Raw genomic sequence first — 72,089 nt, forward strand, 5'->3', positions numbered from 1 at the left:
GACCCTAGCCAAATGCAAAACTAGTGAAAACCTGTCAGAAAAGATGAGTATGGAAAAAAGTCAGTGGCCTCCACCTGTTAAATCATTCCTGTTTTGAAAGTCGTCTCATTTGTGCCCATCTAGTGCACCTGTTAATTTCATTAACACCAAAGCAGTTGAAACTGATTAACAACCCCCTCTGCTACTTAACAGAGCAGATAAAAAATTCCTGGAGTTTAAGTAACTTGATGCTACACTCTGATTACAAAGTGTTCCTTTAATTTTTTCGAGCAGGATCTAAATACAGTGCATTGCGAAAGTATTCGGCCCCCTTGAACTTTTCGACCTTTTGCCACATTTCAGGCTTCAAACATAAAGATATAAAACTGTAATTTTTTTGTGAAGAATCAACAACAAGTGGGACACAATCATGAAGTGGAACGAAATTTATTGGATATTTCAATCTTTGTTAACAAATAAAAAACTGAAAAATTGGGCGTGCAAAATTATTCAGCCCCCTTAAGTTAATACTTTGTAGCGCCACCTTTTGGTGCGATTACAGCTGTAAGTCGCTTGGGGTATGTCTCTATCAGTTTTGCACATCGAGAGACTGAAATTTTTGCCCATTCCTCCTTGAAAAACAGCTCGAGCTCAGTGAGGTTGGATGGAGAGCGTTTGTGAACAGCAGTTTTCAGTTCTTTCCACAGATTCTCGATTGGATTCAGGTCTGGACTTTGACTTGGCCATTCTAACACCTGGATATGTTTATTTGTGATTCCATTGTAGATTTTGCTTTATGTTTTGGATCATTGTCTTGTTGGAAGACAAATCTCCGTACCAGTCTCAGGTCTTTTGCAGACTCCATCAGGTTTTCTTCCAGAATGGTCCTGTATTTGGCTCCATCCATCTTCCCATCAATTTTAACCATCTTCCCTGTCCCTGCTGAAGAAAAGCAGGCCTAAACCATGATGCTGCCACCACCATGTTTGACAGTGGGGATGGTGTGTTCAGGGTGATGAGCTGTGTTGCTTTTACACCAAACATAATGTTTTGCATTGTTGCCAAAAAGTTTGATTTTGGTTTCATCTGACCAGAGCACCTTCTTCCACATGTTTGGTGTCTCCCAGGTGGCTTGTGGCAAACATTAAACAACACTTTTTATGGATATCTTTAAGAAATGTCTTTCTTCTTGCCACTCTTCCATAAAGGGCAGATTTGTGCAGTATACAACTGATTGTTGTCCTATGGACAGAGTCTCCCACCTCAGCTGTAGATCTCTGCAGTTCATCCAGAGTGATCATGGGCCTCTTGGCTGCATCTCTGATCAGTCTTCTCCTTGTATGAGCTGAAAGTTTAGAGGGACGGCCAGGTCTTCGTAGATTTGCAGTGGTCTGATACTCCTTCCATTTCAATATTATCGCTTGCACAGTGCTCCTTGGGATGTTTAAAGCTTGGGAAATTTTTTTGTATCCAAATCCGGCTTTAAACTTCTCCGCAACAGTATCTCGGATCTGCCTGGTCTGTTCCTTGTTCTTCATGATGCTCTCTGTGCTTTAAATGGACCTCTGAGACTATCACAGTGCAGGCGCATTTATACGGAGACTTGATTACACACAGGTGGATTCTATTTATCATCATTAGTCATTTAGGTCAACATTGGATCATTCAGAGATCCTCACTGAACTTCTGGAGAGCGTTTGCTGCACTGAAAGTAAAGGGGCTGAATAATTTTGCACGCCCAATTTTTCAGTTTTTTATTTGTTAAAAAAGTTTGAAATATCCAATAAATTTCATTCCACTTCATGATTGTGTCCCACTTGTTGTTGTTGCTTCACAAAAAATTACAGTTTTATATCTTTATGTTTGAAGCCTGAAATGTGGCAAAAGGTCAAAAAGTTCAAGGGGGTCGAATACTTTTGCAATGCACTATCTATATATATATATATACATTATATATATATATATATACACACACTGCCTGGTCAAAAAGGTCACCACCAAAAAGAAAGGTCACACACTCTAATATTTAGTTGGCTTTGATTACGGCATGCATTCGCTGTGGCATTGTTTCCATAAGCTTCTGCAATGTCCGTCCAGAGTTGCATTCATTTTTTCACCAAGATCTTGTATTGATGATGGGAGAGTCGGACCACTGCGCAAAGCCTTCTCCACCAAAGATTCTCAATGGGGTAAGTTCTGGTCTCTGTGGTGGCCAATTCATGTGTGACAATGATGTCTCATGCTCCCTGAACCACAATTTGAGCCCGATGAATCCTGGCATTGTCATCTTGGAATATTCCCGCGCCGTCAGGGAAGAAAAAAACCATTGATGGAATAACCTGGTCATTCAGTATATTCAGGTAGTCAGGTTCGCATTGTGCATGTGGAAATGCTGTTACTTTCACTATTAAACATAGACCTGAGTTCTACTGTTGTTTTTCGATGATTTGATTTCACCAAACGTTTAAGTGATCGCCGATCACGAACAATCGGGATTTTTTTACGACCACATTTCTTCCTCAAAGACGATTGTTCCACACTATTCTTTCAGTTTTTAATAATGCCTTGGACAGTTCTTAACCCAATTTTAGTCGTTTCTGCAATCTCCTTAGATGTTTTCTCTGCTTGATACATGCCAATGATTTGACCTTGACAGACTAACATCTTTTATATGGAATGTGTCTTTCGACATGGTGGTTTAAGAATGGGGAAGCTACTCATTGCATCAGTTGGGGTTAAACAACTTGTTGCTACTCGCCAGCTGAAAGATAATCGTCCATGCAGTAACTATCCAATAAGAGGCTCCTACCTATTTGCTTAGGTTATTCCAGGGCACTTTTTTTGGCTAGGCAGTGTATATGTGTGTGTGTATTAGGGATAGACGGATTATCGGCAAGGCCGATATATCTGGGGCCGATATGCACTTTCCCCGATATATCAGTATCGGCCCCAGAACTTACCGATATTGCCGATATTTTTGTGATGTCATTCTGCCTTCTTAGGCCGCCTCCCTCGCCTTGGACAGCCTCGTCTGGAGTTGGGACTAGTCTCGCGGGAGTGTATCACAGCCATACACCCACCCACAGCAACCCCGTGCCAGCCACCCACAGACCCTGTACCAGCCAGCCACAGGCACTGTACCAGCCAGCCCCCCACAGGCCCTGTACCAGCCAGCCACAGGCACTGTACCAGCGAGCCCCCCACAGGCCCTGTACCAGCCAGCCACCCACAGGCCCTGTACCAGCCAGCCACCCACAGGCCCTGTACCAGCCAGCCACCCACAGGCCCTGTACCAGCCAGCCACCCACCACAGGGTCCCAGACAGCCAGTCACCCACAGGCCCTGTACCAGACAGCTACAGGCACTGTACCAGCCAGCCGCCCACAGGCACTGTACCAGCCAGCCGCCCACAGGCCCTGTACCAGCCAGCCACCCACAGCCCCTGTGCCAGCCACCCACCTACCACAGGGTGCCAGCCAGCCACCCACCACAGGGTGCCAGCCAGTCACCCACCACAATGTGCCAGCCACCCACCACAGGGTGCCAGCCAGCCACCCACCACAGGGTGCCAGCCAGCCAGCCATTAAGCATTAAACAAAAATTAACATGTTCAGTACCTGATTTGTGTCAAAAATGGTCTTTATTTTTTCAAAACTTTAAATGCACAAAATATCGGCCCATATCGGCCAATACCGATACGTTGTGACCAAAATATCGGTATCGGCCCTGAAAAAAACATCCCTCGGTCTATCCCTAATATATATATATATATATATATACAGTGGGTACGGAAAGTATTCAGACCCCCTTAAATTTTTCACTCTTTGTTATATTGCAGCCATTTGCTAAAATCATTTAAGTTCATTCTTCTTCATGAATGTACACATAGCACCCCATACTGACAGAAAAACACAGAATTGTTGACATTGTTGCAGATTTATTAAAAAAGAAAAACTGAAATATCACATGGTCCTAAGTATTCAGACCCTTTGCTGTGACACTCATATATTTAACTCAGGTGCTTTCCATTTCTTCTGATCATCCTTGAGATGGTTCTACACCTTCATTTGAGTCCAGCTGTGTTTGATTATACTGATTGGACTTGATTAGGAAAGCCACACACCTGTCTATATAAGACCTTCCAGATCACAATGCATGTCAGAGCAAATGAGAATCATGAGGTCAAAGGAACTGCCTGAAGAGCTCAGAGACAGAATTGTGTCAAGGCACAGATCTGGCCAAGGTTACAAAAAGATTTCTGCTGCACTTAAGGTTCCTAAGAGCACAGTGGCCTCCATAATCCTCAAATGGAAGACGTTTGGGATGACCAGAACCCTTCCTAGAGCTGGCCGTCCGGCCAAACTGAGCTATCGGGGGAGAAGAGCCTTGGTGAGAGAGGTAAAGAAGAACCCAAAGATCACTGTGGCTGAGCTCCAGAGATGCAGTCAGGAGATGGGAGAAAGTTGTAGAAAGTCAACCATCACTGCAGCCCTCCACCAGTCGGGGCTTTATGGCAGAGTGACCGACGGAAGCCTCTCCTCAGTGTAAGACACATGAAAGCCCGCATGGAGTTTGCTAAAAAAACACCTGAAGAACTCCAAGATGGTGAGAAATAAGATTCTCTGGTTTGATGAGACCAAAATAGAACTTTTTGGCCTTAATTCTAAGCGGTATGTGTGGAAAAAACCAGGCACTGCTCATCACCTGTCCAATACAGTCCCAACAGTGAAGCATGGTGGTGGCAGCATCATGCTGTGGGGGTGTTTTTCAGCTGCAGGGACAGGACGACTGGTTGCAATCGAGGGAAAGATGAATGCGGCCAAGTACAGGGATATCCTGGACAAAAACCTTCTCCAGAGTGCTCTGGACCTCAGACTGGGCCGAAGGTTTACCTTCCAACAAGACAATGACCCTAAGCACACAGCTAAAATAACGAAGGAGTGGCTTCACAACAACTCCGTGACTGTTCTTGAATGGCCCAGCCAGAGCCCTGACTTAAACCCAATTGAGCATCTCTGGAGAGACCTAAAAATGGCTGTCCACCAACGTTTACCATCCAACCTGACAGAACTGGAGAGGATCTGCAAGGAGGAATGGCAGAGGATCCCCAAATCCAGGTGTGAAAGACTTGTTGCATCTTTCCCAAAAAGACTCCTGGCTGTATTAGATCAAAAGGGGGCTTCTACTAAATACTGAGCAAAGGGTCTGAATACTTAGGACCATGTGATATTTCAGTTTTTCTTTTTTAATAAATCTGCAACAATGTCACCAATTCTGTGTTTTTCTGTCAGTATGGGGAGCTATGTGTACATTCATGAGGAAGAAGAATGAACTTAAATGATTTTAGCAAATGGCTGCAATATAACAAAGAGTGAAAAATTTAAGGGGGTCTGAATACTTTCCGTACCCACTGTATATATATATATTAGTTTAAGGGTGACTTTCACTCTTCCATTAATAAAACTTATCAGACTTTCACATTAAGAAGGCTCCATACTTACTGCTCCAACCTAAAGCATTTGTTACCCCAACATTTCATATTCCTGATATGTGACTGCTGTACAATGTACTTTTATGAGAAAGTTTCTTGTTCTCTTTGCATTGCTTCCTTTATGTGAAATCCCTGGTGCTCCTGCCAGTCCCTCTGCTTTCCTAATAAAAACTGACCACACTAAGCAGGAGAGCACACAGTGGTCAGTTCTCAATTTATGCTTTTAACTCTATATGCTCTCCTCCAAAAATCAGACTTGTCCTGGCACGATCCCCCTGCACAGCCATTTAATCGGAAGCTCAGTGTCTCCCCCAGCAGTTTTGCAGCTGAGAACAGAGGGAATGTGATTACTTATAAGAAAGGGAAAAAATGTATTGATAATGTTTTATTTTTATCTTTCCAAAACTATTTTGCCTGTCATTTCTATTTTAACCAGTTCCCTACTGGCGCATAGTAATAGGACGCCGGCAGGAACACTCCGTCCCTCCGGGCGGGTGTCGTATGACGTCCGCTGGTTCTCGCCGCTACTGCAAGCCCCCCCATCCCCGATCAGTGTAAAGAGCCAATGAAATTGGCTCTTTACTACGTGACCAGCTGTGTCCAATCACAGTCAGTCACATGAGAGATCTTTTTTGTGGGACTGCGACATTGCGGCAGACAGATCGGACCCCTAACTGGCATTTTTGACACTTTTGGGGGTACCAGTGACATTACTACAGTAATCAGTGCTAAAAATATGCACGGTTACTATAATAATGCCATTGGCAGGGAAGGGGTTAACCGTGTGGGTGATCAAGGAGTTAAATGTGAGCCTAGGGGAGTGATTATAACTGTGGGGGGGCGGGGGTGTGGCTTTTGAAATGACCATAGAGACCTGTGATCCTATATAGAAGGATGATGATTCCAGGGTGAAGAACGGTCGGCTGTGTTTACAACAGCCGACCGTCCTTCTCTCTCAGCGGGGATCGATAAGTGAACCCGGGGACAGTTTAGAGGCTATCATTGCTGAAATGCACTAGCCCTGACTGTCCCGGTCGGCCAGTCGGCTCCAAAACACCGTCCTCACGTCTCGTGTAGGTGACGTCAGCACGCCGCATAACCTGATCATTCAGTATATATTCAGGTAGTCAGATCCGCATTTGTGCATGTGGAAATGCTCTTACTTTCACTAGGGTGTTATTTATACTCTGTATTTTTTGTATATACTGTACATTACTTGATGATGTCGCTTTTGGGCTAGCCACCCACATTCATGTGTCCTTTCATTTATTGTGACATTTTTTGTCTTTTATTACCTTCCCCAATAAAATTGATGTATTTTTATACATTTTGATTTGCATTATGCAATTACTTACTAAGCAAGGGTAAGACCATTTAAAGTCCCACCGGGGGGGTTTTCCTCCTTTTTGTCCACGTTTCAAGGAATGTCGGTCTTACATATACAGTAGTCTCCTAAATGCTCTCAGCCTATTCCTTTTCTGCCTTACTTTCACTATTAAATTAAACATAGCCCTGAGTTCTACTGTTGTTTTTCGACGATTTGATTTCACCAAACGTTTAAGTGATCGCCGATCGTGAACAATCTGGATTTTTTTTACGACCACATTTCTTCCTGGAAGACGATTGTTCCCCACTATTCTTTCAGTTTTTAATAATGCGTTGGACAGCTCTTAACCCAATTTTAGTCATTTCTGCAATCTCCTTAGATGTTTTCTCTGCTTGATACATGCCAATGATTTGATCTTCTCAAAACAGACCAGAGATGTATAGTAACGAAGTAGAACTACTTAAGTACTGTACTTAAGTACCGAAATGCGGTATCTGTACTTTCCTAGAGTAGAATTTTTTTCTCCTACTTCTACTTTTACTTCACTACATTTTTTCGATGATTTCGATACTTCTACTCAAGTATTTTTTTTTTGTGCTGCATAGTTACTAGTTACTTTTAAAAAAATTACCACTGCCAGAACAGTAGATGGCAGGTTGCATAAAGCTCAAAAAAATGTGTATAATGTCATTTATAAATCAGCGCATACGAAAATAAAGGCTGTGTATAATAAAAGCTGCTATACCAAATCTTTCCAATAAAAAGAAAATATGAAACAAACAAATAAATGGTGCTACAGCGCTTAAAGTGCATCAAGAAACTACTAACAAACACAGGTTAATCATTTGAATAAATCATTTGAAATAATAAAAACAATATGATGTTCAAACTTTTGACTTATTTCTTTAATAACTACATAACACAGTACTTGTACTTCTACTTTCAGTACTTGAGTAGAATTTTTTTTTCAAAACTACTGGTACTTTTTACTTTTAGTACTTAAGTAGCAAATTTTTTGAAAAAACTACTTGCAATACTTAAGTAAAAAAAATGTTGAATACTTTAGTACTTCTACTTAAGTAACTTTTTCTGCGAGCACTTCCACTTCTACTCAAGTAATTTTTTGATCGAGCACTTGTACTTTTACTCAAGTAGAAATTTCGAGTACTTTATACAAGTCTGAAACAGACTAACATCTGTTCCACGACCACGGAACGTGTCTTTCGACATGGTGGTTTAAGAAATGAGAAGCTACTCATTGCATCAATTGGGTATAAAAAAAACTTGTTGCCAGCTGAAAGATAATCTCCCATGCAGTAACTATCCAATAAGAGGCTCCTACCCTTTTTGCTTAGTTAATTCCAGATGGTGGCTTTTTTTTTTTGGCTAGGCAGTGAATGTGTGTATGTAGTATATGTGTGTGTGTATGTATGTGTGTATGTATATGTATGTATATATATATATATGTACCGTATTTATCGGCGTATAACACGCACCTAAATTTTAGGAGAGAACTTTCAGGAAAAAAGCTGAAATTTAAAATAAACAGCTTTGAACTCAGGACATTTTTTTAAATCAAATGCAGTCTCACCAGTGCCCACAAATGCAGCCTCCTCATCAGCACAGTGCCCACAAATGCAGCCTTGCCAGCGCAGTGTCCATCATTGCAGTCTCACCAGTGCCCACAAATGCAGCCTCCTCACCAGCACAGTGTCCATCAGTGCAGCCTCGCCAGCGCAGTGTCCATCATTGCAGCCTCACCAGCACAGTGTCCATCATTGCAGCCTCGCCAGCGCAGTGTCCATCATTGCAGCCTCGCCAGTGCAGTGTCCATCATTGCAGCCTCACCAGCGCAGTGTCCATCATTGCAGCCTCACCAGCGCAGTGTCCATCATTGCAGCCTCACCAGCGCAGTGTCCATCATTGCAGCCTCGCCAGCGCAGTGTCCATCATTGCAGCCTCGCCAGAGCAGTGTCCATCATTGCAGCCTCACCAGCGCAGTGTCCATCATTGCAGCCTCGCCAGAGCAGTGTCCATCATTGCAGCCTCGCCAGCGCAGTGTCCATCATTGCAGCTTCGCCAGTGTAGTGCCCATACTTGCAGCCTCGCCAGTGCAGTGCCCATACTTGCAGCCTCGCCAGTGCAGTGCCCATACTTGCAGCCTCACCAGCGCTGTGCCCATCATTGCAGCTTCGCCAGTGCAGTGCCCATACTTGCAGCCTCGCCAGCGCTGTGCCCATACTTGCAGCCTCGCCAGAGCTGTGCCCATTCTTTCAGCCTCACCAGCGCTGTGCCCATACTTTCAGCCTCGCCATCGCTGTGCCCATAGTTGCAGCCTCGCCAGCGCTATGCCCGTAATTGCAGCCTCGCCAGCACCAATGACACTATGTGAATCACTTTTTTGAAAGTCCAGGAAGCAGCGCCGGGACGAGGAGACGGAAGGACGCATGCGCGGTCATCGGAAGTCCCGGCGCCTATGATAGACGTCAGCATAGGAGGCGGGACTTCCGATGACAGTGCGTCCTTCCTTCTCCTCGGCCCCCGCCCGCCCCCTTCTACCTCACGGCGCTGCTTCCTGGACTTTTTTTTTTCATATCGGCGTATAACACTCACTGCTACTTTTTCCTCCATTTTTAGGAGGAAAAAGTGCGTGTTATACGCCGATAAATACGGTATATATATATATATATATATATATATATATACAGTGGGTACGGAAAGTATTTAGACCCCCTTAATTTTTTCACTCTTTGTTATATTGCAGCCATTTGCTAAAATCATTTAAGTTCATTCTTCTTCCTCATGAATGTACACATAGCACCCCATACTGACAGAAAAACACAGAATTGTTGACATTGTTGCAGATTTATTAAAAAAGAAAAACTGAAATATCACATGGTCCTAAGTATTCAGACCCTTTGCTGTGACACTCATATATTTAACTCAGGTGCTTTCCATTTCTTCTGATCATCCTTGAGATGGTTCTACACCTTCATTTGAGTCCAGCTGTGTTTGATTATACTGATTGGACTTGATTAGGAAAGCCACACACCTGTCTATATAAGACCTTCCAGATCACAATGCATGTCAGAGCAAATGAGAATCATGAGGTCAAAGGAACTGCCTGAAGAGCTCAGAGACAGAATTGTGGCAAGGCACAGATCTGGCCAAGGTTACCCTTCATACAGCCACCATGTCCAAAAAAGTTTTCACTACCGAAGAGGCATATCAATTTCTAAGCCTGATGGATGAGAGCAGCGGGGAGCTCTCACTGTCCGATTCCAGTTCCGAATCCGGTTCAGAATTCGAGCCCATTGAAGGCAGTACACCGGCGACTGAATCGGAGGAGAAAAGGCCAAGTACAAGCACTGGAATTTCACGCCAGACCCAAAGAATTGGAGCCCAAACTCATCTTCCAGATATCTTAGAAAACCCATTGTGGCTGTCTTCTTGCCCAGGGTGAGCTACAATTCCACCTTTCACAGCACAGCCAAGTTTGCAGGTCAACACCGAAAATTTTTCTGTAATTGTTTTTTTAAATTTATTTTTCCCTGACGGGTTACTTCAAAGCATTGTGGACCAAACAAATCTCTTTGCCCGACAGTACATAGAGAACAACCCCAACTCATGCTATGCCCGTCCTTTCGAATGGAGACGCCTAACAGTGGAAGAGCTTAGATTGTTTTTGGGCCTTACAATCAACATGGGACTTACAAAAAAAAATAAAAAATTGCATTCTTATTGGTCCACCAACCCTATCCACCTCATGCCAATTTTTTTCAGCTGTCATGTCTAGGTCCCGCTATGACAGGGTAATGCGCTTTGCATTTGAGCGATAACTTGCAGTGCCCTCCCTGAGATCATCCCATTTTTTACAAACTATATAAAATTCGCCCCCTAATTGATTTTTTTTTTCTAAGAGGTTTCCCAAACTTTATGCCCTTACCAGAACATCTCTGTGGACGAATCCCTGGTCCATTTCACAGGCCAGATGGGGTTTAAGCAGTACATTCCCAGTAAGAGGGCCAGGTACGAATTAAAGCTCAACAAGCTCTGTAAAAGCACAACTGGGTATGTGTACGCCTTCCGCATGTACGAAGGCAGAGACTCCCAGCTGTAGTCCCCTGAGTGCCCAGTGTACATGGGAATAAGTGGTAAAATTGTCTGAGACCTAGCTTTCCCACTGTTGTATAATAATTATCCATGTAAATGTGATACCCATTTTGCAAGTTTGCCCCTTTTCTGCCACCTGTACCTTAGAAAAAACAGGAAGGGCTTCCCACAGAGTCTAGTCACCACAAAACTATGAAGGGGGAAATCCGCAAGCCTGAGGAACGAGAAAGTGTTGGCCATGAAGTGGACGGATAGGAAAGATGTTTACATCATGTCCACCATCCACGATGACACCTCAGTGTAATTTTACAGAAGACGTGGTCCCGTTCGAAAGCCTGTGTGTATCCACGAGTACAATAAGTTCAGGGGGGTGGATTTAAACGATCAAATGTTGCTGCCCTATCTATCAAGACTAAAGTCCCACTTCTGGTATAAAAAGTCGCAATTTACTTTTTCCATTTGGCCATTTACAATGCATACGCCACCTATAAAAAATCTATGGAAACACCAAACACCTTCCTCAAGTTTATCGAAGATACTGTCACTGTCCTGATTTACCAGCAAGGATCCCCCAAGAAAGCTTTCGTTCCCATTATGTCAGCAGACTTGATGAGCGCCATTTCCCTGACAATATCCCACCATCTGAAACCGCAAGAAGACGCCAAAAAAAGTGTCGGTGTGTAGCAAAAGAGGAATTGGGAAAGAAACCAGTTTTCATTGTCCCCAATGTCCCTCCCAACCTGGCCTATGCTTCAGAGAATGCTTCAGACGCTATCACACTGCCCTAAACTATTGTTTCTAACAGACTGCCATTTCCCTGTTTTTAATTTCTGTGCTGAATATATCACTGCCTTCCATGTGAACCGACCCTGGCCTGTGTATCGACTATTAGGGTTGATAAATTGTTGGTAAATGGCGCTACCACTGTGTAAAAAACTGCATAAAAACCATAAAAAAATCTTCTGTGTGTGGGAGCCTCAGTAAATTATATAATATTATTCCAATATTAGGATCAAAACAAAGAGCGCGCGCTATGCTAAGATATACTAGGCTGCTCCAGATGACATCGTAGTGACGAAACGCGGAGGGCGGAGTTTACAGCGTGACACCTCACTTACGGTTCGAGTGGTTCTGGACCATGGAACGCGGAAGCGCTTAGATGGCCGGACACTGCACTCTGATAGTGAACTTCCGAACAGTGAGTGTATGCTTCTTGTTTTCTCCACTCTTGTATATACTACGCAATGGGAGCCCTAAGCTTGATGGTCCTGCCTGCTGCCTGGACTAATACTTTGGCTGGGCTGATAATATCTCTGCCTGCACCAACCCACCAACCCACTTTTTATGGAGCATGTGCCTGTTGCCTGGACCAATAGTTGGGCTGTACTGACCATATATCTCTGCCTGCTGCCTGTACTAACTATGGGCAGTATTCCTGCCTGCTGTATGAACAATCCTTTCGCTGCTGCTGAACACATCCCTGCCTGCTACCTGGACCAGTGCTTTGGCTGTGCTGACAATATCTCTGCCTGTACTGACTATGGAAGGTATTCCTGCCTGCTGCCTGGGCGATCCTTTCACTGTCGCTGTCTACGTTCCTGCCTGCTGCCTGGGCCAATGATCTCCTCTGTGGACTGCTAAAACCACAGGTAATCTCTTGTTTACCCTTTGCTCAGCAGAATGTATTTTGGTGAGTATTATGCTATGTGTTAGAAATATGAAGGGCCTTCAACAATGTGATAGGTTGTCAGGAATTTATGTGTGTGATTTATGTCCCTAGAACGCATGATGGTGCTCCTTGGATGTTGGGTCTCTCTATGAGGCTAGGCTGTGAAAAAGTCTTACACACGTGGAATTGCCATACTCAGGAGTAGCAGAATGTATTTTGGGGTGTCATTTTTGCTATGTACATGCTATGTGTTGGAAGTCACCTATAAACTGACAACTTTGTGTAAAAAAAAAATGTTTTCATTTTTCCCCCACATTTTGAAAAAACTTGTGGGAAAAAAGACTCAGAACGCCTCATAGAATATATGTTGGAGTGTTTGCTTTCCAAAATGGGGTCATTTTGTGGGCGTTTCCATTGTCTTGGTGCTCTAGGGCCTTCAAAAGTGTGATAGGTAGTCAGGAAATTATATGTGTAATTTATTCTCCTAGAAAGCCTGAAGGTGCTCCTTGGATGTTGGGTCTCTTTATGTGGCCAGGCTGTGTAAAAGTCTCACACATGTGGTATCGCCATACTCAGGAGGAGTAGCAGAATGTATTTTGGAGTGTCATTTTTGCTATGTACATGCTATGAGTTAGAAATATCTTATAAATTGACAACTTTGTGGGGAAAAGAAAATGTTTTTTCATTTTCCCAAGACTTGTGGGAAAAAAAATTACAACTTCAAAAAGCTCACCATTCCTCTTACTAAATATCTTGGACTGCCAACTTTCCAAAGGGGTTATTGGGGGGGGGGGGGATTTGTACTGTCCTGACATTTCAGGGCCTCAAGAAGCAGATAGGAAGTCAGTTTCTGGTGTGATCAATAGTCAGTAATTGGTACCATAGCTTGTAGACTCTATAACTTTCACACAGACTAAATAATATACACTAATTCGGGTTATTTTTACCAAAGATTTGTAGCAGTATAAATTTAGCAGTATAAATGTTTGAAGAAAATGCACTTTTTTGCAAAATGTTTTAATCAATGTTTTTTCAAAGTGTTTGCTATTTTTTCACTTATATCACGAAAAACAAAAAACCCAGTTGCGATCAAATACCACCAAAAGAAATCTCTATTTGTGTGAAACAAATGATAAAAATGTTGTTTGGTTACAGTGTAGCATGACTGAGCAATTGTCATTCAAAGTGTGAGAGCGCTGAAAGCTGAAAATTGGTCTGGGCAGGAAGGGGATGAAAGTGCCCGATATTGAAGCAGTTAAAGCGGAGTTCCGGCCACAAAATTTTTTTTTCAATAAAAATACCCCCGGGACAGTCAGGGCTAGTACATTCCACAATGGATAGCCTCAGAACTGTCGCACTTACCTTTTAGAAGAAATACTTACCTTGAAAATTTCTTCTCCAGCGCTGCCATCTCGGATGTGGGCAGCTGAAGCCAGCGCGTCCTCTTCTGCATCCTCTTCCGTGTCCTTTTCTCCCAGAATGCGCCTGCACCGGCCCCGCTTCCGGTGCGGGCACATCATCCCTGCACAACTTCTGGGCATGCCCAGAAGCTGGTTAGCAGGGAATGACACGCCCGCACCGGAACTGACGAGCGGGGCCGGTGTAGGCGCATTGATTCCTGGGAGCGATGATGTTCAGCTCCCAGGAGTCAATGCAAAGATGAAGAGCGTGGCCGCAGAGGGAGGAAGAGGAAGAAAGGTGAGTATATTTTTCTTCAATAACAAGGTAAGTAAACAAAAAAATAAATAAATCGTAACTATCCATTTATTTTTCAGGTGACCAAAAGCAAGCGGATGGCCCAAAATCGACTATGTCGATTTTGTGGCCGGAACTCCACTTTAAACTGAATGGGTTGTTTTACAAGGTGATTGTTTAAAATCACTTTAACAAATCAAGGGTAAATTCTCTTTTACTTGTACGTCCAGGTGCATTTACCATATCATTGGACTTCACATCCATTGATCTGTTATAATAATAATAATAATAATAATAATAATAATAATAATATATGTACTGTATATATTTCCAATCTAAATATAATTATTTTGGCTTGTTTTTTAGAGAACTTTAAAACCAAAGAGGCAGCACTGAACTATATTTATTCCATCCTAAAGAAAAATCCAACAAGTCCAGCTTCCGCAGCAGCTGATTTACCAGGCTCAAACCAAAACTTATACTTGGCATTAACTCTAATAACAATAATAGTAATTTTTTAGATGAAAGGTAAGTCACAATCTTGGTTTCCTACAACAAACTTAAAGCGTAACTCCACTTTTGTTGAGAAAAAACATTCCCCTCTGGGTGATCTCTGTACATTGCAGGGAATTTAACAAACTTTGTTACAGATTCCTAACTTTTGCTATTCTGAATAAACTCCTTTGGGTTTCACTGTGTCTATGTGGAAAGTTAATATAATTAAATGGTTTCATAACTATCAGCTGCTGCATCTGCAGGGCTCTGAGGAAATCTGCTGGGCCCTTATCCCTTTAGACGTGTTCCTATTGGGAGTATCTCACCAAAAAATGAAATTTTTGCTGCAGGGGATGCCAGAAATCTGACTTGTATCTTAGTGCAGACTTCTGGGAAAATTGGTGAGCCAATCAGGAAATGATGTTTCTGGGGGTGTGGTCAGTATACATTCTGTGTACAGAACAACTCCAGGCGGCCATATTGCATTGCAATTTTAGAAAATTACAGTGGCTGCAGATTGAAAAGAAAAGTAATTGTTAATACCATTCAATTACAATAGGACTCGTGTGGCATTTGTATAATATATACACACACAGTATCTCACAAAAGTGAGTACACCCTCAGATTTTTGTAAAAATTGTATTATATCTTTTCATGTGACAACACTGAAGAAATGACACTTTGCTACAATGTAAAGTAGTGAGTGTACAGCTTGTATATCAGTGTAAATTTGCTGTCCCCTCAAAATAACTCAACACACAGCCATTAATGTCTAAACCACTGGCAACAAAAGTGAGTACACCCCTAAGTGAAAATGTCCAAATTGGGCCCAATTAGCCATTTTCCCTTCCCGGTGTCATGTGACTCTTTAGTGGCAAAGAACTCTCTGAGGATCTGAAAAAAAGAATTGTTGCTCTACATAAAGATGGCCTAGGCTATAAGAAGATTGCCAAGACCCTGAAACTGAGCTGCAGCACGATGGCCAAGACCATACAGCGGTTTACCAGGACAGGTTCCACTCAGAACAGGCCCTGACATGGTCCACCAAAGCAGTTGAGGGCACGTGTTCAGCGTCATATCCAGAGGCTGTCTTTGGGAAATAGATGTATGAGTGCTGCCAGCATTGCTGCAGAGCTTGAAGGGGTGGAGGCTCAGCCGGTCAGTGCTCAGACCATACGCCGCACACTGCATCAAATTGGTCTGCATGGCTGTCATCCCAGAAGGAAGCCTCTTCTAAAGATGATGCACAAGAAAGCTCGCAATCAGTTTGCTGAAGACAATTAGACTAAGAACATGGATTACTGGAACCATCTCCTGTGGTCTAACAAGACCAAGATAAACTTATTTGGTTCAGATGGTGTCAAACGTGTGTCGCGCTAACCAGGTGAGGAGTACAAAGACAAGTGTGTCTTGCCTACAGTCAAGCATGGTGGTGGGAGTGTCATGGTCTGGGGCTACATGAGTGCTCCCGGTGTTCTGTCAGATTTCCCTACCCCGACAGATTTTCCTACCTCCGTCATTTCCGGTGGGGGTTCATCATTAATCAGCTGTGGCCGCCGCGTCACATGTCCTAGTGTGCATGCGCTGAATAGGTAGGGAATTTTGATAACATCGTAACGGGTCGGCACACGTCCTACTGCGCATGCGCGGCAATGGGACAGCTCAGGCAGCGGGCAGGGAGATCTCTTATAACACTCATCCATCCGATCTCTATGCCCCACACTGCACTGAACCGACAATAGTACAATCCGATCTCCATGCCCCAATACCAATCATCCATCCGATCTCAATGCCTCACACTGCACGTGGGGGTAGGGAATAGGATTGTCCCATTGTTGGGTCGGTGCACTGTGGGGCAAGGAGATCGGATGGATGTTTGTTATAAGAGATTTCTCTGCCGCTGCCCGACCCGTTGTTGCGCATGCGCACTAGGAGGTGTGCCCGACCCGTTGCGATGTCATCAAAATTCCCTACCTATTCCGCGTATGCACACTAGCATGTGTGACACGGCTACAGCTGATACATGACGAACCCACAGCTGATCCGCCCCAGAAATGACGGCGGTAGGGAAATCTGACGGGGTAGGGTTTTCTGATAGAACATCGGCACTGGGGAGCTACAGTTCATTGAGGGAACCATGAATGCCAACATGAACTGTGACATACTGAAGCAGAGCATGATCCCCTCCATTCGGAGACTGGGCAGCAGGGCAGTATTCCAACATGATAATGACCCCAAACACACCTCCAAGATGACCACTGCCTTGCTAAAGAAGCTGAGGGTAAAGGTGATGGACTGGCCAAGCATGTCTCCAGACCTAAACCCTATTGAGCATCTGTGGGGCATCCTCAAACGGGAGGTGGAGGAGCGCAAGGTCTCTAACATCCACCAGCTCAGTGATGTCATCATGGAGGAGTGGAAGAGGACTCCAGTGGCAACCTGTGAAGCTCTGGTGAACTCCATGCCCAAGAGGGTTAAGGCAGTGCTGGAAACTAATGGTGGCCACACAAAATATTGACACTTTGGGCCCAATTTGGACATTGTCACTTAAGGGTGTACTCACTTTTGTTGCCAGCGGTTTAGACATTAATGGCTGTGTGTTGAGTTATTTTGAGGGGACAACAAATTTACACTGTTTTACAAGCTGTACACTCACTACTTTACATTGTAGCAAAGTGTCATTTCTTCAGTGTTGTCACATGAAAAGATAGAATAAAATATTTACGAAATGTAAGGGGTGTACTCACTTTTGTGAGATACTGTGTGTGTTTGTATATAAAAGTGGAGTTACCCTTTAACAGTGTGTGATTATTGATCTTACTTTTAAAAAAATGCTTATTCTCTGGCTGTCATGCTCATCCAAAGCTATCAGCATGACTGATCCAGAACAAATAGGCAGATGAAAAGTTCTGAATTCACTAGCTGCATCTTTGCCTCAGGCTAGTGACTATGAACTTATTCAGGCCAGAGGCAGCCAGGCATCTAGCATTTTCAGAAGCTTTTGAAGTTTGTGTTCTGAATAGGAAATCAAGAGTTAAAACTCCCACTGGTGTAGAAGTCAGCGGCCAGGGACACAAAGTATTCCATTCAAAAGAGGAGTATGGCAGCCAGTGCCGAGACAAGGTCATCTAGAGCGCAGGGTGAACATGCCAAACTGCCCCCCCCCCCCCCAAGATTTATGAGCATTATGCGTCAGCAAAAATCCCCCACAAAAACACTGAGCAATAATCTGCATGCTTACACCCCTTAAGCATAAATCCTCTCTCTTCACAGTCAGGGCCAGTGCTACCACTAGGCGAACTAGGCAGCCGCCTAGGGAGCACTGCCACCTAGGACGCAGCCATGGCAAGTGCCACATTACTATCCTGTCACCTCCTCATCCAGGTAGGTGTCACCTTTAGAGAGGGGGGCAGTGTGTACAGGAAGGGGGTGTAGGGTTAAAGGGGGGCACTGAATATAGGAAGTGGGGTGAAGGGTTAAAGGGGGCAGTGAGTATAGGAAGTGGGGTGAAGGGTTAAAGGGGGGCAGTGTGTATTAGGAAGGGGGTGTAGGGTTAAAGGGGGCAGTTTGTGCAGGAAGGAGTGTAGCATTAAAAGGGGGCAGTTTGTGCAGGAAGGGGGTGTAGGGTTAAAGGGGGGCAGTGCATATTAGGAATGGGGTGTAGGGTTAAAGGGGGGCAGTTTGTGCAGGAAGGGGTGTAGCATTAAAAGGGGGCAGTTTTTGCAGGAAGGGGGTGTAGGGTTAAAGGGGGGCAGTGCATATTAGGAATGGGGTGTAGGGTTAAAAGGGGGCAGTTTGTACAGGAAGGGGTTGTAGGGTTAAAGGGGGGCAGTGCATATTAGGAATGTGGTGTAGGGTTAAAGGGGGGCAGTTTGTACAATAAGGGGATGTAGCATTAAAGGGGGGGGCAGTGCGTATTAGGAAAGGGGTGTAGGGTTAAAGGGGGTGGTTTGTGAAGTAAGGGGGTGTAGCGTTAAAGGGGGCCAGTGCATATTAGGAATGTGGTGTAGGGTTAAAGGGGGGAAGTTTGTGCAGGAAGGGAGTGTAGGGTTAAAAAGGGGGGATTGTGTGCAAGAAGGGGGTCAATATGTACAGTTTCTTTGTTTAATTTTTTGGGTGGGGGGGGGGGCAAGTAGCTGGTTTTGCCTAGGGCACAAAATAGTCCAGCACCTGCCCTGCTCCTACTACAACCCCCCCCCCCCCGTGAAATCATTCCTGTTTTGGGAGTTGTCTCAGTGTTGCCCATCTGGTGTACCTGTTAATTTCATTAACACCAAAGCAGCTGAAACTGTTTAACAACCCCCCTCCGCTACTTAACTGACCAGATCAATATCCTGGGAGTTTGTGCTTGACTTGATGACATACTGTGATTAGAAAGTGTTCCTTTTCATTTTTTTGAGCAGTGTATATATCCTTTTCCTTGCAGGAGCAAACGTGGTACATACTGTATTGTTGCAGAGAAACAGACCAGAACACCGAAAATGAGGAACTTGAGTCATGGAACAGCCAGGACATAAACTCAAATCAGCCAAACCGCAAAACACAAAATGATAGAAACGGAAATCATAGCAATGGCGTATTACTGGGACAAGATATCAGCATGGATTCGATGGACTCAGACTGCCAAACATCCAACGTTTCACCCTTTTGCTAAATTCTTTTTTGCATTTTTCCATGCAAAATTGCAAGTTGTTTACACGAAAAGTGCACTTATAGGTATATATTTTCTAAAAGCAGATTTGGTAAGCATTAGTGGTAATTAGTGGTGCACCAATATGAAAATTCCAGTGCCGAAACAGAAAATTCAGGATGCACTTGGCTGCAACGGAAATTATTATTTTTATTTATTTATTTATTTTTTTAAAGATAAATTGTACTAAATTCAACTTTTAATTAATATAAATTTAAATTAATATGAATTTATTCTCGGCCATTATCGGCACCTTTTTGAAGTGGTCTTAAAAAATTCTGCTTGCTGCGTTTTTGGTGCATATTTGATCAGCACTTCCTCATTAAAATGCATTAAAAGCACAGCAAGAACGCTTCAAAAAATGCACCAGTGTTGTGTTTTTAAAGCATTTTTTGAGTCACACGACCTATGGAAAACACCATAAGCATGTAAAATCGACAGCCATTATCAGCTGAAAACACTATTTTCAGCTGATCATTTTCGGTGGTCGAAGTTTTGGTGCATCACTAGTGCTAATTGCAATTTTTTTATGTCTTACAATATTTGTATTACTGTATATATCCCCAATTTTTGGTAAAATCTAAAACGCGCGTGTCAAACGCAAGGTCCCGGGGCTGAATCCGGCCCTCCAGGCCATTTTCATGTGCAGCTCACCTGCAGCTGCGGCAACCCCTTCATTGTTGCCGCCACCTTATCTCACCAGTCAGCAGCAGAGAGGAGGACAGAACTCCTCCACCAGATTCTGCACTTATATATGCAGCCTCAGAGAGGCTCATATAACCCCCCCCCCCCCCAGCTTTCTCGTCTCAGCAGTCCACAACAGAGAAGAAGACAGAACTCCTCCTACAGATCCTGCACTTCTTCATACAGCCTCAGAGAGGCTCATATATACCCCCCCCTCCACACACACACACACACACACACTTTTCCGTCTCAGCAGTCCACAACAGAGAGGAAGAAAGAACTCCTCCTACAGATCCTGCACTTCTCCATACAGCCTCAGAGAGGCTCATATATACCCCCACACACACACACTTTTCCGTCTCAGCAGTCCATAACAGAGAGGAAGACAGATCTCCTCCTACAGATCCTGCACTTCTCCATGGAGATTTTTATTAACCACCAGAATCGGATCGCATGGGTGCGATCCGATTCATGTCTGAAATGTCTGGGGATGTTGTTAACTTTGTATTGACACCCCCAGCGATTCACATATGGCAGTGTGAACTGCCTGCGAGTGGAGTGCGATGCTTGGATTCACAGGGTTCCCGCATCTCCTATAGATAATTTTAGGTACTGCAGTTTTTCATTTCAGAGGCGTGCACAATTTTTAAATATTGACATGTTTGGTATCCATTTACTCGACAACAACATCATTATTTTATATTTTACCAAAAAAATTGAGTAATACATTGTATTTGTGTACACTATATTTCATTTAGGTGTACTTTTTTCCTGAAAATGTGATATACGGCTGTGCAAATATCATGTGACATGAAAAATTGCAACAATCACCAATTTATTCTTGCTTTCAGAAAATATGTAATTTTAACAAACTTTGTAGCAGATTCTTACCTTTTTTGTAGCAGATTCTTACCTTCATGTAGCAGATTCTTACCTTCATGTAGCAGATTCTTACCTTTTTGTAGCAGATTCTTACTTTTTTGTAGAAGATTCTTACCTTTGTGTTGCTCTGAAGAAAATAGCAGTTTAATTCAACATGTGGAGTGATTATGAAGGGGAGCGACTGTGTTCAATACATTCCCCTGGCAGGGGAGGACTGGGCCAAGGGGCAGGGGGGCAATTGCCCCCATGGGCCACTGTGATGCTCCTTAAAAAGGCTGCACTGCTTCTGCCACAGACATGCTTAAAGGATTCCTGGTGAAGAGAAGTAAAAAGTCCCCACTGCTGACCTACTGAGTGCGGGATGAAGACAAGGACAGAGCGCAGCCCCCCCCCTTCCCCCCCCCCCCCCAGCATGGATGGTGTAAACTGTGTCTGAGCAGAGGCCGGTTCTATGCCCCACTGGAGACTCTTCTCTCCCAGGCAGCCCTGACCAAGCTGTCCCAGCTCCCCCCAACTGCCCCCTACTTGCCAGGTTGGGAACCCAGATTTGGCTGGTGAGTAGTGAGTACTTGGAGCGGAGCTTCAGCCTGGAATGGGGGTCAGGAGGAGGACAGGAAGAGGGAGAGTGGGAGGGGGGCCGAGTCGCTGCACCATGGGCCTCTGGTTTGTCTTTGCCCCCCTGGGCCAAAAGTTGCCAGTCAGCCCCTGTCACCTGGCTCTATTAGTATTCAAATGAGAAAAGCTATGAGGGCTTTTCTTCAAAGTATTTATCCCTTGGGGAGTATTTTACCAAAATCGAAAATTTGGTGAGATTTTAGGGGGTGCTTAAAATTTTGTCTTGTATCTTAGTGCAGACTTCTGGGAAATTCAGCGAGCCAATTACACAAGAAGGAAATGTCAATTCTTTGAGTGTTTTGCCATATTGTGTTGAATTTTACAGAAAATGACAGCGGCTGCAGATTGGAAATGAAGAGAAAATGACTTTGGTGATTTATTATGTGGAGTCACCCTTTAAGATTTCCATTTATCTTTTAATTTATGTATTCCTAGAATTTTATTGTGATAATATGATTATCATGATTTTCAAGGTTCATTTGTAAATTAGAACTAGGTTCTAACCCATGTCGGTTTTTTTTTTAATTTTTTTTTTAATTTTTGCTATCTTTGGCCCATTGGGGAGATTTATTTTCGCTTTCTGCCCCATAGACAAACAGGAAATTGGAGAAAATACAGAAGTATTTAAAGTGTTATTAATGGCAAAACATTTCTTTTTAGTTTTGGGTGGAGTGGAGAGGGATTAGAACCCCAGTCCGGTTTTTATTTTATTTTGGGTTCTCCCCAGAAAAGGAATAAAAAGGGAAATATCTGAACAGGGGTTCTCTCTAAGAAATCCCTCCAAAAAATGAAAAAACCCCCGTTTAAATATTTTCCTTTTTATTCCCTTTCTGAGGAGGACCCAAAATAAAATTAAAAACCTTGTTGGGGTTCTAATCCCTCTCCACTTCATCCAAAACTAAAATAAATGTTTTGCCTTTATTAAAACCTTAAATACTTCTGTTTGTTTGATAGAATCCTCCAGCATTTCTATTTAAAAAAATGTATCTCTGAAATTGAGCTCCTCCCCTGTTTAAAAACCAATTTATGTTTTGTTTTTAATTCAAAGCTTAAGAAGTTTTTTTCTTTTTCGTAAAATCATAACCGTGGATACAGCATTTGTTCAGTGCTGGCTCTAAGACTGAGAACTGAGCGATCAAATACTGCCAATCACTCAACTGTCTTTTTTTTTTTTGTCTCAACCTTCCTGCAATGGTGTTTAATGCACAACATTGTAGTGCAGTCTTTTCAGGGTTAAAACGGATGGTGAGGAGGTGACATATCGCCCTCTGAAAAAACAATCCAATGTGGATCACTTTTCAGAGTGTAGCAAGGGCTACAGCAAAAGTGAAGGAGCTCTTGGCAAGTAAGGGCAATTCAGTGTAGGGCACATCGTCACGCTGTTTTAGTTTTCATCGCTTTGATCATATTGTCTAATACTGTGAAGATTCATTCGATTGGATCAATAAAGCAATGTTAAACCACAAGCCAAAAATGCAATCTATTGCAGCTTTATCACTCATTAGATGTGGTGGCTGCATTTGTTTTAAGGCTCCTCCCCCCTCCCTCTGTTTTCACCTAGTATTCCAGCCAGTAACACACCTCCTGTATTAGTGCACCCCTCACTCTGGATGAAGGAACATAGGAGGCACAGCAGACAGCAGCACTGTCAGTCTGGGGGGAGGGGAGTGCTAGATGTACTAGCAGATTTAGATACACTAACAAAGTAAACTGATGCATTCTGCTGGAAAGTTTGTGCTGTGTAAAAAAACAAAAACAAAAAAAAAAACAGACTTGTTGGCTGGATCACCAGATGAAATTAGAAAATAAACATTTTAAAAAGAAAACAAATGCAGCCATCACACCTAAGAATTGATAAACTGTAATATAATAAAAGTTTACTTTTGGGTTTAATACTGCTTTAACTCAGGGTTCAAAGGGGTTGATTGACTAAAGGCAAATAGAATGTGCACTTTGCAATAGCTGTTGCTCCAGAGCTTAGTAAATGAGCAGAAGCTCTGCGGACTTCCATCATCCAATCATGTGCAAGCAAAAATTCATTTTTTTAAAAAAATTTCCCTGCATGTGATTGGGTATTCTTTGCAAAGTGAAGCTTTACCTCATTTACTAAGCTCTGGAGAAACTGCACTTTGCAAAGTGCACAGTCTATTTGCCTTTAGTAAATCCACCCCTGAAGTTTTTACCAAAACGGGACAAAGTGCTTCATGTCTTTTGCCCCCTGGTGGACAGGATGAAGTATATGTGTTTAAAGTGAGACTGTCTGTAGAACTCATGCTTGTTATCATCGTTATTTGTTTTCCTGGAAAAACTGATTGTGAATAAGAATTTATAGTATGAATATATGATGACAAAGTTGTTTAGAAGGAATGTAAATATAAATATATTTATTATATTTGGGACTTCTGATATGTAAGTCCTATGATGGCCATATATGCTTTGATTTTATTATCCGATAATCGTTGTGCGATTTGATCAAAGCAATCCTATCGGCAAACAATTAGAGCCATATATAATAATACCCCACCCCGCACTTCCTCTAAAATAGCAGTAACCCAAAACCAGTAAGCTGCTGTATAAAAATGCCAATGAACTAATAAATAAAATAATCACTTTGATCAAATCTGATCTAAAACAAGTCTAAATCGATGCGAAAGGAAGAGATGGCTATTCGATAATTTAAGAAACAGAAGCATAAAACCCAAACCTATACCAATACAGCGCTCTGTGTATAACCCCCAATGTGTAGAGAAAACAAAGCAACAAGCAAGTCCAAACAAAATAATACATTGTAACAATGTAAAGAAATACACAACAAATCTTCCAGAAAGGTTGACATTATAATATTGGATACATTGATATTTAAAATGATTATAGTCTCGTGTTTCTTTTTTTTTTTTTTTTTTTAAATAACAGACATGTTATACTTACCCCCCTCTGTTCAGTTGGTTTTGCACAGAGCAGCCCAGATCCTCCTCTTTTTGGGTCCTTCTTTGCTGCTCCTGGTCCCTCCCTCTTATCGAGTGCCCCCACAGCAAGCAGCATGCTATGGGGGCACCCGAGCTGAACTGCAGCCTCGTGTGTCCATTCAGACACAGAGCTACCATTCAGCTGCATCCCCCCACCCCCTCTTCTGATTGGCTAACTGGTGGTATTTGATCACCACTGGTTTTTTTTTATTTTTTGTGATCTAAATTTTAAAAAATGTAAATGTATATAATTAAAGAAAAAAAAAAAAAATATATATATATATATATATATATATATATATATATATATATATATGAATATATATAATTTATATATTTTATATTTATATATAATTTAAATGTTTGTGTATGTATGTATATATATATATATATATATATATATATATATATATATATGTGTGTATATATTATATATTTTATATTTATATATAATTTAAATGTATGTGTGTGTATATATATATATATATATATATATATATATATATATATAATATATTTATTTATAATTTAAATCTTTGTGTGTGTATGTATGCATGCATGTATTTATATATGTGTGTATATATATATATATTATATATAATTTAAATGTTTGTGTGTATGTATGCATGCATGTATGTATATATGTGTATATATGCGTGTGTATATATATATATATATATATATATATATATATATATATATATATATGTATGTGTATATATATATATATATATATATATATATATATATATATGTATGTGTATGTGTGTGTGTGTGTGTGTATATATAAATATATATATATATATATATATATATATATATATATATATCATTTATTTTTATTTATTACATTTTTTTATATATAATATATAAGACATTTGAAAAGCAAAAACAATATTTTTTGCTTTCTGCTATAAAAGATATCCAATTAAAAAAAAAAAAAATTAAAAATCGAATTTCTTCAGGCATTTTGGTCAAAATGTATTCTGATACATTTTTTGATTTAAAAAAAATCCCAAAGGGGAAAATTAATTGGTTTGCATGAAATTTATAGCACCTACAAATCATGGTTTATATACTGGAATTTTTATTTTATGCGGTGATCAATTATTTAACTTGGGACTGCGATCTTGCGGCGGACAATCTGACACTAAATGATGCTGCGGGGGAACTAACTGCCACTGACATCACCAGTGACATTAATGCAGTTATCTGTAATAATTCTATACACCATCACTAATGACACTGGCTGGGAATGGGTTAACATCTAGGGGTTAAATATGTGCCTAACTATGTGTAAAGTGTACTGCTTTTACTAAGAGAGCGATCTCTGTTTCTCATCCCTACTTTGCAGGAAGAAGAAACTGACAGATCGTTCCCTTTGTACAGAGCTCTCTGTTGTTTACCACACAGAGCTCTGGGCTGTGATTGGACACAGCCAATCAGCAGGTCCTGGCCGGGAATCATTGCTCAGGACTTGCTGACTGGCTCCCCTTGTGTACAATTGCAGCAAGTGCCGGCTGGGGGGGGGGGGGCGCATGCGTGCCTGAAACCTGGAAGTAAGCAGTGATGTACGGGTACGTCGCATTGCCTACAGCGTCTGCAGTACACTGCAGATGGGCAATCACTGGTAAATGGTGTATTATTTTGTTTGGATTTGCTTGTTACATTGTTTTTGTTACATTGTTTTTTCTACATTGTTTTTTGTTACATTGTTTCTCTACACATTGGGGGGTTATACACAGAGCGTCGTATTAAGAGGTATATGTTTGGTTTTTATTCTTCTCTTTCTTATATTTGTAAATAGCCATCTCTTCCCTTCTGATCGATTTAGACTTGCTTTAGGATCAGATGCAATCAAAGTAAGATGATTTTTGAGTGCGGGTAATTATCCATTAGATTCTTTGGTCTTGAATTTTCGATCGCATCTTCCAACTATCGATCAAATCCAAATCCCTGTGTGGCAGTATGAACGATTGGTTTTGTTTTCACTGTAGATCCATCATTTCTATTGGGAAAGATTGACTGGAAGATCAAATCAATCATTGATCAAAGCATGTATGGCCACCATTTGTCCAATCTAGGACGGAGCTTTAGAGACCCTGATCTCAGGTGCTATCAATTGCACATGATATGTATGTACTGTAAGTTTTTTAATGTGATAGAGGTAAATATACAAAGTATATTCCCGGGCCAAGTGGAGAACCCTAGAGTTTCTGAATAAATATGTGAATATGTGTAAAATGCAACTGCTATAGTTAAAGTGCGAGTGCTCAAATATACGTTTTTTAATGTATTTCAACCTGAAATAAAGCCATTTCATATTTAGCATACTATTGTGAGTCCTCTTCTTTCCATTGACTGATGGTGACGGAGCTTACTTGACTGATGGTGACGGAGCTTATTTGACTGATGGTGACGGAGCTTATTTGACTGATGGTGACGGAGCTTATTTGACTGATTGTGACGGAGCTTACTTGACTGATGGTGACGGAGCTTATATGACAAAGTGGTAGAATTGGAGTCCTTAGGAAAAAAAGTTTGGCATTTAAACCTCATATCATGACACCATATTAGGCACAAAAATAACTTTTTCTTTCTGAGGTCCAATTATCTGGTGTCAAGAAGAAATGAACGGGCACACGGATGCCATTACCAATGAAAAAAACAGCTTTGCATTTATCCGGGGAGTCGCCCATTTTCACAGCTGGTTGGAGTTGACATGTGTTTCCCTTTTATTTCCATGGAGGTGCACACTAGATGTATTGCTTAAAGTGGAGTTCCGCCTTCCCCTCCAAAAATTAAAAGTCAGCAGCTACACACACTGTACACATACTGTAGCTGCTGACTTTTAATATTAGGACACTTACCTGTTCTGGAGTCCAGCGATGTCACCCCCGCAGCCGATGTTTCGATCAACTGTCGGCTGCTGCCACCACCATTGCCGGTAAGGGAACCCGGCAGTAAAGCCTTGCAGAAATCCTATTAATGTATAAAGGATGGTGATTGAGTTGCAGCCGACCGGTCTTCTTCTCCAAAAGGGGAAGTCTATTAAAGCGGAGTTCCACCCTAAAAAAAAACTGTCCCCGGTTTTACTTACCTTGAAAATGTCTTGTCCAGCGCTGCCATCTCAGGTGTGGGCAGCTGAAGTCGGAGCGTCCTCTTTGTGTCCTCTTCGGTGACGTCAGAGTCCCAGAATGCCCTGCTTGTCACTTCCGGGGCAGGCGGGTCATCCCGCAGCTGGTTCTGCGCATGACCAGAAGCTGTTCAGCAGGGAATGATGCGCCTGCACTGGAAAAGACGAGGGACACCGGTGCATTGATTCCTGGGATTGATGACGCTCATCTCCCAGGAGTCAATGCAAAGGAGGAAGTGACGTCGGGGGCCGCAGAGGGAGGAAGAGGAAGGAAGGTAAGTGAAACAAAAAAAAATTTTATATATCCAATACTTTTTCAGGTTTTTTAAGCTAGTGGACGGTGGAAAGTTCATTTTTAGGTTGGAACTGTATAGGGTTATGGTGCTACTCTGTATATACTTACAACTGAGAGCTAAATAAATCCACTGAAAAATTGTGTGCGTGTCTTCTAGTGTTGTATATAAATATTGGTAATATTGACCATAAATAAACAATACCGAAATCCTTATTAAATTAATAAAAAATAATAATAATAATAAAGTGACTGGTGCTTAAATAACAACCATCCACCTTAAAATGCTTGTGCTGTGCTGTGAATATTCCATATACAACAAATGAAAATAGTTATACTATATAGTCACCACTAGAGGGAGTGCTGTATCTTGGTATGCACTCCTATATAGTATAAATGAAAGCGATGATACAAAAATCCAATATATGTGCAAAAAAAAAAATCATATACAGTGCCAGATATGGTGTAAAAATGTATAAACCATATATATATATACATATATATATATACATATATACATATATATATATATATATATATATATATATATATATATATATATATATATATATATATATATATATATATATATATATATATATAAAACCTATGATAAGTAATATAAAGTGCAAAATATCCACAATATAAATGCTCAGTCAAATAATGTGTATATGACAAATGGCAGTGTTCAGTGCTGGGAATCTGAGGAGGTATATGCAGCTGCAAGAAAAAGTATGTGAACCCTTTGGAATGATATGGATTTCTGCACAAATTGGTCATAAAATGTGATCTGATCATCATCTAAGTCACAACAATAGACAATCACAGTCTGCTTAAACTAATAACACACAAAGAATGAAATGTTGCCATGTTTTTATTGAACACACCATGTAAACATTCACAGTGCAGGTGGAAAAAGTATGTGAACCCTTGGATTTAATAACTGGTTGAACCTCCTTTGGCAGCAATAACTTCAACCAAACGTTCCCTGTAGTTGCAGATCAGACGTGCACAACGGTCAGGAGTAATTCTTGACCATTCCTCTTTACAGAACTGTTTCAGTTCAGCAATATTCTTGGGATGTCTGGTGTGAATCGCTTTCTTGAGGTCATGCCACAGCATCTCAATTGGGTTGAGGTCAGGACTCTGACTGGGCCACTTCAGAAGGCGTATTTTCTTCTGTTTAAGCCATTCTGTTGTTGATTTACTTCTATGCTTTGGGTCATTGTCCTGTTTCAACACCCATCTTCTGTTGAGCTTCAGCTGGTAGACAGATGGCCTTAAGTTCTCCTGCAAAATGTGTTGATAAACTTTGGAATTAATTTTTCCTTCGATGATAGCAATCCCTCCAGGCCCTGACGCAGCAAAGCAGCCCCAAACCATGATGCCCCCACCACCATACTTCACAGTTGGGATGAGGTTTTGATGTTGGTGTGCTGCGCTTCTTTTTCGCCACACATAGTGTTGTGTGTTTCTTCCAAACAACTCAACTTTGGTTTCATCTGTCCACAGAATATTTTGCCAGTACTGCTGTGGAACATCCAGGGGCTCTTGAACAAACTGTAATCGTGCAGCAATGTTTTGTTTGGGCAGCAGTGGCTTCCTCTGTGGTATCCTCCCATGAAATCCATTCTTATTTAGTGTTTTACGTATTGTAGATTCGCTAACAGGGATATTAGCATTTGCCAGTGACTTTTGTAAGTCTTTAGCTGACACTCTAGGATTCTTCTTCTTCCTCATTGAGCCGTCTGCGCTGTGCTCTTGCAGTCATCTTTACAGGACGGCCACTCCTAGGGAGAGTAGCAGCAGTGCTGAACTTTCTCCATTCATAGACAATTTGTCTTACTGTGGACTGATAAACAGCAAGGCTTTTGGAGATACTTTTATAACCCTTTCCAGCTTTATGCAAGTCAACAATTCTTAATCGTAGGTCTTCTGAGAGCTCTTTTGTGCAAGGCATCATTCACATCAGGCAACGCTTCTTGTGAAAAGCAAACCCAGAACTGGTGTGTGTTTTTTAGAGGGCAGGGCAGCTGTAACCAACACCTCCAATCTCATCTCATTGATTGGACTCCAGTTGGCTGACATCTCACTCCAATTAGCTCTTGGAGATGTCATTAGTCTAGGGATTCACATACTTTTTCCACTTGCTCCGTGAATGTTTACATGGTGTGTTCAATAAAAACATGGCAACATTTCATTCTTTGTGTGTTATTAGTTTAAGCAGACTGTGATTGTCTATTGTCGTGACTTAGATGATGATGATCAGATCACATTTTATGACCAATTTGTGCTGAAATTCATATCATTCCAAAGGGTTTGCATATTTTTTCTTGCAGTTGTATAAAAGGTGATCCGTGCTTCCTGTGCTCTTTAGTGCCAAATTTCCGGGTACCGTGCGCTTCACGATCCGAAACCACACAACCGGAAGTGACGCAATGACGCTCAAGTCCCGCTCCTACAGGTTTCGTCAGTCTGACGTCATCAGGAGCTGCCGCTAGATCTCAATCTCCATCTATCCTCTATCTATCCTCTAATCACTAATCTATATCTATTCTCTAATTTCTATCTAATCTCTCATAATTCTGTTCAGATAGTTTTATGATTAGCAATACTTCCCCCCTAGGTTACAAACAGAGGGCTCTATTCACAAAGCAGTATTTTCCTCTTTAAAATTTTCAGTAAAATAGCTTATAGCTTTTTTTTTTAAAAAAAAGGTTTTTGGGCATTCACAAGAAAACGCTAATAAAATAAGTCATACTGTATTTCATCAGAAAATGCAGTATTTATCTCATGAAACCATGCGGTATTTATGTCATGCGGTATCCAGTGGGATGGATACAGTGGAGAAGAATTGGAACCCCTGACAGTTTTTTATTGCTAATAAAGAGATAGGTACGTTTGCCGGCTGACAAAGAAATGATCAGTCTATAATATTAATGGTCGGTTTATTTTAACAGTGAGAGACAGAATAACAACAAAAATATACAGAAAAACGCATTTCAAAAACAATAGAAATTGATTTGCATTTTAATGAGTGAAATAAGTATTTGATCCCCTATCAATCAGCAAGATTTCTGGTTCCCAGGTGTCTCCTATACAGGTAACAATAATTAAATACAAAGTGGAGTTTTGGTCAATGACAATAACTCCAAATGGTCCAAATCACTGGGTTAGAGTCTTGTCCTCTAACCTTGGCATACATTTAAGAAAAAAAGGAGGTGTTTAGTTCCAAGAGGGAGTGAGGATTTTTAATTGCAAGACATGTTTTATACAGTATCTCACAAAAGTAAGTACACCCCTCACATTTCTGTAAATATTTTATTCTATCTTTTCATGTGACAACACTGAAGAAATGACACTTTGCTACAATGTAAAGTAGTGAGTGTACAGCTTGTATAACAGTGTAAATTTGCTGTCCCCTCAAAATAACTCAACACACAGCCATTAATGTCTAAACCGCTGGCAACAAAAGTGAGTACACCCCTAAGTGACAATGTCCGAATTAGTCCCAAAGTGTCAATATTTTGCGTTTTCCTGGTGGTGAGCTCCAGTTGTTCCTGGTTGAGCTCCTGATTGGCTATGCTTAGCCCTTGTTGGGAATTATATCTATTGATGTGTTTTTTTCCCACCCCTCATATGGACACTGCTTTGGGACATCCCAAGGGTCTAAGACAGGGATCCTCAAACTACGGCCTTCCAGATGTTGCGGGACTACACATCCCATGAGTCATTGTAAAACTCTGACATGCACAGACATGACTAGGCATGATGGGAATTGTAGTTCCTGAACAACTGGAGGGCCATAGTTTGAAGACCTCTGGTCTAAGAAGACATGGAGCTGCGTCCGTCAGTGAACGAAAAAGAAAAATTGATTTTTGTCTTGCCGTAAAATCCTTTTCTCTGAGGTTCACTGATGAACACAGCACCCACCCCCTCTGTTGGGTTGAGTTATGTATTCTTCTGACACTGCTTTGTACAAACTGAAGTCCTATAGCAGGAAGTGATGGTCTATCCCCTGGGACTGCCTCAGGGGCGTGGCCAAATTTGTTCTTTCTAGTCCTACTCCTGAAGAGAGTAGCATAAGCCCAAGGGTCTAAGAAGATATGGAGCTGTGTCCGGCAGTGAACCTCAGAGAAAAGGATTTTACTGTAAGACAAAAATCCAGTTTTATAAAAAAAAAAATTTTCATTTATGTAATAAAAAAAATAAAAAACAGTGGTGATCAAATACCACCAAAAGAAGGCTCTATTTGTATAAAAAAATATATATATAAATTTAATTTGGGTACAGTGTATTGACCGTGCAATTACCAGGTAAAGTAGCATAGCGCTAAATAGCAAAAAAAATGGTCTGATCATGAACGGGGGTAAATCCTTCTGAAGGTCAAATGGTTAAAGCCCAATTCTGGGTGCCCCTCCCGCCGCATCCTGGTCCTTTTCCCCACTTACCGGACCCGCCGGCAGTGGGGAAAACGATCCAATCCGCTCTCCTCACAGACAGGAAGTCGAGTGAGGGCAAGATGGCCCCCACTCGAATCTATGGTCTTGGAGGACTGGAGCGTCGTCAAACGTCGTCTCCTAGCAACCGCTTTAAAGAGCCAATTTTTTTCCCGCAATTTTTTTTTCTTTTTTAGTGTAGTTGTGAGGTCTTTTTAACCCCAGATCTCACAATAAAGAGGACCTGTCCTGCTTATTTCTATTACAAGGGATGTTTACATTCCTTGTAATAGGAATAAAAATAATCAAAAATATTTTTTTTTTAAAACTGTAAAAATAAAAAATAATAAATAAAATAAATAGGAATAATAGGAATAAAAAAAAAAAATTAAAGCGCCCTGTCCCCGTTAGCTAGCGCGTAGAAGGGTACACGTACGCAAGTCCTGCCTACATATGTGTAAATGGTGTTCAAACCACACATGTGAGGTATCACCGCGATCGCTAGAGCGAGAGCAATAATCTGAGCCCTAGACCTCCTCTGTAACTCTAAGCTGGTAACCTGTAGAAATCTTTAAATTGTCGTCTATGGGCATTTTTAGTACCAAAGTTTGTCGCCATTCCACGAGCGTGCACAATTTTGAAGCATGACATGTTGGGTATCAATTTACTCGCCATAACATTTTTTTTTTCACATTATAAACAAAAAAAAAATGGGCTAATATTACTGTTTTCTTATTTTTTAATTCAAATTGTGAATTTTTTCCCCAAAAAAATGAATTTGGAAGACCGCGGCGCAAATATGGTGCGATAAAAAATATTGCAATGATCTCCATTTTATTCTCTAGGGTCTCTGCTAAAAAAAATATATACAGTGGGTACGGAAAGTATTCAGACCCTTTGCTCAGTATTTAGTAGAAGCCCCCTTTTGATCTAATACAGCCAGAAGTCTTTTTGGGAAAGATGCAACAAGTCTTTCACACCTGGATTTGGGGATCCTCTGCCATTCCTCCTTGCAGATCCTCTCCAGTTCTGTCAGGTTGGATGGTAAACGTTGGTGGACAGACATTTTTAGGTCTCTCCAGAGATGCTCAATTGGGTTTAAGTCAGGGCTCTGGCTGGGCCATTCAAGAACAGTCACGGAGTTGTTGTGAAGCCACTCCGTTATTTTAGCTGTGTGCTTAGGGTCATTGTCTTGTTGGAAGGTAAACCTTCGGCCCAGTCTGAGGTCCAGAGCACTCTGGAGAAGGTTTTTGTCCAGGATATCCCTGTACTTGGCCGCGTTCATCTTTCCCTCGATTGCAACCAGTCATCCTGTCCCTGCAGCTGAAAAAACACCCCCACAGCATGATGCTGCCACCACCATGCTTCACTGTTGGGACTGTATTGGACAGGTGATGAGCAGTGCCTGGTTTTCTCCACACATACCGCTTAGAATTAAGGCCAAAAAGTTCTATTTTGGTCTCATCAGACCAGAGAATCTTATTTCTCACCATCTTGGAGTCCTTCAGGTGTTTTTTAGCAAACTCCATGCGGGCTTTCATGTGTCTTACACTGAGGAGAGGCTTCCGTCGGGCCACTCTGCCATAAAGCCCCGACTGGTGGAGGGCTGCAGTGATGGTTGACTTTCTACAACTTTCTCCCATTTCCCGACTGCATCTCTGGAGCTCAGCCACAGTGATCTTTGGGTTCTTCTTTACCTCTCTCACCAAGGCTCTTCTCCCCCGATAGCTCAGTTTGGCCGGACGGCCAGCTCTAGGAAGGGTTCTGGTCGTCCCAAACGTCTTCCATTTGAGGATTATGGAGGCCACTGTGCTCTTAGGAACCATAAGTGCAGCAGAAATCTTTTTGTAACCTTGGCCAGATCTGTGCCTTGACACAATTCTGTCTCTGAGCTCTTCAGGCAGTTCCTTTGACCTCATGATTCTCATTTGCTCTGACATGCATTGTGATCTGGAAGGTCTTATATAGACAGGTGTGTGGCTTTCCTAATCAAGTCCAATCAGTATAATCAAACACAGCTGGACTCAAATGAAGGTGTAGAACCATCTCAAGGATGATCAGAAGAAATGGAAAGCACCTGAGTTAAATATATGAGTGTCACAGCAAAGGGTCTGAATACTTAGGACCATGTGATATTTCAGTTTTTCTTTTTTAATAAATCTGCAACAATGTCAACAATTCTGTGTTTTTCTGTCAGTATGGGGAGCTATGTGTACATTCATGAGGAAGAAGAATGAACCTAAAATGATTTTAGCAAATGGCTGCAATATAACAAAGAGTGAAAAATTTAAGGGGGTCTGAATACTTTCCGTACCCACTGTATATATATATAATGTTTGGGGGTTCTAAGTAGTTTTCTAGCACACAAAAAAAAAATTATTTTAGCTTGTAATCAACAAGTGTCAGAAATAGGCCTGGTCCTTAAGTGTTTAAGCACCCTACTCTAAGGGCCACCCACTGCTGGGAAAGATCGGGAGAGGAAGAGGACCTGGGATATCATGTGATCGGCCAGAACACAAAAAAAAAAGGGTGAGTGTATATATATATATATATATATATATATATATATATAAAAAATAAAAAAAAAGCCTATGATACACACTGGGGGAGTCTCTGGGGGGAAAAGGAGGGGGGGGTGAACATTACTGGTAAAAATAATGAAGTGCATTTGTATTACAATTTTTTTCTGTAGGTTTCATATTAATAAAACTTTTTTTTTTTTCCATGACACAGCTGTCCTGAAAAATGTAATGTTTCTACCAAAGAAAAAAAAATGTTATCACTAAACCAACATAACAATAGCTGAAATTAAATAAAAATGCAGTGGGGATGGAAAATTGGGGGGGGGGGGGGGGCACTTGAACAAGACTTGAATTCCACTGTAATTAGAAGCTATTATGCAAGACAAGCAGGGGAATGTCACTAGGGGATTTCCAATAAGAAATTGTATCAGAGGATCTTTTGCATCCTGTTTGTAAAGCTATCCTAAGGTATCACCAATTGTTGTAGACCCCTCATCAATTAGAGCACTTAAAGTGGACCTGAATAAAAAAAAAAGTGACGATTTCTTATAGGGCATGTTTAGAAATGTGAATTGTACCCTGAAAATTAGCAGGACAATACATGTGCCCATGGCTGCTGTTAGAAATCATGGGGCCCAGGACAGCCTTCCTGACAAGGCCCCCTCAGGCCTGCCTGCTCCCCTCCCCCCCCTGAGGTGTACAGTGTTACTGACTTTATCCGCCTAAGCCCAAAAAAAAAGTCCCTTCTCTACTCCCACCTTCTGGGTCCCTCTGTTGACATGATGGGACTTTTTTGGCCTACGCCCAAAAATGTAAAAAAAAGTCCCTTCTCTACTCCCACCTTCTGGGTCCCTCTGTTGATGTGATGGGGCCCAGGGAAATGTAATTAAGGTCCTTGCCAGTAAGTAGGAGCGGGGGTGTAATCTACTAAAATGTATTCATTTAGGCAGAAGTGAACAATAAAGCTGCCCTGGGCCCCCCTGTTTAGCTGATGAGGCCTGGACCCAGTACAACAGCTGTACTGCCTTATCAGCGGGCTTACCTGTGCCTGGAGGCCTCACAGCTGTATATCTGCAGTGGGAAATCATCTAAGGCACTGCTCTCTCTGACCTCTAGTCTCACCAGATTTGGAGTGAGATTTGGTGATATGACTACTATGCTACTCACAGGTTCTCCTTGCTGGAGGGGAAGCTGTATCAAAGAACCTGCAGTGTAAGGATCTCCCTGCTTCTGCTTCTACTCAGTATGTGAATCTAGGCTCTCTTCACCTTCTATGCCACCAGGGCCATCTTATTGCAGTCCCCCCCCCCACCCTCGAGCAGGGGGAATCATGTGTGGACACTGGACAGAGGGGGTGATCAGTGCGTCAGGTGGAAAAATAACTGGAATCGATCTTCTGTGTGGCTCTGACTGCAGACACTGGAAGCTGGCATCTCCTCCTCCCTCCCACCAGCTTTCAGCTTCTGCAGGGTGAGCCACAAAGGATTGGTTCAAGCTATTCTCCCACCTGACGAACTGCATCACCCACTCAGAACCCCCTGTGTGCCCCCACAGCGCTGACTGCTTCCCTTCTCTCCTGCCAGAAGCTTCGGGATAGAGTCAATTACCGACCCCTTCCTTTTTTGAATGAACTCATTGAATGATTGGTACCAAGCACTGTCTCTGTTTATTTATAACTGAAGCATAGTAAACAGTGTTTACTAAGCATCATTTTATGAATGAACAGGAGCTACTGTCTCCTGTTTATTCAGTGCTTTAAGTGGGCCGGTATGCACTGGTACTCAGTACCGCCACTTCCAAATATGGCTCTTGAGCATACCGCCACCTCTCCGTGCACCTAAGCTTACCAGTACGCTCATTTTGGACATCTGCGCCCTCAATTGCCCCCCCCCCCAAGAATATTTCCCACTCCAGAGCCAGATCAGTCACCACCAGTGAGTCCCCCTGCTCCGGAGTCCCAGCCCAGGCCAGGGGGGGGGGGGTGCCATGTGGGGACCCTGATGTGGGGTGGGGGGGACAAAATTTATAGGCTATAATAGAGTACCGTCACCTCTTTTGGGCCACTTAAAGCACTGTGTTTAGTCATCTGCAGTGCAGCTGAGGCTGCAGAGGAAGGGACTGGGGAATGTTTCCTCGGTTCCTTTCTCTGTCTTAAAAGTAAGACTTCAGGGGTCTGTTTAAACCCCCGATATTTCATCTTTCATGTCCTCCTTCCGTTCTCCCCTACCTCTCTTTTTAAAATACACCATTATCTTTTCCTACTCCTCGATGAAGTTGTTATTATTGGTTCAAGACTTGCTTGATTTATCTATTTGGAACCTTGATCCTTAATGGATATTACTGTTGTTAATTTTCCATTCGATTTCTTTTGTTACACTGATATTTGTACGCCTCTTTGTATAGGTTTGTATGCCTATTATCTTTAATAAAAAAATATAATAAACAAAAAACAAAAAAAAACCTGATATTTCATCAAAGCCCCCCAACAGTGTTGTGAAAACTAATGTAAAAAATTATTAAAAAAAAAAAAAAAAATAGTAAAAAAATAAATAAATAAATTGTAAACATCGGACCAAAATTTCTAATTAGACTAAAAAGCCACACCCTTTATTTAGCATAATTTAACCACACCCACTGTTTGCCAATGCCATCTCCCTGGTAGGGTCCAGAGTGCGTTACTTTGCCCAGGGGCCCATGATGTTATCAAGATGGCACTGCCTACTGCTTCTTAAACATCCCTCCACTAGTAATCAGATCACTCATCAGTGGGGAAGCAAAGCCCTGCTCCTCTACAAAAATGGCCACCTCCACAGGGATACGAAGTGCAGAATAATGTATAAACAGTCCAATAACAACACCAAACAAATGTCCAATCGCTATTGCCACCTAGCGTCTTGGGATGCAAGCTAGGGGGCAGGTAGTCATTGCCAGTGCCACCTGAAATCCTCTGTTGCTAGGATGCAGGCAGATGCTTAGGAAATTTAGCTCTTTCCATTTATAGGATGGAGACAGCCATTGCCATGAAGCATCCCCAGTTGCTAGAAGGCAGGTGGTCGTTGCCACCTAAAACTAGTGATCAACCGATATCCTTTTTTTTTATTGCTGATACCGATATTTTGATCATCGGATATCGGTATTGGCCGATATTTTCAGACATTTAAAAATTTTTTTATTTTTTTTTCCACAGGTTCTCTGGTGGAGGGATCTGGGGGTCTAAAAGACCCCAAACCCCTCCTCTGTACTTAAAAGCATTCAAAACGTCAAGTTTGGCTGTTTTGAATGCTCACATTTTTTTTAATTTGCCACCGAGTACCCGAAAGTGATGTCATGACATCACTTCCGGGTTTTTTACATGGAGACCCCATCAGAGCCAAATGCAGGTTTGATCGGGTCTTCTCTTTGGGGGACATGCAGATAGGATGCCCAAGTTTCCCGGTGGGGCGGGAGACCCGGGCGAGCCGCAGAAGGCGGCGGGAGGGGGGAGACGTCCCCTCCTGCTCCTTGTAGTGACAGCCGTGCGGCTTCTCAGCCGCATCAGTTGTCATTATAAGACAGCCGACCATTGGCTATGGACCCGGTACCGGGGTGATGCCTCTAGCTGCAGGCATCACTCCGGTACAGCACTTTCCCGAAATATCGGCAATATCGGTAACCTCCAAAAACAGCCACCTGCATCCTAGCAACAGGGGGGTTTTAGGTAGGGATTGACCGATTATCGGGGGCCGATATGCACTTTCCCCGATATATCAGAATCGGCCCCTGATAATCGGTCAATCCCTACCTAAAACCCTCTGTTGCTAGGATGCAGGCGGCTGTTTTTGCAGAAAAATCCTCTATTGCTAGGACACGGGCGGCCATTGCAACTTAGAATCCCCTGTTGCTAGGATGCAGGTGGCTATTGCCACCTAGCGTCCTCAGTTGCTAGGACACAGGCGGCCCTTGTATTCCAAAATTTACATTTTTGCCGAACGCATATAAACATTAGCACAAACACTTACATGCATACAACATAAAATTGGTCCCTATTCAGGACAGCAGACAAAGTTTTTTTTTTTTTTAACCGATCTGAAGGAAGCGCAACATTACTGATTATTACACAGCTTATATGGGCTCATATAAAACAGTACACCTGCATTCAACCATAAAAAAGTTTAGTAATAAAAACGCTGCATTTTTCACAACTGTGTGCCAAGGCCTTATAACATTTTTTACAGACAATAAAAAGGGGTGCAGAACAAGGTTATCATAAATAAAACAATTAAAAAAAAGAATAAAACAGAAACAATAATGTTTTTTATACAATTATACATAAACCACGAACCAGAATGATCAGCTGAAATCTAAGCTGGCATCCCGACCCGAGCAAAGCATATTCCTATTAATTTTGAATGTTTTTTTTTTTTTTTTTTTTACTTTAGTGGCTTTTTTGGTGTTTTATCTGCATTTTACAGGTGTTGTATAAGCTTTGTACAAGCATTTTTGCATATATTTCAAGCTTCAGACATTTTTCCCTGGGCTGTAGCAAGAGGAACAAATCAGGTTTACAGAAAAAGAGTGTTTTAGGTGCAAAACTGCACGTTTTTCGGGCACACTCGTTGAAGTATATTGGGCAAAAATGACTGAATATATGGAAAAAAAATATTTTTTTGAGCATAGGTCAAAGATTGGGATTCTGCGTGTCAGGCATAGGGAAACAATGAAAAATGCTAAAGTAGAAGTACAGGGTTAAATGTTCCAACTATACAGAAGGCAATGTAACCAAATATTTTTTTAATTAATCAGACGATTGCAAAATTGGAAAAGCAAATAGAATTCTAGAATGTATCACTAGGGGGATAACCAGCAGGTGGAAGGAGGTCCTGATTCCTCTATATAGATCTTTATATCACTAGAGGGGTCACCAGCAGGAGGAAGGAGGTCCTGATTCCTCTATATAGATCTTTATATCACTAGAGGGGTCACCAGCAGGTGGAAGGAGGTCCTGATTCCTCTATATAGATCTTTATATCACTAGAGGGGTCTCCAGCAGGGGGAAGGAGGTCCTGATTCCTCTATATAGATCTTTATATCACTAGAGGGGTCACCAGCAGGTGGAAGGAGGTCCTGATTCCTCTATATAGATCTTTATATCACTAGAGGGGTCACCAGCAGGGGGAAGGAGGTCCTGATTCCTCTATATAGATCTTTATATCACTAGAGGGGTCTCCAGCAGGAGGAAGGAGGTCCTGATTCCTCTATATAGATCTTTATATCATTAGAGGGATCACCAGCAGGGGGAAGGAGGTCCTGATTCCTCTATATAGATCTTTATATCACTAGAGGGGTCTCCAGCAGGAGGAAGGAGGTCCTGATTCCTCTATATAGATCTTTATATCACTAGAGGGGTCACCAGCAGGAGGAAGGAGGTCCTGATTCCCCTATATAGATCTATATATCACTAGAGGGGTCACCAGCAGGAGGAAGGAGGTCCTGATTCCTCTATATAGATCTTTATGTCACTAGAGGGGTCTCCAGCAGGGGGAAGGAGGTCCTGATTCCTCTATATAGATCTTTATGTCACTAGAGGGGTCACCAGAAGGAAGTCCTGATTCCTCTATATCATAGGTGTGCGCAGCCTACTGCATTAGGGTGTGCACTCCAAAGCTCAACCACACAGTACCGGTCACCCACTGTGTTCATTCAGAAAGGGAGAGGGCTGGTAAATTACATATACTCATTCTAAAACATCCCCCTGTGTGTGCCCAGAGAAGCAGTGAAGAGGAGGGAAGCTGGTAGCATTGTAGGGGGGAGGGGGTGGGGAGCAAGGACAATAGTGGGAATCTGCTCTGCACAGGGTGATTAGGGTGTGCCTTGGCACACCTGGCACACCCTGTGCACACGCCTATGCTCTATATAGATTATTATGTCATTAGAGGGACCACAAGCAGGAGGAAGGAGGTCCTGATTCCTCTATATAGATCTTTATGTCATTCGAGGAACCACAAGCAGTAGGAAGGATGTCCTGATTCCTTTATATATATCTTTATATCACTAGAGAGGTCACCATCAGGAGGAAGGAGGCCCTTATTTCTCTATATAGATCTTTATATCACTAGAGGTATAACCAGTAGAAGGAAGGAGGTCCTGATTCCTCTATTTAGATCTTTATATCACTAGAGGGGTCACCAGAAGGAAGTCCTGATTCCTCTATAGAGATCTTTCTATAACTACAGGGATCACCAGGAGGGTTAAGGAGGTCCTGATTCCTCTATATAGATCTTTATATCACTAGAGGGATCACCAGCAGGTGTAAGGAGGTCCTTATTCCTCTATATACATCTTTATATTACTAGAGGGGTCACCAGAAAGAGGAAGGAGGTCCCAATTGCTCTCTATACATCTTTATATCATTATATACATCTTTATATCATTATATACCATCAGGAGGAAGGAGGTCCTGATTCCTCTATATAGATCTTGATATCATTAGAGGAATCCCTAGCAGGATGAAGTAGGTCCTGATTCCTCTATCAGTGGTCCTCAACTCCGGTCCTCGGGGCCCACTAACAGGCCAGATTTTAAGTATTACCTTGGGGAGATGCAGACAAGAATACTGCAATCACTGAGCAGCAAATGAAATCACCTGTGATGTAATTTAGTTATCTTGCAAACCTGGCCTGTTAGTGGGCCCCGAGGACCGGAGTTGAGGACCACTGCTCTATATAGATCTTTATATCACTACAGGGATCATAGGGCAGGTGGAAGGAGGTCTTGATTTCTCTATATAGATGATAATTATATCACTAGAGGGGTCAACTAGCAGGACGAAGGAGTTCCTGATTCCTCTATATAGATCTTTATATCACTAGAGGGGTCACCAGCAGGATGCAGGAGGTCCTGATTCCTCTACATAGATCTTTACATCCCTATAGAGATCTCCAGCAGGAGGAAGGAGGTCCTGATTCCTCTATATAGCTCTGTATATCACTAGAGGGATCACCGGCAGGAGGAAGGATATCCTGATTGCTCTATATAGGTCTTTATATCACTAGAGGGGTCACCAGGAACAAAAACGGTGAAAGGTCTGAGGGATAAAACATATCAGGAGAGACTTCAGGAACTTACTATGTACAGTCTGAAGGAAAGAAGAGAAAGAGACATGATCAAAAACTTTAAATCATGGGGTTGAATGAGGTTAAGAAGGGCAGTATTTTCAATATGAAGTCAAGATCAAGAACAGGGGGACAAGACTTCAAATTGGAAGAAGGAAAGTTGAAATATAATCTTAGATCATGGTATTCTATTACCCAAAGAGTAGTTGATACTTGGAACAGACTTCCAGCAGAGATAGTGAGTCAATCAAACATGCCTGGGACAAACATAGATCTATACTCAGACAAAAAAATGGGGAAGACTTGATGGACTATTTGGTCTTTTCTCTGCTTCCGCCCTTCTATATTTCTAAATAATTTGTAGTTACCCCTGGTCAGCAAAACAAAATGTCAATGGGTCTTGTATGAGCGTGCATTAAATAAATAAAAACAAATTCGAATATATAGAACGTTGTGCAAGAGGACAGTTGTGCCCCTGGTCAAGTATAGAGCATATGTATAATAATTACCTGGCGGGACGGTCATCAGTAACTGGTATTTGGAGGGGGTTTGGGTGGCTGGTGTAGCTCCAGTTTCTCTCCGGAGGGAAGGAAATGTTCTGCATGAGGATGTTGAAGAAGGTGGCTTTATACGGGAGTTTTCCTATCCGGGTTCCAACAGTCATCACTGCACAGGAAAGAGTTGGAAAGTCAGGAAGTGAAGGATGATCCATACACACATAAAAGGTAAACTATGCAGGCAGCAGTGTGAGTATTCTGGATGTAACCTAAAGCTAAGTTCACAATTTTGCAGCTTTGCTGGCCGCGTTTGCATGGGCACGGCACCCTATTCATTTGTATGGGCACGGCACCCTATTCATTTGTATGGGCACGGCACCCTATTCATTTGTATGGGCACGGCACCCTATTCATTTGTATGGGCACGGCACCCTATTCATTTGTATGGGCACGCCATCCTATTCATTTGTATGGGCACGGCACCCTATTCATTTGTATGGGCACGGCACCCTATTCATTTGTATGGGCACGGCACCCTATTCATTTGAATAACAGTATAAAATTTCGCAGTGCTGTCCTTCCTATAGTATATCATATATATACAGCCATGTAGTTAACCACTTCTGGACCGGAAGGAGTTGCCCCCTTAATGACCAGGCCATTTTTTGCGATTCGGCACTGTGTTAAATTAACGGACAATTGCGCAGTCGTGCGACGCTGTACCCAAATAAAATTGATGTCCTTTTTTCCCCACAAATAGAGCTTTCTTTTGGTGGTATTTGATCACCTTTGCGATTTTTATTTATTGCACTATAAACAAAAAAACAGCGACAATTCTGAAAAAAAAACTATATTTTTCACTTTCTGCTATATAACACCCCCCCCCCAAAAAAAAATTAAAATTAAAATCTAATTTTTTCATCCTTTTAGGCCAATTTGTATTCTGCTACATATTTTTGGTAAAAAAAAAAAAAAATCCCAATAAGTGTATTTTGATTGGTTTGCGCAAAAGTTATTGCGTCTACAAACTAGGGGTAAGATTTATATCATTTTTATTTATTTTTATTTTTTTACTAGTAATGGGGGTGGTCTGCGATTTTTTTAACAGGACTGCGACATTGTGGGGGACAGATCGGACCCCTAACTGATATTTTTGACACTTTTGGAAGGGACCAGTGACATTACTACAGTAATCAGTGCTAACAATATGCACGGTTACTGTAATAATGACACTGGCAGGGAAGGGGTTAACCCAGTGGTGATCAAAGGGTTAAGTGTGAGCATAGAGGAGTGTTTTTTTTAACTGTATGGGGGAGGGGCTTGTGAAATCAACACAGAGACATGTAATCCTATATAGAAGGATCACAGGCGTTCTGTGATCATTTCAGAGAGAACAACGGTCTGCTGTGTTTACAACAGCAGACCATCATGCTCTCCCAGCGGGGAGCGATCGCGGGTGCCCGGCGGCAATCGCGGCTGCTGGCCCCGTGGATCGTTATCCCCCGCTGCCTAGTGGGGGCGGGCGTGCACCTCCGGCGGCGCGCTTGCCCCCATCTCGGGGGGGATGTGGTATGGCATATAATAGTGTAAGGCCTCTCTCGTCCGTGTATCTCTGTCAGTGCTCGAAATACTGGACATTGGGTTATACAGATACAGACATACAATGTCCCCTCAAGTTTGGGCCAGTGTGACCATGCTGTCTAACACCTAATTGTTACAAGAAACTACTATATATACTTCTAAATACTTTAATACAGACAGTTACCCCCACATTGCCCCTCGAGTGACAACTTTGACTGATTTTCTTTGGGATCCTTGTGAGACCCCTGAGGATCTGGTGGCGATAATCCATATGCCACCTTTTAGCGAGCAACACCATCCTTTTGGCAGTACCATCTACGTTACTCTTTCATATATTCTCTCTCCTGCCTGCTCTTCACCGCATTCTACTGTACACGGACACCGCGTCGCCTTGAACATTTATCTGGAAATCACTATACTCCATCCATATACTCCTGAAGAAAGGTGATTCCACCTGAAACGCGTTGGGTTTGGAGGATTTCCACATTGTTATATTCACACTTGTGACCAACATCAATTACAGGACGTTGTTTTGCTTTTAGTCCAACGATTTATGTATATACCATGTATTCATCTCTTTTTTGCAATGTACATATTTCTAAGTCATTACACTATATGACCAACTATTTATCATTTGTAACGTATTAACTACAATTATATTTTTTATACTAATTGGATGTGTGGTAGCCTATATAGTCCCACCCAAAGGGTTTTTTTGTGTATCTCAGGGATGACAGCAACCCACATCCTGGGCTCCGAATAACCGGGGACTTTTTCTTTTATTATCTAAAGAACTTTGATACTTGTCATGTTAGCTGTCTGAAAAAGTCAAAGCTCAGTTTGCTACAATTGTAAAAAGATCTGCACACCAACCGGAAGTTTCTTATCATGTGGACTGCAATGGTCCTGAAGAGGAGAATATTATATATGAACATTGTATGAGTTCTTAGGTGTCGCAGTGGAGTCTTATGGAGGACTAGCTGTCAAAGGAGGAGTCAACAAAATACTTGGCGTTCATACACTTTCACGCCAACTCATCATTTTTAGACTTTTTTGATTTTTTTTTTTCACATTTAATTTTTTTTAATATTTTGTATTTTTTTTAGCCTTGGCAAAGCAAAATTAGATTTTTCTGCCGAAGTAAATGGGATACATAAATCAGGAGAAATATGAACTAGAAAAATAAATATTTAACCTTCCTAGCGGTATTCCCGAGTGTGGCTTGGGGTTAAATTTCAGTGCCAAAAGCGGTAACCCCGAGCCACACTCGGGTTACCGCTAGGAAGATCGCTGGATCCTGTAAGAGAGGGTACTCACCTTGTCCCCGGGATCCAGCGATGTATCCCGGCGGTGTGCGGCGGCAGATCTTCCTCCCGATGCTCTGTGCCCCGACTTCCGTCTCCTGCGAAGTGACGTTTGCAGGGGGGTGGAACCGGCGGCAAATTCAAACAATAAAACACACAAACACACTGATACATTGCAAAATAAAATAAATTCACATTAGTTTGCCCCCCAGTGCCCTTTCCTGACATTTTACTATACTTTTCATATATATATATATATATATATATATATATATATATATATATATATATATACGTATATATATATATATATATACGTATATATATATACGTATATATATATATATATATGTATATATATATATATGTATATATATATATATATATATATATATGTATGTATATATGTATATATATATATGTATGTATATATGTATATATATATATATATATATATATATATATATATATATATATATATGTATATATATATATATATACGTGTATATATATATATATATATATATATATATATATACAGTGGGTACGGAAAGTATTCAGACCCCCTTAAATTTTTCACTCTTTATTATATTGCAGCCATTTGCTAAAATCATTTAAGTCCATTCTTCTTCCTCATGAATGTACACATAGCACCCCATACTGACAGAAAAACACAGAATTGTTGACATTGTTGCAGATTTATTAAAAAAGAAAAACTGAAATATCACATGGTCCTAAGTATTCAGACCCTTTGCTCAGTATTTAGTAGAAGCCCCCTTTTGATCTAATACAGCCAGGAGTCTTTTTGGGAAAGATGCAACAAGTCTTTCACACCTGGATTTGGGGATCCTCTGCCATTCCTCCTTGCAGATCCTCTCCAGTTCTGTCAGGTTGGATGGTAAACGTTGGTGGACAGCCATTTTTAGGTCTCTCCAGAGATGCTCAATTGGGTTTAAGTCAGGGCTCTGGCTGGGCCATTCAAGAACAGTCACGGAGTTGTTGTGAAGCCACTCCTTCGTTATTTTAGCTGTGTGCTTAGGGTCATTGTCTTGTTGGAAGGTAAACCTTCGGCCCAGTCTGAGGTCCAGAGCACTCTGGAGAAGGTTTTTGTCCAGGATATCCCTGTACTTGGCCGCATTCATCTTTCCCTCGATTGCAACCAGTCGTCCTGTCCCTGCAGCTGAAAAACACCCCCACAGCATGATGCTGCCACCACCATGCTTCACTGTTGGGACTGTTTTAGACAGGTGATGAGCAGTGCCTGGTTTTCTCCACACATACCGCTTAGAATTAAGGCCAAAAAGTTCTATTTTGGTCTCATCAGACCAGAGAATCTTATTTCTCACCATCTTGGAGTCCTTCAGGTGTTTTTTAGCAAACTCCATGCGGGCTTTCATGTGTCTTACACTGAGGAGAGGCTTCCGTCGGGCCACTCTGCCATAAAGCCCCGACTGGTGGAGGGCTGCAGTGATGGTTGACTTTCTACAACTTTCTCCCATCTCCTGACTGCATCTCTGGAGCTCAGCCACAGTGATCTTTGGGTTCTTCTTTACCTCTCTCACCAAGGCTCTTCTCCCCCGATAGCTCAGTTTGGCCGGACGGCCAGCTCTAGGAAGGGTTCTGGTCGTCCCAAACGTCTTCCATTTGAGAATTATGGAGGCCACTGTGCTCTTAGGAACCTTAAGTGCAGCAGAAATCTTTTTGTAACCTTGGCCAGATCTGTGCCTTGCCACAATTCTGTCTCTGAGCTCTTCAGGCAGTTCCTTTGACCTCATGATTCTCATTTGCTCTGACATGCATTGTGATCTGGAAGGTCTTATATAGACAGGTGTGTGGCTTTCCTAATAAAGTCCAATCAGTATAATCAAACACAGCTGGACTCAAATGAAGGTGTAGAACCATCCCAAGGATGATCAGAAGAAATGGAAAGCACCTGAGTTAAATATATGAGTGTCACAGCAAAGGGTCTGAATACTTAGGACCATGTGATATTTCAGTTTTTCTTTTTTAATAAATCTGCAACAATGTCAACAATTCTGTGTTTTTCTGTCAGTAAGGGGGTCTGAATACTTTCCGTACCCACTGTGTATATATATATATATATATATATATATATATATGTTTTAACTTATTGATAGTTATTTATTATGATTTTGTGTTTCAAACTTTATCACACCCAAGATGTTATAAAGAAGAATGCACAGAAAAAAAAAAATCATATGTAAATAGTTGGTTTGGGCTGCTCATTCTTAAGAATTACATGCAAAATAATGGTACCGCTTTCAGCACCTAAAATCGGAAAGAATCATACCGCCAGGGAGGTTAAACTAAGATTAGTTAGTTGGGGAGAGATTTCAGGGAATTTAGAAGTGATTGAGAGGAATTGTAATTTTATGTGCCTTTCTTCAAAAATACCATTCATTTTAGGTTTTGTATGTGTTATGAGACCTAGTTTGTTCCTTCTTCCTCATACCAGCACCTCCAGGATCCAAATCTGGGTAAGCCATATGTGGCTTTAACAGTTATCAAAGGTAACTGTGATGTGGGACCACCAGACAGGGACAGAGGAGCGAAAACCTCTACACTGAAAATTCAAGAACCCAACTGTTCACAACCAGTGTATGAACTGTTTGTTATAGCGCTGTCAGTTTTCCAAATTACATTTTTTTGGAAGGGGGTAGTTGTGTGGTCAATTATGATGGCCAAGAGAGGGGATTGATTGGGTAAATAGAGTAGCCATTTTATTTATCAAACATTTATTTATGATTAAGCAGATATATTGGATGTATTTATGTTGTTATAAGTCCTATTTTGTAACAGATGTTGTGTTCAAATGCCATTTACATCTCTAGCTGTAAAGATTTCTATCTCGGCCTTTTCAACGGACACTGGAAGTGACAAGTCTATGTGAACAACTATCCCGCATTTCAATCAAGATTTGACTTCAAATAAACTTTAGCTAGCTAGTTCCCACCCTTTGTAAAACATACAATTTGTATTACAAGTCCTTAGCCAGTTAGAGCATTTTTTTTTAAACCAACATCATGTACTGAATTGATCTCCAAGCATGTATTTATACCTACATGCTTGTATAATAAATACATCTATTTTTTAATCTGGCTTCAAGAGTAAAAATGTTACTAAAACCTATGAGTTTTGGGGTTTCCCCTACAGCCCTCAGGTATAATGGCAGGATTTAATGATGAGTATCTATTCATATAGCTCCCAAAGCTTCTGAAGACGTCCTGTGGAAAAGTCGAAACACGTTAAGCAGAGACTTCCGGCGACTTCACATCTGGTCGTTAAAGTGCACGCCGAGGCAGCGCTTCTGGTCCGGCATTTTGTGCTTTCCTTACATTAATCTATCGTGAGTGTAACTTATTTAATGTTTTAGCCTTAATAAAAGATGTAATTAGGCCATGTAGATCATTTTATGAATGGGTACTTGTGATGGGAGTCACTTTGGTTGGGGGTCCCGACCAAGAAGCCCAGTCTCGCCTGGCCAAACCAGACTTCCACAGACTGATCGGCTATGAGAGCTCCATGGGCCTGCTGGGACAATCTTACAAACTATGTTGAACTTTGTCAAGGAGGCTGCCAGGATGGATTGACTCTTTGGGACTTGTTTAATCCCCCTTGCTCTTCAGTTTTGTTATATACAGAGATGGAGATGCTGAGCAGTGCTCGCCGGTGTCTCATCTAAAGTCCCAAAACTGCCCATTTTTTGTATGACTCTTTGGGACTTGTTATTACCCAACTAACTCAGGCACAGACCGATTGGAGGTCTGGTACCTGGTTAGTTTACCTTTGGGGGGGGGTATGTGACGGTACTCACCGTCACTGGGAGTGAAAGACAGTAAGACTCATAGCAGATACTAATATTATCAGCTCAACCACCTGTCTTCCACACATCGTTGAATATGCTGATATACTCACGAGTTGTCTACAATTCGCTCTGTGTTTACACTTATGATAATGTGTATTGTACTTCAATGTCAGAGATGGACAGTCTGTTACTGGTGGTCTCTTCCTATTGTCTGTGTATTGAGGTGTGATGTGTATTCTGTTAAGCCTGTCTGTCCCATTGTTAATTGCTAATTAACTCACATATTGTTTCTGTCCAGATGGCTAGATAATTAGTTCAGGTTAATTCTATTTCTGTATACAATTTCATCTGCATATGATAATATAATCAGGCAACCCCTGACCTGATGTGGTAATCTGATCAGGAGGGGGATGTCCATGCTGTATATAATCTGTGCGAGTTCAATAAAGGAGAACGTTACAAAACGTACACAAGCTAAGTTGTCGGCTAGCTTTGTATGGGGGGGGGGCTAGAAAATCTGATCTCTATGTTCCAGACTGAAGGAAGCCGTATACTGATGGAAGTCCACAAGCACAGTGTGGGTCACGGTTCCATTACAGTAAAATCCTGCCACATATATTATTATACCGGATTTATATAGCGCCAACAGTTTGCGCAGCGCTTTACAATGTGGGGAAGAAAATACAGTTACAATACAATTCAATACAGGAGGAATTAAAGGGCCCTGCTCGTTAGAGCTTACAACCTGGAAGGGAGGGTCAAGTGAAACAAAAGGCAGTAACCGCGGGGGATGGGCTAATTTCCATCAGCCATTCACGTACAAGCAAAAATGCATTTTTTTTTTATATTCCTTGCACACGATTGGGTATTCTTTACAAAGTGAAGCTACACCACATTTACTAAGCTCTGGGGAAAATGATTGTAACTGCCCCTCTAAGTACACAGTCTATTTGCCTTTAGTAAATTCACCTTATTCTGTGTTTTTCAACCACTTTACCGCTGAGTACCGTAGTACTACTGCGGCAAAGTGGCTCTTGTAGGTCTGACGACGTAGACCTACGTCGCCAGACTCCTCCCCCTGTAGGTCGCGCTCGCGCGCCGCCGGAGGCGTGCTCCCGCTGTTTTCATTCACAGCGGGAGTCGGGCCAGGGGAGGAGCGGCGGCGATCGCCGCTGCTCTGCCCCGATCGTCAGGGAATCCAGTTTGGAGATCCGCCCGCCTGTGTAAACAGAGCGGGCGGATCTCCTAAGTGACAGGGAGTGACAGATCGGAGTGTTCAGCATAGCTAAACATCCGATCTGTCCCTGGCTCACTCAGTCACCTCCCCCCACACACGTCAGTAAGCACCAGGCATACATTAACCCCTCCCTCTCAAATAAAATTAACCCCTTCCCTGCCAGTGTCATTTTTACAGTAACAGTGCATATATATAGCACTGATTACTGCAGTAATGTCACTGGTACCCCCAAAAGTGTCAAAAATGTCAGTCAAGGGTCCGATCTGTCCGCCGCAATGTCGCAGTCCCGCAAAAAAAATCGCAGATCACCGCCATTTCTCGTTTAAAAAAAAAACACCAAAAATGACATAAATCTTTCCCTTAGTTAGTAAACGCAATAACTTTTGCGCAAACCAATCAAAATACGCTTATTGCGATTTTTTTTACCAAACATGGGTAGCAGAAAACAAATTGGCCAAAACTTTTTAAAAAAATTGGTTTTTACATCTTTTTTGGGGGGAATTTCATATAAAAAAATGTTAAAAATATTGTTATTTTTTCAAAATAAACGCTATTTTTTTGTTTATAGCGCAAAAAGTAAAACTCGCACAGGTGATCAAATACCACCAAAAGAAAGCTCTGTTTGTGGGAAAAAAAGGACGTAAATTTCGTTTGGGTATGGCGTCGCACGACCGCGCAATTGTCAGTTAAAGTTGCACAGCGCCGAATCGCAAAAAGTGGCCTGGACGTAAGACAGCAAAATGCTCCGGTGGTAAAGTGGTTAATACCCGAGGTTGATGGTGCACTTATTTTCTGCAGGTTAAAAACCGCAGAGGTGATCAAATACCACCAAAAGAAATCTCTATTTGTGCGGAAAAATTGACATAAATTTTATTTGGGCACAGCATCGCACGGCCGCGCAATTGTCAGTTAAAGTAACGCAGTGCCGAATCACAAAAAATGGCCTGGTCATGAAGGGGGATAAACCTCCTGAAGGGCAAGTGGTCAATTTTGTTATAACTTTTTTTTTGTTTTCTTTGATCCATTGACATTTGTTACTATGTCCAGTCAGAGATTCTCATGCATCCAAATCTCTGAAAATCAAACTTTTGACTGAAATCGATTATTTCCGAAACCCACATGTCTAGTGAGTGCTACAGGCATGCAATACTCCAAAAAAGAATAGGCTATTGCATTGACTAGAACTGACTTGACTAGAATTGACAACTGTCATTCAAGGGAGGACATAAGAGAACCAGAAGAGTGGTAGGGAACATTAGGCAAAGTGGATGCAGTTCCTCTTAGGTCTTGAGATCCTAATGCACATATAAAAAAACAAACATAAAAGTGCGCCTCCATCTAGGTGCAGCAATTTATTAAAAAGTATGAAAGACAATAAAAATCCACTTGCTGACCGCCCCACGCAGATTTACTGCGGCAGGGCGTCTCGGCTGCACATAATTATGTGCAAGTGGTCTCAGCGGCACACACGCACGTCACCGAAGCCGCGCTCCCGCTGTGATTAGACACAGCGGGAGCCAGACCGCGGGAGGAGCGGGCGCGATTGCCGCCGGCCTCCCGCGATCCTCGGGGAAACTGACAGGAGAGCCGCCCGCCTGTGTAAACAAAACAGGTGGCTCTCCTGACAGGCACAGTGAGATCCTGTGTCTCTGTTAAGCTGAAACACCGAACTCTGTGTGCCTGTCACAGAGCCCCCACCCCACAGTTAGTAAGCACAATTAGGCTCACATTTAACCTCTTCCCTGCCAGTGTCATTTATACAATAACAGTGCATATTATTTAGCACTGATCACTGTATAAATGTCACTGGTCCCCAAAAAGTGTCATTTAGTGTCAGATTTGTCCGCCGCAATGTCGCAGTCCCGCTAAAAATCACTGATCGCTGCCATTACTAATAACAACAAACAAAAAATAAAAAGTCCAAAAATCTATAACTTTTGCGCACACCAATTAATATATGCTTATTGGGATTTTTTATTACCAAGTCAAAAAATCTATCCTATAGTTTGTAAACGCTATAACTTTTGCGCATACCAAATTAATATACACTTATTGGGATTTTTTTTTTTACCAGAAATATTTAGCAGAATACAAATTAGCCTAAACTGATAAAAAAAAAAAATGTGATTTTTAAATTTTTTTTATTGGTAATGTTTTATAGCAGAAAGTAAAAAAAAATGGTGTTTTATTCAAAATTGTCGCTCTTTTTTTTTGGTTGTAGTGCAAAATCTAAAAACCACAGAAGTGATCAAATACCACCAAAAGAAAGTTCTATTTGTGGTAAAAAAAAAAAAAAGGACATCAATTGTATTTGGGTACAGCGTCACACAACCGCGCAATTGTTAGTTAAAGCAATGTAGTGCCGAATTGCAAATAAATAGGCTAGTCATTAAGGGGGTAAAACCTTCCGGGGCTGAAGTGGTAAATAGTTAATCAAGGCTTGTCATAAACTCATATAGACCTCCATAGGATCACCGTGAGGCTGCAGAACTCTGCAGTGCATTTTAATTATCTTTTTTTAATAAATTGCTACACCTAGATGGAGGCGTCCGCTTGGGTTTTTTTTTTTATACCACAAAAAATATTAATACATTAATATTTATGCATAAATTAAATAAAATCATTAAATAATAAATTAATAATAAATAATAATTAAATTTAAATTAATTAACACATAAAATATTAATGTGCAATATCGCTGCAGTCTTCAATTGATTTACCCAAAATATGTAACAAATAGAACAATAAGCGCCTTTCTGGTTGTTATATTGTATTATATGTGGCTAATGATTACCTGAGCGCTCGCCGGTGCTCCTTTTTTGGAGAGGTTTGGGGGGCTCCTGAAGCTCTAGTCTCCTTCCAGAGTGAAAATGAGACTATATATGGCCAACCCCATGCGTTATCAGTACATGGGTGTTTTCTAACTGTTAAAGAAAGATAAAAAGCCTAAATTGTTGAGTGTGCAGGGAGCATTGTGGGTGTGTTCTAAAATTAACCCTTTAAAAGTGGATCTATCACTTAACCCAGGGGGTCTTCAAACTATGGCCCTCCAGTTGTTCAGAAACTACCATTCCCATCATGCCTAGTCCTGTCTGTGAATATCTGAGTTTTACAATGCCTCATGGGACGTGTAGTTCCGCAACAGCTGGAGGGCCATAGTTTGAAGATCCCTGATTGATAAAATGGCAAGACTGCCTATGAAAGAGCAACTTCAACCTCCCCGTGTTTTTTATTTATTTATTTTTTTAAAACCACTTTCCTTTTCTGCCACTTTTTATTTACATGTAACAATCGGGATTTTTTTCTAGGAAATTATATAGAACCCCCAAACATTATACAGTATTTTGTATTTATTTTTTTGTTAACGACTTCTGGAAGGATTTGCCCCCTTAATGACCAGGCCCTATTTTGCGATTCGGCACTGCGTTACTTTACCGGACAATTGCGCGGTCGTGCAACGCTGTACCCAAATAAAATGATGTCTTTTTTTTCCCCACAAACAGAGCTTTCTTTTGGTGGTATTTGATCACCTGTGCAATTTTTATTTTTTGCGCTATAAACAAAAAAAAAGAGCGACAATTTTGAAAAAAAAAAAAAAAAAAAACAATATTTTTCACATTCTGCTATATAACATTCCCCAAAAAAATAAAAATAAATAAAAATTGAATTTTTTTAACATTTTAAGAAAATCGCAATAAGCGTATTTTGATTGGTTTGCGCAAAAGTTATTGCGTCTACTAACTATGGGAAAGATGTCATTTTTTATGTTTTTTTTTTACTAGTAATGGCGGCGATCTGCGTTTTTTTGCGGGACTGCGACATTGCAGCGGACAGATCGGACCCCTAACTGACATTTTTGACACTTTTGGGGGGGGACCAGTGACATTACTACAGTAATCAGTGCTAAGAATATGCACTAATGCAATAATGACACAGGCAGGGAAGGGGTTAACAGTATTGGTGATCAAGGGGTTAAATGTGAGCCTAAGGGAGTGATTCTAACTGTGGGGGGGGGGTGTGGCTTGTGAAATGATCACAGAGACATGTGATCCTTTATAGAAGGATCACAGGCGCTCTGTGATCATTCCAGGGAGAAGAACTGTCGGCTGTGTTTACAACATCTGACTGTCCTTCTCTCTCAGCAGGGAGAGATTGCAGGTGTCAGGCGGCAATTGGAGCCGCCTGACACACGCAACGGCGCCCCCTAGCAGCCTTCAGACGAGCGACGTAGACTTACGTCGCTTTTCCTGTCCGAGCCACCCTGCCGCAGTAAAAAGGCGGCGGATGTTTGGGAAGTGGTTAAAATAGAAAAAGGTGATGGTATGCCGAGTAAATAAACACCTAACATGTCATGCTTTAAAATTGCGCATACCAATGGAATGACAACAAACTTCTTAAAAAAATCCCCATAGGCGATGCTTTAAACATATTTACAGGTTAAAGGAAAATAATCGAGCTAGGTGAAAAAATTAAAAAGCTGCAGCTTCACGTGTGACAACACCCAAAACAGTATTAAAACAAACAAGCTGCGCTATTACACCGCATTCACACTGAAGCGGCACGACTTCGGGGGCGACCTGTGAAGTCGCGTGCAGCGCGGCTTCGGTGCGACTTGCACGGACTTCATAAAATGAATGTCTATGCAAGTCGCTCCAGGTCGCCCCGAAGTAGTACAGGAACCTTTTTCTAAGTCGGAGCGACTTGTGTCGCTCCTATTAGAACCGTTCCTGTACCACACAATGGACCGCGACGGTCCGCGACTTGTCAGGCTGACAAGTCGCCCGACAAGTCGTATAAGCGCCGGTTCACACTACCACGACACTACTTCCCGGGGCGACCTCCGAGATCGCGGTGCGAGCAGCGCGCCGCGACCTCGGAGCGGCGGCCACGGACTTCATAACATTGAAGTCTATGGCGGTCGCCTCCTGGTCGCCCCAAAGAAGCTCCGGACCCTTTTTCTAGGTCAGAGCGACTTGTGTCGCTCCTATTAGAACGGGTCCGCAGCTTCCCTATGGGAGGCGACCTGCGGCGACCTGTGAGGTGACCAGGTCGCCTCACAGGTCGCCCTAGTGTGAACCGAGGCTTAGTGTGAATGGACTCTTAAAGTGAAACAGTGCTATAATCACACATGTGTAACAAAAAATAAATAAATAAAAAGTCCATAAAGTTTCTTGTTTGAAAAAAAGTTCTAAAACGATATTAATTCAAATGATCGCAGGATTCACTGAGTGTGTTTAGACCTCCGCTAGTAGTACAGACTGCTTACCAGAATGTAATGAATTATACGCCAATTCAGGGGATTTCACACCAAAGAATGCACTTCCAAATCCGATACTCCACTGTGTTCCCAAAACTTGGACCATATAGTAGGCTCAGCCAACATCATACCATGTACATATGAGAAAAAATATAAAATCCCATAGTGTAAAACTGGTATATAATATAAAGAAGCGAAGGAGAAAAATTTACAAGTGTATAAAGTATTGGACGTGAAAGTATATCACACAGGACTGTGAAAAATCCAGAAAGTGACAAGTGTTCCGATTAAAAAAAACCAGACTCGACCAGAAGTGTATGACCACCACCAGAAGTACAGACTGCTTACCAGATATGGTAAATTAAATCACCAGTTTAGGAAATATTAGATGTTCTAAAAAAAAACGCCAAATGGAAATTGGTTCCACCCAGGGTCTCAAATGCTCCAGTACTCCAAAAAGAAGAAACTTGAATGACCTCCAGTAGGAAATGGGGCTCAAATCACATAATATGGGCATAAATCACCGGATCACATGTATAAAGATAAGATACACCCCATAGCGTAAAACTGTACATTTATTATAAAACAAATAGAATAAAACTTACAAACATTGATGGGGAGAGCGCATAAATAAACAACAAGCCGCCGGCCGGTCGGCTCTTCCGCCCGCCCTTCGTCTCACTCGGATGACGTCAGCATGCCGCGACCGACGTACGTTTCGTCAGAAATGACGTTTTCAAGGTTACCAGTTTAGAGTTACAGAGGAGATCTAGCACTAGAATTATTGCTCTCGCTATAACATTTGTCACGATACCTCACATGCGGTGCGAACTCCGTTTTCATATGCATGCGCGACCTACGTATGTGTTCGCTTCTGGGGGGGGGGTGGGGGGCTCTTAAAACTTTCATTTTATTTTATTATCTTTTTTTATTTTTACATTGTCCCTTTAATTTTTCTTGATCACTTTTGTTCCTAATACAAGATTGAGGTGATTGTAGCTGTATAAAAGTGTCACACACACAAATGGGATCTTCAATCTAACGGGATCGTACAACTGCACCTCCAGTAATGTTCTGTACCTCATCCAATGCAAAAGATGTAGCAAAGGATCTTATGTAGGCGAAACAGGACAGAAGTTGCAAGCAAGGATGAATTTGCACAGACATACCATCAAGGAACATAAAGAAGATAGTTTCTGCACACCTGTGGGACATCATTTCTCACAACCGGACCACACTATAGAAGACCTCAATTTTTTAGTTCAAAACCTCTTGCCAATCGCCCACCATAGTATTACTGCGGCAGGGTGGCTCGGCTGCGCAAAAAACACGTAGTACTACATGATTTTGTGCACGGATCCGAGCTCCCGATGTTATTAGACACAGCAGGAGGCGGCCCACGGGAGGAGCGGCGGCGATTGAAGCCGTCCTCCCGCAATCGTCGGAGAAACTGACAGAAGACCCACCTGCTTATGTAAACAAAGCCAAGAAGTCTTCTGTCAGACAGGCAGGGAGAGATCAGGAGTTTTAGCTAAGCTCACGATCTCTCTGTGTCTGTCACAGAGCCCATCCCCCCCACAGTTAGTAATCACAGTTAGCCCGCAAAAAAAGTTCAGGTGCTGATCCAAAACACAGTATTCCTGTGGTATCCTATTGTAGAGAGTACACGATTGTGATAAAAATGTATCTGATGCACCACTGATCGCCCAATCCTAGACACGGGATGGTGTATGGGAAGGTAGAAATGAAAAATAGGATGGCGCTCTAGTGTGCATAAATATAACCAAATTACTCCAACTGAAGCTCATATATGCAGTCTATAAAAGTTTATTGGATATGTCCATGGTGATATAAAACAATAGGCATATATTCATATCGCCCCTTGAAGCCTCTGTGTCTCCTGGCTATGGTATAGGGAACCCTAATGAGGGTCATGGGAACCTGGTACCTTTACACCCGTAGGAAGGAGGGGTGACACTCTCAGGTTGAAGCGGTAACCCTTGGTTGTGAGGGCTCACACGGTCCATGTATAAATACATAAGGGGGGATATGATCTCCATGTATAAATACATAAAGGGGGATATGATCACCATGTATAAATACATAAGGGGGGATATGATCACCATGTATGAATACATAAGGGGGGATATGATCTCCATGTATAAATACATAAGGGGGGATATGATCACCATGTATAAATACATAAGGGGGGATATGATCACCATGTATAAATACATAAGGGGGGGATATGATCACCATGTATGAATACATAAGGGGGGATATGATCTCCATGTATAAATACATAAGGGGGGATATGATCACCATGTATAAATACATAAGGGGGGATATGATCACCATGTATAAATACATAAGGGGGGATATGATCACCATGTATAAATACATAAGGGGGGGTATGATCACCATGTATAAGACATAAGGGGGGATATGATCTCCATGTATAAATACATAAGGGGGGATATGATCACCATATATGAATACATAAGGGGGGATATGATCTCCATGTATAAATACATAAGGGGGGATATGATCACCATGTATAAATACATAAGGGGGGATATGATCACCATGTATAAATACATAAGGGGGGGATATGATCACCATGTATGAATACATAAGGGGGGATATGATCTCCATGTATAAATACATAAGGGGGGATATGATCACCATGTATAAATACATAAGGGGGGATATGATCACCATGTATAAATACATAAGGGGGGATATGATCACCATGTATAAATACATAAGGAGGGATATGATCTCCATGTATAAATACATAAGGGGGGTATGATCACCATGTATAAGACATAAGGGGGGATATGATCTCCATGTATAAATACATAAGGGGTATATGATCACCATGTATAAATACATAAGGGGTATATGATCACCATGTATAAATACATAAGGGGGGATATGATCACCATGTATAAATACATAAGGGGGGATATGATCTCCATATATAAATACATAAGGGGGGATATGATCAACATGTATAATACATAAGGGGGGGATATGATCACCATGTATAAATACATAAGGGGGGGATATGATCAACATGTATAAATACATAAGGGGGGATATGATCTCCATGTATAAATACCTAAGTGGGGATATGATCTCCATGTATAAATACATAAGGGGGGATATGATCTCCATGTATAAATACATAAGGGGGAATATGATCACCATGTATAAATACATAAGGGGGATATGATCTCCATGTATAAATACATAAGGGGGGATATGATCTTCATGTATAAATACATAAGGGGGGATATGATCTCCATGTATAAACACATAAGGGGGGATATGATCTCCATGTATAAATACATAAGGGGGGATATGATCACCATGTATAAATACATAAGGGGGGGATATGATCACCATGTATAAATACATAAGGGGGGATATGATCACCATGTATAAATACATAAGGGGGGATATGATCACCATGTATAAATACATAAGGAGGGATATGATCTCCATGTATAAATACATAAGGGGGGGATATGATCACCATGTATAAATACATAAGGAGGGATATGATCTCCATGTATAAATACATAAGGGGGGATATGATCAACATGTATAATACATAAGGGGGGATATGATCACCATGTATAAATACATAAGGGGGGATATGATCTCCATGTATAAATACATAAGGGCGGGATATGATCACCATGTATAAATACATAAGGGGGGATATGATCACCATGTATAAATACATAAGGGGGGGATATGATCACCATGTATGAATACATAAGGGGGGATATGATCTTCATGTATAAATACATAAGGGGGGATATGATCACCATGTATAAATACATAAGGAGGGATATGATCACCATGTAAAAATACATAAGGAAGGATATGATCTCCATGTATAAATACATAAGGGGGGATATGATCTCCATATATAAATACATAAGGGGGGATATGATCAACATGTATAATACATAAGGGGGGATATGATCACCATGTATAAATACATAAGGGGGGATATGATCTCCATGTATAAATACATAAGGGGGGGATATGATCACCATGTATAAATACATAAGGGGGGATATGATCACCATGTATAAATACATAAGGGGGGGATATGATCACCATGTATGAATACATAAGGGGGGATATGATCTCCATGTATAAATACATAAGGGGGGATATGATCACCATGTATAAATACATAAGGGGGGATATGATCACCATGTATAAATACATAAGGGGGGATATGATCACCATGTATAAATACATAAGGAGGGATATGATCTCCATGTATAAATACAGTACATAAGGGGGGATATGATCACCATGTATGAATACATAAGGGGGGATATGATCACCATGTATAAATACATAAGGGGGGATATGATCACCATGTATGAATACATAAGGGGGGATATGATCTCCATGTATAAATACATAAGGGGGGATATGATCACCATGTATAAATACATAAGGGGGGATATGATCACCATGTATAAATACATAAGGGGGGGATATGATCACCATGTATGAATACATAAGGGGGGATATGATCTCCATGTATAAATACATAAGGGGGGATATGATCACCATGTATAAATACATAAGGGGGGATATGATCACCATGTATAAATACATAAGGGGGGATATGATCACCATGTATAAATACATAAGGAGGGATATGATCTCCATGTATAAATACATAAGGGGGGATATGATCACCATGTATAAATACATAAGGGGGGATATGATCACCATGTATAAATACATAAGGGGGGGTATGATCACCATGTATAAGACATAAGGGGGGATATGATCTCCATGTATAAATACATAAGGGGGGATATGATCACCATATATGAATACATAAGGGGGGATATGATCTCCATGTATAAATACATAAGGGGGGATATGATCACCATGTATAAATACATAAGGGGGGATATGATCACCATGTATAAATACATAAGGGGGGGATATGATCACCATGTATGAATACATAAGGGGGAATATGATCACCATGTATAAATACATAAGGGGGGATATGATCACCATGTATAAATACATAAGGGGGGATATGATCACCATGTATAAATACATAAGGGGGGATATGATCACCATGTATAAATACATAAGGAGGGATATGATCTCCATGTATAAATACATAAGGGGGGTATGATCACCATGTATAAGACATGAGGGGGGATATGATCTCCATGTATAAATACATAAGGGGTATATGATCACCATGTATAAATACATAAGGGGTATATGATCACCATGTATAAATACATAAGGGGGGATATGATCACCATGTATAAATACATAAGGGGGGATATGATCTCCATATATAAATACATAAGGGGGGATATGATCAACATGTATAATACATAAGGGGGGGATATGATCACCATGTATAAATACATAAGGGGGGGGATATGATCAACATGTATAAATACATAAGGGGGGATATGATCTCCATGTATAAATACCTAAGTGGGGATATGATCTCCATGTATAAATACATAAGGGGGGATATGATCTCCATGTATAAATACATAAGGGGGAATATGATCACCATGTATAAATACATAAGGGGGGATATGATCTCCATGTATAAATACATAAGGGGGGATATGATCTTCATGTATAAATACATAAGGGGGGATATGATCTCCATGTATAAATACATAAGGGGGGATATGATCTCCATGTATAAATACATAAGGGGGGATATGATCACCATGTATAAATACATAAGGGGGGGGATATGATCACCATGTATAAATACATAAGGGGGGATATGATCACCATGTATAAATACATAAGGGGGGATATGATCACCATGTATAAATACATAAGGAGGGATATGATCACCATGTATAAATACATAAGGGGGCATATGATCACCATGTATAAATACATAAGGGGGATATGATCTCCATGTATAAATACATAAGGGGGGATATGATCACCATGTATAAATACATAAGGGGGGATATGATCTCCATGTATAAATACATAAGGAGGGATATGATCACCATGTAAAAATACATAAGGAAGGATATGATCTCCATGTATAAATACATAAGGGGGGATATTATCACCATGTATAAATACATAAGGGGGGATATGATCTCCATGTATAAATACATAAGGGGGGATATGATCAACATGTATAATACATAAGGGGGGATATGATCACCATGTATAAATACATAAGGGGGGATATGATCTCCATGTATAAATACATAAGGGGGGGATATGATCACCATGTATAAATACATAAGGGGGGATATGATCTCCATGTATAAATACATAAGGGGGGGATATGATCACCATGTATAAATACATAAGGGGGGGATATGATCACCATGTATAAATACATAAGGGGGGGATATGATCGCCATGTATAAATACATAAGGGGGGGATATGATCACCATGTAGCTCAGTAGATTGCTTTAAAAAAAAAAAAAAGCCTGTATTCTTTCCTGGGTGTACATAATATAAATGGGTATTAATATTTATAGGTAAAGTTGATCCAGGGAATATATGATTGCCTCTCGGGGGATCAGGAGGGAATTTTTTTTCCCTTGTGGAGCAAATTGGATCATACTTTACTGGGGGGTTTCTCTCCTTCCTCTGGATCAGCTGCTGGTATAGGATTGTGTATATGGGATTGTGTGGTTGGGTTTTCTTTTTCTGTTTTTTGGACTTGTGTCTTTTTTCAACCTGACAAACTATAACTATGCCATAAAAGGCGTGGTCTTTAATTTTACATTATGCTAACGCCGTACTGTTTTTGCAAGCTGCATGTTCTCTATGGTGTGCACTGTGCAGGCACCTTTAAAGAACTTCCTGTTTCAGGGGAGGGGTTGGAGCATTGTAAAGGAGAAACAAGTTTTGAGAAGTCTTGCACACAGCCCTGGAACAACAAAAGAGAGAGTGCGTCATCTGCGATTAGTCTTTGACGCAATACATTGAAACTCTGCGACTGTCCTGAAAATAACTTTTTAGTGAGCGGAAAGCAGAAACTTCCAAGCCAGACGCCACACCTGACTTCACGCGGTCCTGGAAGCCCAGAAGGCACAGTAAGAAGCCGCTACAGCCAAGGTAGGCGACATGAGATAAGACCCTGGGCCTGTGCCTCGGGCTCCTTGCAGAACTAAGAAACGCATAGGAGATCTCACGTCGGCGTTACGCAAGCCTTGCATCAGCCAGTTCTTATTAGGAGTTATTACGTCATTTTGCATTCCTCCCAACTGTTTCGGATGACTAAGAAGGGCATCATGTGGGAGGGTGAATTATTTTTTTTGGAGGGGGGGCTAGGGGGATTTGGGGAATGGGTGGGGGCAAAGATTTTTGCTAAGAGGGGGGATTTCAGCAGGGGTTGGATTCGTACTGGGAGGAGGGGGAATTTATGTTTGGGGGGGGGGGTAAGGGTGCAGATTAGTGCTCAGTGTTTTTGCAGGGGGAATTCTGCTGACCCGTAATGCTCATACATTTTGGGGGGGGGGGGTAGGGGTGCAGATTAGTGCTCAGTGTTTTTGCAGGGGGAATTTTGCTGACCCATAATGCTCATACATTTTGGGGGGGGGTAAGGGTGCAGATTAGTGCTCAGTGTTTTTGCAGGGGGAATTTTGCTGACCCATAATGCTCATACATTTTGGGGGGGGGTAAGGGTGCAGATTAGTGCTCAGTGTTTTTGCAGGGGGAATTCTGCTGACCCGTAATGCTCATACATTTTGGGGGGGGGGGGGGTAGGGGTGCAGATTAGTGCTCAGTGTTTTTGCAGGGGGAATTTTTCTGACCCATAATGCTCATACATTTTGGGGGGGGGTAAGGGTGCAGATTAGTGCTCAGTGTTTTTGCAGGGGGAATTTTGCTGACCCATAATGCTCATACATTTTGGGGGGGGGGGGTAAGGGTGCAGATTAGTGCTCAGTGTTTTTGCAGGGGGAATTTTGCTGACCCATAATGCTCATACATTTTTGGGGGGGGGGGTAGGGGTGCAGATTAGTGCTCAGTGTTTTTGCAGGGGGAATTTTGCTGACCCATAATGCTCATACATTTTGGGGGGGGGGTAAGGGTGCAGATTAGTGCTCAGTGTTTTTGCAGGGGGAATTTTGCTGACCCATAATGCTCATACATTTTTGGGGGGGGGGGGGGTAAGGGTGCAGATTAGTGCTCAGTGTTTTTGCAGGGGGAATTTTGCTGACCCATAATGCTCATACATTTTGGGGGGGGGGGGTAAGGGTGCAGATTAGTGCTCAGTGTTTTTGCAGGGGGAATTTTGCTGACCCATAATGCTCATACATTTTGGGGGGGGGGGGGGGTAAGGGTGCAGATTAGTGCTCAGTGTTTTTGCAGGGGGAATTTTGCTGACCCATAATGCTCATACATTTTGGGGGGGGGGGGGTGGGTAGGGGTGCAGATTAGTGCTCAGTGTTTTTGCAGGGGGAATTTTGCTGACCCATAATGCTCATACATTTTGGGGGGGGGGGTAAGGGTGCAGATTAGTGCTCAGTGTTTTTGCAGGGGGAATTTTGCTGACCCATAATGCTCATACATTTTGGGGGGGGGGGGGTAAGGGTGCAGATTAGTGCTCAGTGTTTTTGCAGGGGGAATTTTGCTGACCCATAATGCTCATACATTTTGGGGGGGGGGGGGGTAAGGGTGCAGATTAGTGCTCAGTGTTTTTGCAGGGGGAATTTTGCTGACCCATAATGCTCATACATTTTTTTTTTTTGGGGGGGGGGTTCTCAGTTTAGCATGCTCACCCTGGGCTCTAGATCAGCATTTTTTCAACCTGTGTGCCGCGGCACACTGGTGTGCCGTGGCAAAATTACCCCATCTGATCTACAAACTGTGTTGGCCACTTAGTTAAGCCTTGTTGTTACAGCGGTTCTGGTCCGCTGTCTAAAGCTCACTTCCCGCTGCCACAGGCATTTGGGAAGCTGTGCGGGCCGTCCGATCGCATCTTGCCAACCTATGAGGTCATCGGTTGCTAGGGGCGGGTCAAGCGTACGCACAGCAGGTCCCAGGAGACGCTGGCTGGCGCGCTTTTCCCAGAGAGGAGGTGAAGCAGAGCACGAGGAGAGGAGGAAGAACAGGGAGGAGGCTTTTCAGTGGCTGCATATGAGTTCCTCTGAGCTCCATGAGGTACAGCAATTGCACCTGTAATTTACCTGCATGTTTTTGTTTTAGGTATAATTGCAGGCATGGTGATTGTTTTTTTTTTTTTTAATGCAATATAAATATACATAAGATATGTTTGTTATTATTATTATTATTGGCAGTAGTAACTATATTTCTTTAAGTGCCGGTTCACACTAAGGCGACCTGGTCGCCTCACAGGTCGCCGCAGGTCGCCTCCCATAGGGAAGCTGCGGACCCGTTCTAATAGGAGCGACACAAGTCGATCCGACCTAGAAAAAGGGTCCGGAGCTTCTTTGGGGCGACCCGGAGGCGACCGCCATAGACTTCAATTTTATGAAGTCCGTGGCGGCCGCTCCGAGGTCGCGGTGCGAAGTAGCGTCGCTGCAGTGTGAACCGGCGCTAATGGTAACTGCGCTTCTTTTTATTTTGTCTTCCGCTTGCACATTGCTCTGCTGCAGTTTGGCCGCAGTGCAAGTGTAGCGCAGGGTACCCGCTGTTTTCATGAGCATTACCTGCAGTTTCCTATAGACTTCTATTATGTCCCTCATTTTTGGTGTGCTTTCAGAAAATGTAGGGCATAATAGAAGTTGATGAGAAACAGCAGGTAACGCACATGAAAAGTGCAGGTACCCTGCGCTACACCTGCACTGCAGCGAGTCATAGTTAAATATATGTTCCGGCTCTGAAATGGTTTATTGGGGTTATGGCTGAAGATATCAGCCATAACCTCAGTATTGCTTTTTACAGCCCGCGGCTGGCTTTCTAATGAAAGGGTTCCAAGCAGCACATGAGCCGCTGGAATGCTTTCAGAAGCAGCGGGAGGGGCTCACCCGAGAAGCAATCCAATAGTGCAGCCGGCTAGTCCCAGGGGGCGATGAAAGAGTATATCCTCTTTAATAGCCTCTATGGCCTTGGAGGGCCAGAGCGACGTCATGTTGTTCCGTCCAGTCCAGGCTGCATTTTTGGTTGGTGTGCCTTGTGATTCTTCCAGATTTTAAAGTGTGCCTTGGGTGAAACAAGGTTGAAAAACACTGCTCTAGATGACCATGTCCCAGCACTGGGTGCAACTTAGCAGACATTTGTCTGACTTAATGCACAGATGTCTATGCAAGTCGCACCTGAAATCGCAAAAAAATAGTACAGGAACCTTTTTTGGACCCCCCGGTGTAAGGCCCCTTTCATACTTTTTCGGCAATTTTGATGCGAGTTTGACTGGGCTTGAGTGCCGGTTCACATTTCTGCGATGCGGGAACGCTGCGAATATACAGCGTGTTCCCGCATCGCAAAATGTATGGCTGAAATTTGCACCGCACATGAGATCGCATGTAATTTAGTAGCAGTGCGCTCTGAATTACATTCGCACTAATGTGAACCGGGGCTCTGTGCCGGTTCACATTTGTGCGATGCGGGAACGCTGCGAATATACAGCGTGTTCCCGCATCGCAAAGTGTATGGCTGAAATTTGCACCGCGCATATGAGATCGCATGTAACTTAGGAGCAGTGCGCTCCGAATTACATGCGATCTCCTTGATCACACTTATGTGAACCGGGGCTCTGTGCCGGTTCACATTTGTGTGATGCAGGAACGCTGCGAATATACAGCGTGTTCCTGCATCGCATTCAGTTCACACTGCCATATGCGATACGCTGGGGGATGTCAATTAAAAGTTAACGACACCCCCAGATCAGATCGCATATCGCAGTGCGATCTGAAAGTTCGCACAGAATCGAATCGCACTAGTGTGAACCACCATGCGATCCGATTCTGCTGCGGACCAAAAAAAAAGGGCGAGTTGGGTGCGATTGCGGTGCAAATTCAGCCATACAAACTGTATGGCTGAATTTGCACCGCACAGAGATCGCATGTAATATTAGGAGCAGTGCGCTCCGAATTACATGCGATCTTTGATCGCAGAAATGTGAACCGGCACTGAATGTCTTTGGCCCTCAAAACGCATCAAAATTGTGCCAAAGTAGTGCAGGGACTTCTTTGAAGTTGGTGCGTCTTCAACTCACACAGATATGAACGGTGCTCATTGGAAACAATGGAGAACGACTTGTCATGCGATTTTGCAGTCCCAAGTTGCATGACAAGTCGCACAAAGTGTGAAAGGGGCCTAAAGGGGGGTTTAAACGCAGGAGAAAGGGAGCTGGGAAGTATAAGGCTCCTTTCACACACTCCGTCCGTTGGACGGAGTCCGTTTTTCTCAGCGGGGGATCGAGCCGCCGATCCCCCGCTGAGCAGCAGGAGGACAGCTGTGTCTCCGCGCTGTGTGTGGAGACACAGCTGTCAGTTCCCCATGCATCTCTATGGGGGAAATCGGATTGGGAACGGACCGTCTGTCCGTTCTCATCCGATGCCATCCGATCCGATCCACTGGACGGATGGAAAATAGGGTTTCCATCCGTCCAGATTTGACGGATCGGATCAGATGTCAGTGGACATGTCTCCGCTGACATCCGATGCCCCATAGGAATGCATGGGGGGACCGTTCAGATCCGCCAAAAAAATGGACAGGCGGATCTGAACGGTCCTCCTGTGTGAAAGGGGCCAAACAAACCCATATTAACCACTTCTGGACCAGGCCTTTTTCTGACAATTGTTGTTTACAGGTTAAAATCTGTTTTTTTTTTGCTAGAAAATTACTTAGAACCCCCAAATTACATATATTTTTTTTTTTTTTTTGCAGAGACCCTAGAGAATAAAATGGAGATTGTTGCAATATTTTTTATCACACCGTAATTGAGCAGCGGTCTTACAAACGCAATTGGAAAAAAATAAGTTTTGAAAAAAAGAAGCGAACGCATACGCAAGTCCCGCCCACATATGTAAACGGTGTTCAAACCACACATGTGAGGTATCGCCGCGATCGTTAGAGCGGGAGCAATAATTTGAGCCCTGGACCTCCTCTGTAATCTGTAGAAATTTTTAAAGTGTCGCCTACGGGGATTTTTAAGTACCAACGTTTGTCGCCATTCCACGAGCGTGCGCAATTTTGAAGCATGACATGTTGGGTATCTATTTACTCGGTGTAACATTATCTTTCACATTATGGAAAAAATTGGGCTAACTTTACTGTTTTTCTATTTCTTTATTCAAAAAAAGTGATTTTTTTTCCCAGAAAGATTGCGTTTGGAAGACCGCTGCGCAAATACGGTGTGATAAAAAATATTGCAACAATCTCCATTTTATTCTCTATTGTCTCTGCTAAAAAAAAAAAAAAAAAATATATATATATATAATGTTTGGGGGTTCTAAGTAGTTTTCTAGCTAAAAAAAAAATGATTTTAACTTGTAAACAACAAGTGTCAGAAAAAGGCCCGGTGCAGAAGTGGTTAATATGGGTTTGTTTGTTTTTTAATGTCAGTGTTTGTTCATACTTCCCAGATCCCTTTCTCCTGCGTTTAACCACTTTCAGTGCCGGTTCACACTTCTGCAATGCGGGAACGCTGCGAATATGCAGCGTGATCCCGCATCGCATCCGCACCTCTGGCAGTTCACACTGCCATATGCGATACGCTGGGGATGTCAATTAAAAGTTAACGACACCCCCAGTTGCGATCGCATATCGCAGTGCGATCTGCAAATACGCACAGGATCGGATTACACTAGTGTGAACCACTATGCGATCCGATTCTGCTGCGGCTTAAAAAAAGCCTCATGTGCAAGTTTATTGCGGATGCGGTGCGAATTCAGCCACACAAACTGTATGGCTGAAATTCGCACCGCACATGAGATCGCATGTAATTAGGAGCAAAAAAACTGACTTTAGCTTGTAAACACAAGTGTCAAAAATAGGCCTGGTCTTAGTGCCGGTTCACATTTGTGCGATCACAGAGATTGCATGTAATTCAGAACGCACTGCTCCTAAAATCACATGCGATCTCTATGCAGTGCAAATTCAGCCATACAGTTTGTATGGCTGAATTCGCACCGCAATCGCACTAAAACATGCACCTGACCCTTTTTTTTATCCGCAGCAGAATCGGATTGCATGGTGGTTCACACTAGTGCGATCCGATTCTGTGCGAACTTGCAGATCGCACTGCGATATGCGATCTGATCTGGGGATGTCGTTAACTTTTAATTGACGCCCCCTGCGCATCGCATATGGCAGTGTGAACTGCCAGGGGTGCGGATGCGAGGCGGGAACACGCTGTATATTCGCAGCGTTCCTGCATCGCACTAATGTGAACCGGCACTTAGGGCCAGTTCACATTTCTGCGCTTGCGGAGATCGCATGTAATTCGGAGCGCACTGCTCCTAATTACATGCGATCTCATGCACGGTGCGAATTTCAGCCATACAGTTTGTGTGGCTGAATTCGCACCGCATCCGCAATAAACTCGCACATGAGGCTTTTTTTAAGCCGCAGCAGAATCGGATCGCATAGTGGTTCACACTAGTGTAATCCGATTCTGTGTGAATTTGCAGATCGCACTGCGATATGCAATAGCAACTGGGGGTGTCGTTAACTTTTAATTGACACCCCCAGCGTATCGCATATGGCAGTGTGAACTGCCAGAGGTGCGGATGTGATGCGGGATCACGCTGCATATTCGCAGCGTTCCCGCATCGCAAAAGTGTGAACCGGCACTAAGCGCCGGTTCACACTGCAGCTACGCTACCTCGGAGGTCGCGGTGCGAGCAGCGCGCCGCTATCTCGGAGCGGCCGCCACGGACTTCATAACATTGAAGTCTATGGCGGTCGCCTCCGGGTCGCCCCAAAGAAGCTCCGGACCCTTTTTCTAAGTCGGAGCGACTTGTGTCACTCCTATTAGAACGGGTCCGCAGCTTCCCTATGGGAGGCGACCTGTGAGGCGACCAGGTCGCCTCACAGGTCGCCCTAGTGTGAACCGGCACTGAAAGTGGTTAAATGCAGGAGAAAGGGATCTGGGAAGTATGAACAAACACTGACATTAAAAACAAACAAACCCATATTAACCACTTCTGGACGGGGCCTTTTTCTGACAATTGTCTACAAGTTAAAATCATTTTTTTTTGCTAGAAAATTACTTAGAACCCCCAAACATTATATATATATATATATATATATATATATATATATATATATTATTTTTTTAGCAGAGACCCTAGAGAATAAAATGGAGATCGTTGCCATATTTTTTATCGTACCGTATTTGAGCAGAGGTCTTATGCCTCGTACACACGTTCAGATAATCGTACAATAAAACTCGCTTTCGAATTGATCGCACGGTAATCTGATCGTTAGTACACAGCTTTCGACAGCCGCTCGCGACAGTCGTCCTACAAAATCCAAAGGGACAAACAGGAAAACTTCTGTTGTACGATAGCCTAGTGAACGACAATCGTTTAATCAGTACACTATGTGTCCGCTAAAAATCGATAGACAAAGACAGCGCATGATCAGAAACACTAAAATAGCACGGAAAAACCCTGGCTGCCATTGTTTTTGTTTTGCACTAACTGATACGTAGCACTAGCTACGCAACCAGGAAGCTTTTCCAGAATCGTACAAAAACAATCCTACGTTTATATGCATTGTTGAATTCAATATTAGTATCATGCAACAAAATGCGAACAATAAGTCGTCCGCTTATCTGAACGTGTGTACGAGGCATCACAAACACAATTGGAAAAAATTAACTTTTTTTGAATTAAAAAATAATAAAACAGTAAAGTTAGCCCAATTTTTTTCCATAATGTGAAAGATAATGTTGTAACAGATCCCCAATACTTGGACCAAGTACAGTAAAACCTTGGTTTGAGAGTAACTTGGTTTGAGAGCGCTTTGAAAGACAAGCACATTTTTAAAATAAATTTGGACTTAATATACAAGTAGCGTCATGTATAAAAAAGAATAGAGGAGCCTCTAAAGTGTAGCAATATTGTTACATTTAATGAAGGTTCAATATTTAGCAACTCACATGGTTGATGAATAAAACAGGCACATCTAAGAATGCAGGCATCCGGGGTAAAGCTGTCCACATAGACCGTCCTCTGCACAGCCATCTTCATCATCCCTTCCCCGCTGCACTTCACGAGTGATTCAAAGCCTCACTTTCAGATCACTCTACTGCAGGCTATTCTTCCCAGTCACGATTGCAGACTGACAGTGGTGAGAGTCGGTAGTTCAGAAGATGGTCTATGTGGACAGCTTTACCCCGGATGCCGGCATACTTAGGTGTGCCTATTTTAATCATCAACCATGTGAGTTGCTAAATGTTGAACCTTCATTAAATGTAACCATATTGCTACACTTAGAGGCGCCTCTCATCTTTCTTATATTCTGTAGCTCTGCTAGATTTTGCTTCTAATCCCCTTGGGAAGGCTGCATATTGTGGATGGACATTTTATGGTTACACAACCTATCACATTGCTATAATCTTTGTATATAGAATATAAACCGAAGGACTTGTGGAACGAATCATCTGAGTTTCCATTATTTCTTATGGGGAAATTCGCTTTGATATAAGAGTGCTTTGGATTACAAGCATGTTTCCAGAACGAATTATGCTCGCAATCCAAGGTTTTACTGTATTTCTGTCTTAGGTCTCCAGAATCTCACGTGATGCAGTGACCTGGCCCCTCAATTCCCCCCAAACATCAGCCTAAGCTCGATGAAGGGTAAAACAAAAGACACTTTATTCAACAACTCACTTCCAATATATACAGTCTCATGTGTTTGATTTCATTATCATATGCAAATGTAATTGTATACAGAACATAGTTAACATACCTTGGCCATCTGGAAAGAGACAATAGGTGAATGAGACTGCAACATTATCATAATTAACTTAACAAACAACAAGCCCCCAAAACAAAGCCGAATACATATTCCTAGAAGTGTAAATACACAACCACCTCTAAACAGATGAAAGTAGAAGACGTAGGCTTGCAGACTGCCCGTCTCCGTTTTCAAAATACCTTCTTATAAGTGTCAATACACATCCCACCAGTACATAATAGCTGAGTTTGACGTCGTTAGCATCTCTTTAGTCTCTCATTGTGTGGAGAAGTCCTCTGCTGTAACAGGCAGCTTTAGGCCTGTAACATAGATCTTAGTCTCAGAGTCTGTATCTTGGGGTGACATGGATTTGAGTCCAAAGTAACACTACTCCCCATGGTCCTCCAGCATATAC

This window comes from Pelophylax lessonae (assembly GCF_965119305.1).
Source record: "Pelophylax lessonae genome assembly, chromosome: 12".
In the NCBI taxonomy this organism is placed as follows: domain Eukaryota; kingdom Metazoa; phylum Chordata; class Amphibia; order Anura; family Ranidae; genus Pelophylax; species Pelophylax lessonae.